This window comes from Arachis stenosperma, chromosome 1 (genome assembly GCF_014773155.1).
Source record: "Arachis stenosperma cultivar V10309 chromosome 1, arast.V10309.gnm1.PFL2, whole genome shotgun sequence".
Lineage (NCBI taxonomy): Eukaryota > Viridiplantae > Streptophyta > Magnoliopsida > Fabales > Fabaceae > Arachis > Arachis stenosperma.
Genome location: NC_080377.1, coordinates 109,876,950 through 109,949,038, shown reverse-complemented (window position 1 = coordinate 109,949,038; position 72,089 = coordinate 109,876,950). Strand labels below are relative to the sequence as shown.

Genomic DNA, 72,089 nt, shown 5'->3' with positions numbered 1-72,089 from the left:
AACTTCCGAAGCAGAATGTACCTGGTCGACGCCTCCGACGCGATTCGGTGCAAAGCCTTCCCCACCACTCTCACCAAGTCGGCCATGAAGTGGTTCGACAACCTACCACCAGGATCAATCTCCAGCTTCGAGGACCTAACCAAAAAATTCCTAACAAGGTTCTCTATTCAAAAGGACAAGGCAAAACATGCCCCCAGTCTACTCGGGATCAAACAGGGTAACCAAGAAACTCTCCGAGAATACATGGAGCGATTCAACAAAGCCTGCCTGGACATACAACACTTGCCCACTGAAGCTGCCATCATGGGACTAGCAAACGGCCTAAAAGAAGGACCATTTAGCCAATCCCTATCCAAACGATACCCGACCTCCTTATACGAGGTGCAAGAGCGGGCAGAAAAATATATCAACATGGAGGAAACCTCCCAGTTAAGAGACTCTTCTAGGAAGGAATCAACCTACCCACTCCGAGACCGAGATCGAGAACAGAAAAAGAAAGAAGAGTCCAACTCGGACAAACCGCGGAAGTACCATAGCTACACTCCCCTCCGAGTTTCCCTGGTAGACGTCTACAGAGAAGTATGCCACACCGAAAAAATCCCACCGCCCCGGCCTTTAAAACACAAGAGAGCGGGGAGAGATCGGTCCGAATACTGTGAATACCACAAGCTCTACGGTCATTCTACTAATGACTGCCACGACCTGAAGAATGTTATAGAAAAGCTAGCCAGAGAAGGAAAACTCGACAGATACATAGCGGAAAAAGGAGAAGAGACCAAAAAGAGAAGGAGGGGAGATAACGAGGATCGGGCCGAACAGACCCTGCGAACCCCTGAAAGGCACATACACATGATAAACGGAGGTTTTGCAGGCGGAGAAACATCCAGATCCTCGCGAAAAAGACACCTCAAAGAGATCTATCATGTCCGAGAAGACAATCCCCTGCCCGAGCTGCCAACCATCTCATTTACACAAGAAGATGCTCAGGGGATAATACCCGGCCACGACGATCCTATGGTGATCACCATTATCCTAGCAAACGCTAACTTACATCGAACCCTGATTGACCAAGGAAGCTCAGCAGATATCCTGTTCAAAGCGGCCTTCGACAAGCTCAGACTTGAAGAAAAAGAGCTAAAGGCCTATCCCTCCGACCTATTTGGGCTAGGGGACACCCCGATCCACCCCTTAGGATACATCTCGCTACACACTACCTTCGGAAGAGGCGAGCAATCTAAAACGTTAAGCATCGACTACATTATAGTCGACGTTACCTCAGCATACAATGCCCTCATTGGGCGACCAACCCTAAACAGACTGGCAGCTGTGGTCTCAACCCCACACCTCTGTATGAAGTTCCCTACCGCAAAGGGAATCGCCACCCTAAAAGGCGACCAAAAATTAGCACGGCGATGCTACAACGAAAGTCTAAGCCTAAAAGGGAAAGAAGTCAACACAATAGAACTCGGGCGAGTTCAAACCCGAGAAGACCTTCGGCCACAACCAGAGGGAGAAACCGAAAGGATCCAAATCGGGAACACACCTGAAAAAGTAACAAACATTGGAGCAAACCTCGAAGCAGGCCTAAAGGAGGAACTCATAACCCTCTTAAGGGAGAATTCCGACCTCTTCGCCTGGAAGGCCTCCGACATGCCAGGCATAAGTCCCGACCTGATGTGCCATAAGCTATCAGTATACCCGGGATCCAGACCCGTCCAACAGAGACGCCGGAAGCTCGGACCCGAGCGCATGCAGGCAATAGAAGAACAGGTACAAGCACTGCTAGATGCAGGATTCATTAGGGAAGTAAAATATCCCCTATGGCTCGCAAACGTGGTCCTGGTAAAAAAGCCCAACGGAAAATGGAGGATGTGCGTCGATTACACGGATCTCAACAAAGCCTGCCCCAAAGACCCATATCCACTACCAAACATCGACGCCTTAGTCGACGCAGCCTCAGGCTACAGATATCTCTCCTTCATGGATGCATACTCGGGATACAATCAAATCCCGATGTACGGACCCGACCAATAAAAGACCTTGTTCATAACCCCAAGGGCAAACTACTGCTACGTAGTGATGCCCTTCGGGCTGAAGAACGCCGGGGCAACCTACCAGAGGCTAATGAACAAAGTATTCTCAGAGCACATCGGGCTACAACTAGAAGTGTACGTCGACGATATGCTGGTAAAGACACAAGAAGACAGAAACTTGGTTCCCGACCTCACCAGTGTCTTCGGCACCCTCAGGAAACACAACATGAGACTTAACCCGACCAAGTGCACCTTCGCCGCAGAAGCCGGAAAGTTCTTAGGCTTCATGCTGACTCAAAGAGGCATCGAAGCAAACCCGGACAAATGCCAAGCGATACTCAAAATGAAGAGCCCGACGTGTATCAAAGAAGTACAACAACTAAATGGAAGGCTAGCCGCCCTATCAAGATTCTTGGCAGGATCAGCGATAAAATCACTACCTCTCTACTCACTCCTAAAGAAAGGGAAACCCTTCTCATGGACCCCGGAGTGCGAAAAAGCCTTCCAAGAATTCAAGGAATTCCTCGGGCAGCCACCAATCCTAACCCGACCTTTAAAAGGGGAAGAGCTCGTATTATACCTCTCGGTCGGACATCGGGCAGTTGCTTCAGCATTAATACGAGAAAATGACCAAGGACAACACCCCATATACTTCGTAAGCAAGGCACTACAAGGGGCCGAATTAAACTATCAGAAAATAGAGAAATTCGCCTACGCCCTAGTATTCACGGCTCGGAGGCTCCGTCCCTACTTTCAAGCCCACACCATCAAAGTCCGGACAAACCAACCCATGAGACACATCCTACAAAAAACAGACATGGCAGGACGAATCCTACAATGGGCGGTGGAACTGTCCGAGTTCGACCTCCACTATGAAGCCCGGACTGCCATAAAATCTCAATATCTAGCCGACTTCATCGCAGAATATACTGAGACCCCGGGAACCCCACTCTCGTGGAATCTATATGTCGACGGGTCCTCAAACAAAACAGGAAGCGGAGCCGGTATTATACTCGAAAGCGACCAAGGAACACGGATAGAGCTATCCTTAAAATTCGAGTTCCAGGCTTCAAACAACCAAGCCGAATACGAGGCCCTACTAGCGGGACTAAAGCTAGCCGAAGAGGTCGGAGCCCAGAGAATCACGATCTTCAGCGACTCCCAGGTCGTCACATCACAAGTAAATGGAAGTTACCAGGCCAAAGACCCTACTATGAAAAAATACCTGGACCAAACACAGGCACAAAGGGAAGAACTCGACCTCCTCCCCGAGGTCCGAGAAAGAGCCCGAATCCGAGAAGAAGCCTTAAAACGGCGAACGGCCCTCAGATACAATCAAAAGGTAATAAAGCGAAGCTTCTCCAGTCACGACCTGATTCTAATCCGAAATGACATCGGAACACAAAAGTCGGGAGAAGGAAAGCTAGCCGCAAATTGGAAAGGGCCCTACAAGGTAACAGAAGTCTTAGGGACAGGCTACTACAAAATATCCGACCTAGAAGGCAATGAGCTGCCCAGGACCTGGCACGCCTGTAATCTAAGACGGTACTACAGCTAGAAAAACTTAACCCGAGGTGTACTCTTTTTCCCTACAAGGGTTTTTTAATGAGACACCCGGTTAAGTAGGATACCCGACCTAAAGGGTAAACACTTTATAAATATTCTTTCTTTTTAATACTAATCAAATTTCTCTATTTTCTCTTCCTCATGATGAAGCAAATCCTAGAAAGTACCCCACCAAGGCGCATTAATTTATGCTCGGCAAAACGCAAAAAATCATTTGCCAAGAGACCATACAAGGTCGGCAAAGATAAAGCGACGAGGTTCAAATTAATGTGAGAAGTTATAAAGTAACTCTGAAATGGCTCGAAAAGCCAAATAAAAAAGAGGTTACAAAAATAACTTAAAAAGGCCGACCAAACGACGAAGTCGGACCCAACAAAGGGAAAAGTTATAAAGTAACTCTAAAATGGCTCAAAAAGCCAAATAAAAAGAGATTACAGAAATAACTCAAAAGAACCGACCAACGACAAAGTCGGACCTAACAAAAAGGAGGTACTCGAGCACCCGATGTCCGAGAAAAAGCTCGGCCCGAGAAAGAAGCCTTAAAACGGCAAGAACCAGGATTTCGAAAAACGCTTACTAAAAAGTTGCTTTACAAAAAGCAACTAAAAAGTACAAAGCGAAAAGAACGAAATCGAAAGAAGTTTCAAAACGCTAGCTAAAAAGTTGTTATCCGAAAAACAACTAAAAAGCACGAAAGCGGAGACATAAAGTCAAAACGCTAGCTAAAAAGTTGTTATCCGAAAAACAACTAAAAAGCACGAAAGCGGAAACATAAAGTCAAAACGCTAGCTAAAAAGTTGTTATCCGAAAAACAACTAAAAAGCACGAAAGCGGAGAAATAAAGTCAAAACGCTAGCTAAAAAGTTGTTATCCGAAAAACAACTAAAAAGCACGAAAGCGGAAACATAAAGTCAAAACGCTAGCTAAAAAGTTGTTATCCGAAAAACAACTAAAAAGCACGAAGGCAGAAACCAAAGGTCAAAACACAAACACCGCATAATAAAGTCACCACAAGTGGCTAAATAAAAGCAAAAGGTGTCCAAAAGTGTTCACAAAAGCCATCCAACAAAAAGCCCACAGACCGGGCAAACCACTAAAAAGATCACAGAGGATCAAGGTCCTTTCCGGTCTCCGCATCAACAGAAGGCTGCGGAGGGAACATCGAAATTGGGACTGCATCGACAGCACCATCATCCCGGCTTGAAACCTCCACACCAGATCTATCCTCAGCCAAAGGTGAAGTCGGGTTCACAACCGGAACCTCGGGGTCGGACACCGGAGCCTTGTGGTCGGACACCGGAACCTCATCCTCGGCAGGAGCAGGAACAATCTTTCCCTCCACAACAATGTTTTCCGTACTGAATAAGCTCAGATCCAGGTCGGGAGCCAGAACCCGGACCTGATCCCTCAAATTCACAAACATAGCATCCATACCCTTGGCCACATTATCTTCCAGCTCGTAAAAATCATCCCGAGCAGACTGCAACTTCTCCTTCGTCTCCACAAGCTCGGCATACAGCTTAGTATAGTTCTCCGTCGCCACCCTCGCCATCTCCTCAGAAGTCTTCGCCGCCGCCACAGCCGCGGTGGCCCTAGTTTTCTCTTCCTCCAAAGAGGCCTCCAGCTCAGTAATCCTGGCAGCCTTCAGTTGACTAATCTTATCAAGCTCGGACCGTGCCTTCTCAAGTCGGGAGCTGGTCGCCCCAAGGGGAGCTTTCTTGAACTCCCGAGCAATAGCGGCATGAAGACTAGCCATCCGAACACAGCTCCGCGCCATATACTGAAAGTGATGCTCCATAGACGCATCATCAGTAGAAATAAAGGTCTGGGGGAGAATGTGCTGCTCAATCCAACCAAGAGCGTCAAAATCCTTATCATTGAAACCGGCAAGCTCTTGAGAGGTCTTCTGTTTCTTGGGGGGAGGACCCGAGGTCGAAGACGGGGAAAGGTGATCGGGTCCGGAGGTCGGAGGATCTTGAGTTATAGCTCGGAACTGAGGAGTCGGAATGGTCTTCGACCGAGTCTGAACACCCACGGTAGTCTTCTGCGGAGAAGATCGGGCAGAAGCCTCAGCCTCGATATTCCGAGCAGCCGCAGACTTCTTCGACCGACGAAGGAACTTCATGGAATCAGCCTGAGAAGACATCTCTGCAGAAACAAAAGAAAGGGATTATCACAATAGAAAAACCTCCAAAACGAAGCCAAAATACTAAGATGAAATCTCAAAGAGGTCGGGAACTACCTAACTCGGAACGGAGAAGGCTTGGATCTCCCAACATTTTCTTCGTATCCAAGTGAGGTGCCCGACCCCATAAACTGCTCAACACACCCACAAAAGCCTGCTCCACCTCATCTAGACTCTCAAAAGTATACTTAACCGACACTACATTCTCCTGCCAACAAAGAGGAAAAGAAGGCTCCCCACTCTCATCTAGAAAGAAAGGTCGGACATCTCCAGCAGCCCGGACCTTGAAATAGTAGTTCTTGAAATCATGAAACGACTCATCATACAAGGTACAAAACTTCTTTCCCTGGTTAGCCCTAAAAGAGACCCAGGACACCTTCCCAGCACCCGACCCCGGCTTCGTCAACACGAACAGATAGGAAAAAAGAGAAACAGAAGGGGAGACGCCCAAAAACTGACACAAAAGTTGAAACAGCTTTAAAAACGCCCAAGAATTTGGATGGAGTTGCGTAGGGGCAAGGTTACAAGACCAAAGGACCTCGGACTCCAAGTCGGTAAAAGGAAGTCGTACACCCAGCTTAGAGAAAAAACAATCGTAAGCATAAAAGAATAGCTTCTCGGAACTTTCTAAAGGCGGGAAGCACACTCTCTCCTCGGACTCCGGGGCTACTAGCTCATAATCCCGCTCAGACTCCCTGTTCTCACAAATACTACACTCCCTACGGAACCTAACTAGATACTCAGAATCTACAACAGAAGGGACCCTTAGAGGAACAGGATCTACCCAACCAAGACCACTCGGAATCTTGGTCGACATTGCTTGAAACACCTTTCGAGACATAAAAAATCTTGCCTACAAAGAAGAATACAACAGCAAGCCAAAAATCACATAATAGGCAGACAGCAAAAAACCCATTCAGCAGAAGCAAGAAAACAAAAGTTCTTTTAGAAGAAAAAATGCAGTAACCCGAAAACAAAGTACCAAGAGAAAAGAGCCCCCCCCCCACATACAAGCAACCAAAACAATGGCGGCGCCTCTTTTCGGGGCAACCCCAGCATAGAAGAAAAAGAAACAAAAGCATATGTGCACAGCGAAAGTAAAGACGAGAAACAAACCTGGAAGAAAGGAAGAAGACGACGAGCTCCGATGCAAGAAGAACGAAAAACAACGCACAGAAAGAATCGGAGAAGAAGAACAGAGAGAAAGAAGGAAGATGCTCGAAAGAGAGGTGGCGAAAAACCCAGAAAAAGGGAAAGGGAACAGAATAAACAAAGAAAATGAGGAAAGGGGCAAATAAATAATGCCTTCACAGAGCCCGAACGGAAATCGAGGAGAAACGGTAAAAAGCAATAAATGCTGAAACGGCCATTTTCAAATTTTGAAAAGACGACTATGCCCGAGCTCGACCTCTCAAAAGGACGAACTCGGACAGGGGCACTGTTCATACCCTGACCGAGCTCTCCAAACTCGGGAAGTTCGCAGAAGGTCCGACCTCGTCCCAAAGGCCCACGCCTAAGGTCGGACCTCGGACAAATAAAGAAGAAGGCCCATCAAAAAGGAACGAAGCCCAAAACCTAAAGGCCGAAAAAGGCCTAGGAAAGGCGGTTCCACAAAAGATAGAGATAAGACTCCCAAAGATAAGATAAGATAAGAATATCTTATCCAGAGAAGATCACGACCAACCACTATAAATACACTGGAGCACCCAGGTATAACTCATACTCTGATTCTACATAAAACCTGTTTAATACCCATGCTAACTTAAGCATCGGAGTCTCTTGCAGGTACCCCCCACCCTCCGGTGACGAAGGATCAGCAGTACAGCCAGTCCAACAAGTCGGACACGATAGCTCCGGCCGTCTCCCATCAGCCGGACACGTTAGCATCAACCAGTACAGAAGATCTCGTCCGAGATCGACCTCCAGTTTCAGGTAACCCTCGGAACAAATACTTTCCAGCTAAAGTTACTGATAGATTGAGGAAAGAAATTTTCATGATTATTCAAGGCAAATCCGAGACTCTCTACGAATATTGGGAGCACTTCAACAATCTTCTGGAAGCATGTCCCCACCACATGATTGACAAGTTGGTGTTGCTCGGTGATGAGCGGATAATTTATACGCTTTTTGGCATTGTTTTTAGTATGTTTTTGGTAGTTTTAGTTGAGCTTTTATTATATTTTTATTAGTTTTTAGTTAAAATTCACTTTTCTGGACTTTACTATGAGTTTGTGTGTTTTTCTGTGATTTCAGGTATTTTCTGGCTGAAATTGAGGGATCTGAGCAAAAATCTGATCCAGAGACTCAAAAGGACTGCAGATGCTGTTGGATTCTGACCTCCCTGTACTCGAAGTGGATTTTCTGGAGCTACAGAAGCCCAATTGGCGCGCTCTCAACGGCGTTGAAAAGTAGACATCCTGGGCTTTCCAGCAATATATGATAGTCCATACTTTGCCCAAGATTTGATGGCCCAAACCGGCGTTCAAAGTCACCTCAAGAAATCCCAGCGTTAAACGCTGGAACTGGCACCCAAATGGGAGTTAAACGCCCAAACTGGCATAAAAGCTGGCGTTTAACTCCAAGAAGAGTCTCTACACGAAAATGCTTCAATGCTCAGCCCAAGTACACACCAAGTGGGCCCGGAAGTGGATTTTTATGTCATTTACTCATCTCTGTACACCCTAGGCTACTAGTTTTCTATAAGTAGGACCTTTTGCTATTGTATTTATATCTTTAGACTTTGGTAGCTATCTTCGTTTTATGCTATCTTAGATCATTGGGAGGCTGGCCATTCGGCCATGCCTAGACCTTGTTCTTATGTATTTTCAACGGTGGAGTTTCTACACACCATAGATTAAGGTGTGGAGCTCTGCTGTACCTCGAGTATTAATGCAATTACTATTGTTCTTCTATCCAATTCCGCTTGTTCTTTGTCCAAGATATCACTTGTTCTTCAACTTGATGAATGTGATGATCCGTGACACTCATCATCATTCTCACTCATGAACAAGGTGACTGACAACCACTCTTGTTCTACAAGCAACAAAGGCTCTAGTGAATATCTCTTGGATTCCTGATAACACGATGCATGGTTGATCGCCTGACAACCGAGTGCTCGCCTGACAAACGAGCCAACCATTCCGTGAGATCAGAGTCTTCGTGGTATAGGCGAGAACTGATGGCGGCATTCAAGAGAATCCGGAAGGTCTAACCTTGTCTATGGTATTCTGAGTAGGATTCAATGATTGAATGACTGTGACGTGCTTCAAACTCCTGAAGGCGGGGCGTTAGTGACAGACGCAAAAGAATCACTGGATTCTATTCCGGCCTGATTGAGAACCGACAGATGGATAGCCGTGCCGTGACAGGGTGCGTTGAACATTTCCAATGAGAGGATGGGAGGTAGCCACTGACAACGGTGAAACCCTTGCATAAGCTTGCCATGGAAAGGAGTAAGAAGGATTGGATGAAGACTGTAGGAAAGCAGAGAGACGGAAGGGAAGGCATCTTCATGCGCTTATCTGAAGTTCCTACCAATGAATTACATAAGTATCTCTATCTTTATCTTTTATGTTATTTTCGTTCATCACCATATACATTTGAGTCTGCCTGACTAAGATTTACAAGATGACCATAGCTTGCTTCATAGCAACAATCTCCATGGGATCGACCCTTACTCACGTAAGGTATTACTTGGACGACCCAGTGCACTTGCTGGTTAGTTGTGCGAAGTTGTGTAATGCCATGGAATTGAACTACCAAGTTTTTGGGGTTCATGACCGGGGATTATGAGAGTTGTGAAAAGTATTGTTCACAATTTCGCGCACCAAGTTTTTGGCGCCGTTGCCGGGGATTGTTCAAGTTTTGAGCAAGCTTTTTGTCCGGTAACATCAGTGTCAAGATCCGGCAACAAGCACCAAGTTTTTGGCGCCGTTGCCGGGGATTGTTTTGTGTATGGACAACTGACGGTTCATCTTGTTGCTTAGATTAGGTATTTTTTTTTTCGAAATTCTTGAAGAAAAATTCTAGAGTTTCATGATGATTTGTTGAAATCTGGCTGGCTGAGAAGCCATGTCTAATCTGATTGGACCGAGGTTTCAACTTATCATCACAAGAGCTTGTTGATTTTTATCAATCTTGCTTTTGGAGCAGTGATCTGCTAAGGCTTGGCTGGCCTCTGGCCATGTCTAGTGTTTTGGACCGAAGCTTTCTTTGAAAGCTTGGCTGGCTGTGAAGCCATGTCTAATTCCTGGACCGGAGTCTTAGACTAGCATTGCACTGATTCCTGGAATTCTCATTAAGAATTTTGATATCTTTTTCCACTTAATTTTCGAAAAACACAAAAAAATCAAAAAAATCATAAAATCCAAAAAATTTCTTGTTTGAGTCTAGTCTCATCTTAAGTTTGGTGTCAATTGCATGCATGTGTCTTAAGGATCTTCAAGTAATTCTTGATGATTTCTTACTCTGATCTTTGAATTCTTTTGGCTTGAGTGTTTATGTGTCTCATATAGTGTCAGTAGTATACAAACTGCTAAGTTTGGTGTCTTGCATGCATTGTTATTTGATTCTTGTTGCATTTTGATTATTAAAAATCCAAAAATATTTTTAATTGGTGTCTTTTCAAGTCAATAACACAAAGAATTGAAGATTCAGAACATACAGCAGAGGAATTGCACAGAAAAAGCTGGGCGTTCAAAACGCCCAGTGAAGAAGGACAGACTGGCGTTTAAACGCCAGCCAGGGTACCTGGTTGGGCGTTTAACGCCCAAAAAGGGTGTATTTTGGGCGTTAAACGCCAGAATGTGCACCATTCTGGGCGTTTAACGCCAGGATGGCACTAGGGGGAAGATTTTGTTTTCAAAATCAATTTTTTTTCAAGTTTTCAAAGTTTTTTCAAAATCAAATCTTTTTCAAATCATATCTTTTCAATCAAATGTTTTCAAAATCAATTTCTTTCCTTTTTCAAAGATACTTACTAACAATTAATGATTTGATTGAACATCTCAAATTTGTTGCATTTTCTGTTGAGAAAGGTTTAATGTTTGAATCATATCTTTTCTTGTTAGGCAAGTCACTAATTTTCAAAATCAAATCTTTTAAAATTATTTTCAAAACATATCTTTTAAAATTGTTTTCAAATCATATCTTCTCAATCACATTTTTTTTAAACCAATCATATCTTCTCAACCACATCTTTTTCAAAATAGTTCTCAATCAAATCTTTTTAACTTCTAATTTCAAAATCTTTTTCAAAAATCACTTGATTTCTCTTCCACTTTCAATTTTCGAAAATTATCAATCAATTTTTCAAAATGTTTTTAAAATCTTCTTAATTTAATTTTCGAAAATCCTCTTCCCTCTCTCTCACATCCTTCTATTTATGGAGTACTACTCCTTCTTAATGCACAATTCGAACTCTATCTCATCAAGTTCGAATTCTTCTACCTTCTTTCTTCTACTTTTCTTTTCCTCTGACACTTTAAGGAATCTCTATACTGTGACATAGAGGATTCCACATTTTCTTTTTCTCTTCTCTTTCATATGAGCAGGAGCAGAGACAAAGGCATTCTTGTTGAAGCTGACCCTGAACCTGAAAGGACCTTGAAGAGAAAGCTAAGAGAAGCTAAAGCACAACTCTCTGTTGAGGACCTGACCGAATTCTTCAAGGAAGAAGAACCCATGGCAGCCGAAAACAACAACAATGCCAACAATGCAATGAAGGTGCTGGGTGACTTTACTGCACCTACTCCCGACTTCTATGGGAGAAGCATCTCTATCCCTGCCATTGGAGCAAACAACTTTGAGCTCAAGCCTCAATTAGTTTCTCTAATGCAACAGAATTGCAAGTTCCATGGACTTCCAATGGAAGATCCTCATCAGTTTTTAGCTGAGTTCTTGCAAATCTGTGACACAGTCAAGACTAATGGGGTTGACCCTGAGGTCTACAGGCTGATGCTATTCCCTTTTGCTGTAAGGGACAGAGCTAGAATATGGTTGGATTCACAACCTAAAGATAGCCTGGACTTTTGGGAAAAGCTAGTCAATGCCTTCTTGGCAAAGTTCTTTCCACCTCAAAAATGGAGTAAGCTTAGAGTGGAAGTCCAAACCTTCAGACAGAAGGATGGAGAATCCCTCTATGAAGCTTGGGAAAGATACAAACAATTAATCAGAAAATGTCCCTCAGACATGCTTTCTGAATGGAGCATCATAGGTATTTTCTATGATGGTCTCTCTGAACTATCCAAGATGTCTTTGGATAGCTCTGCTGGAGGATCTCTTCATCTGAAGAAGACGCCTACAGAAGCTCAGGAACTAATTGAAATGGTTGCGAATAACCAATTCATGTACACTTCTGAAAGAAATCCTGTGAACAATGGGACTAGTCAGAAGAAAGGAGTTCTTGAGATTGACACTCTGAATGCCATATTGGCTCAGAACAAAATATTGACCCAACAAGTCAATTTGATTTCTCAAAGTCTGTCTGGAATGCAAAATGCACCAAGCAGTACTAAGGAAGCTTCATCTGAGGAAGAAGCTTATGATCCTGAGAACCCTTCAATGGAAGAGGTGAATTACATGGGAGAACCCTATGGAAACACCTATAATTCTTCATGGAGAAATCACCCAAATTTCTCATGGAAGAATCAAGAAAGACCTCAACAAGGTTTTAACAACAATAATGGTGGAAGAAATAGGTTTAGCAATGGCAAGCCTTTTCCATCATCTTCTCAGCAACAAACAGAGAATTCTAAGCAGAACCCCTCTGACTTAGCAACCATGGTCTCTGATCTAATCAAAACCACTCAAAGTTTCATGACTGAAACACGATCCTCCATTAGGAATTTGGAAGGACAAGTGGGTCAGCTGAGCAAGAAAATTACTGAACTCCCTCCCAGTACTCTCCCAAGTAATACAGAAGAAAATCCAAAAGGAGAGTGCAAAGCCATAAACATGGCCGAATATGAAGAGGAAAGAGAGGAGGTGGACGCCACTGAGGAAGACCTCAATGGGCGTGCACCAATCTCCTCTGAGTCCCCCAAAGAGGAACCATGGGAATCTGAGGCTCAAAATGAGACCATAGAGATTTCATTGGACTTACTTCTGCCATTCATGAGCTCTGATGAGTATTCTTCCTCTGAAGAGGATGAGTATGTCATTGAAGAGCAAGTTGCTAAATACCTTGGAGCAATCATGAAGCTAAATGACAAGTTGTTTGGAAATGAGACTTGGGAAGATGAACCTCCCTTGCTCACCAAAGAACTGGATGACTTGTCTAGGCAGAAATTACCTCAAAAGAGACAAGATCCTGGGAAGTTTTCCATACCTTGTACCATAGGCACCATGACCTTCAAGAAGGCCTTGTGTGACTTAGGGTCAAGTGTAAACCTCATGCCTCTCTGTAATGGAGAAGCTAGGGATCTTTGAGGTACAAGCTGCAAGTATCTCACTAGAGATGGCAGACAACTCAAGAAAACAAGCTCATGGACTTGTAGAGAATGTTTTGGTAAAAGTTGAAGACCATTACATCCCTACTGATTTCATAGTCCTAGAGACTGGGAAGTGCATGGATGAATCCGTCATCCTTGGCAGACCCTTCCTAGCCACAGCAAAGGCTGTGATTGATGTTGATAGAGGTGAACTGATCATTCAAGTGAATGAAAAATCCTTAGTGTTTAAGGCTCAAGGATATCCCTCTGTCACCATGGAGAAGAAGCATAAAGAGCTTCTCTCAAATCAGAGACAAACAGAGCCCCCACAGTCAAACTCTAAGTTTGGTGTTGGGAGGCCACAACCAAACTCTAAGTTTGGTGTTGAACCCCCACATTCAAACTCTAAGTTTGGTGTTGGGAGGTTCCAACATGACTCTGAGTATCTGTGAGGCTCCATGAGAGTCCTCTGTCAAGCTAATGACATTAAAGAAGCGCTTGTTGGGAGGCAACCCAATGTTTTATAATTAACTATTTCCTTTTGTTATTTTATCTTTTTTGTAGGTTGATGATCATAAGAAGTCACAAAATCCATTGAAAAAGCAAAAAACAAAATGAAAAATAGGAAGAAAAACAGCACACCCTGGAGGAAGATGTTGCTGGCGTTCAAACGCCAGTAAGCCTAGCAGTTGGGCGTTTAACGCCCAGTCTGGCACCATTCTGGGCGTTTAACGCCAGAAAGGGGCACCAGACTGGCGTTAAACGCCAGGAAAGGGCAAGAACCTGGCGTTAAACGCCAGGAATGGGCACCAGCCCGGCGTTTAACGCCAGAAATAGCTCAAAACGTGATTTTGAGCAACATTTGGTGCAGGGATGACTTTTTCTTGACACCACAGGATCTGTGGACCCCACAGGACCCTCACCAACCCCACCACCACCCTCTCTCCTCTTCCCCCATTCACCAATCACCTCAATACCTCTTCCCCAAAAACCCTTCACCTATCAAATCCCATCTTTCTCTTCACCACTCACATCCATCCTTCACAAAACCCCACCAACCTCACCCTTCAAATTCAAACCACTTTCCCTCCCAAACCCACCCATAATGGCCGAACACCATCTCCCCTCTCTCCTATAAATACCCTTCTTCACTCCTTCATTTTCACACAACCTAAACACCACTTTTCCCCTTCTTTGGCCGAATACAAAGCCATCCCCTTCTCCCTCATTTCTTCTTCTTCTTCTACTCTCTTCTTTCTTCTTTTGCTCGAGGACGAGCAAACCTTTTAAGTTTGGTGTGGTAAAAGCGTTGCTTTTTCGTTTTCCATAACCATTTATGGCATCCAAGGCCAGAGAAACCTCTAGAAAGAGGAAAGGGAAGGCAAAAGCTTCCACCTCCGAGTCATGGGAGATGGATAGATTCATCTCAAGGGTGCATCAAGACCACTTCTATGAAGTTGTGGCCTTGAAGAAGGTGATCCCCGAGGTCCCCTTTTCACTCAAAAAGGGTGAATATCCGGAGATCCGCCATGAGATCCGAAGAAGAGGTTGAGAAGTACTTACCAACCCCATTCAACAAGTCGGAATCTTGATGGTTCAAGAGTTCTATGCCAATGCATGGATCACAAAGAACCATGATCAAAGTATGAACCCGGATCCAAAGAATTATCTTACTATGGTTCGGGGGAAATACTTGGATTTTAGTGCGGAAAATGTAAGGTTAGCATTCAACTTGCCTATGATGCAAGGAGATGAACATCCTTACACTAGAAGGGTCAACTTTGATCAAAGGTTGGACCAAGTCCTCACAGTTATATGTGAAGAGGGCGCACAATGGAAGAGAGATTCAAGAGGCAAGCCGGTTCAATTGAGAAGGCATGACCTCAAACCCGTGGCTAGAGGATGGTTGGAGTTTATCCAACGCTCAATCATTCCCACTAGCAACCGGTCCGAAGTTCCTCTAGACCGGGCCATCATGATTCATAGCATCATGATTGGAGAAGAAGTGGAAGTTCATGAGGTTATAGCCCAAGAACTCTATAAAGTGGCGGACAAGTCTTCCACCTTGGCAAGGCTAGCCTTTCCTCATCTCATTTGTCACCTCTGTTATTCAGTTGGAGTTGACATAGAGGGAGACACCCCCATTGATGAGGACAAGCCCATCACCAAGAAAAGGATGGAGCACACAAGAGACCCCTCTCATCATGAGATCCCTGAGATACCTCAAGGGATGCACTTTCCTCCACAAGACTATTGGGAGCAAGTAAACACCTCCCTAGGAGAATTGAGTTCCAACATGGGACAACTAAGGGTGGAGCATCAAGAACACTCCATTCTCCTCCATGAAATTAGAGAAGATCAAAGAATCATGAGAGAGGAGCAACAAAGACAAGGAAGAGACATTGAGGAGCTCAAGCACTCCATAGGATCTTCAAGAGGAAGAAAGAGCCGCCATCACTAAGGTGGACCCGTTCTTTGATTTCCTTGTTCTTTATTCTTCTGTTTTTCGAATTTTATGCTTATGTTTATCCATGTTTGTGTCTTGTGATCATTAGTGTCTTTAGTGTCTATGCCTTAAAGTTATGAATGTCCTATGAATCCATCACCTTTCTTGAATAAAAACGTGCTTAATTGAGAAAAAAGGAAAGAATTGCATGAATTTTGAATTTTATAATAGTTTAATTATTTTTGATGTGGTGGCAATACTCTTGTTCTCTGAATGTATGCTTGAACAGTGCATATGTCTTTTGAATTTGTGGTTCATGAATGTTGGCTCTTGAAAGAATGATGAAAAAGGAGACATGTTACTGAGGATCTGAAAAATCATAAAAATGATTCTTGAAGCAAGAAAAAGCAGTGAATACAAAAAAAAAAGAGAGAGAAGAGGCGAAAAAAAAAGGGGGAAAAACCGAAAAAAAAAGAAAGAAAAAGAAAAAAAAAAGAGAAAGAAAAAGAAAGAATAAAGTTGTGATCCAAGGCAAAAAGAGTGTGCTTAAGAACCCTGGACACCTCTAATTGGGGACTTTAGCAAAGCTGAGTCACAATCTGAAAAGGTTCACCCAATTATGTGTCTGTGGCATGTATGTATCCGGTGGTAATACTGGAAGACAGAGTGCTTTGGGCCACAGCCAAGACTCAATAAGTAGCTGTGTTCAAGAATCATCATACTTAACTAGGAGAATCAATAACACTATCTGGATTCTGAGTTCCTAAAGAAGCCAATCATTCTGAATTTCAAAGGATAGAGTGAGATGCCAAAACTGTTCAGAGGCAAAAAGCTAAAAGCCCCGCTCATCTAATTAATACTGATCTTCATAGATGTTTTTGGAATTCATTGCATATTCTCTTCTTTTTATCTTATTTGATTTTCAGTTGCTTGAGGACAAGCAACAATTTAAGTTTGGTGTTGTGATGAGCGGATAATTTATACGCTTTTTGGCATTGTTTTTAGTATGTTTTTGGTAGTTTTAGTTGAGCTTTTATTATATTTTTATTAGTTTTTAGTTAAAATTCACTTTTCTGGACTTTACTATGAGTTTGTGTGTTTTTCTGTGATTTCAGGTATTTTCTGGCTGAAATTGAGGGATCTGAGCAAAAATCTGATCCAGAGACTCAAAAGGACTGCAGATGCTGTTGGATTCTGACCTCCCTGCACTCGAAGTGAATTTTCTGGAGCTACAGAAGCCCAATTGGCGCGCTCTCAACGGCGTTGAAAAGTAGACATCCTGGGCTTTCCAGCAATATATGATAGTCCATACTTTGCCCAAGATTTGATGGCCCAAACCGGCGTTCAAAGTCACCTCAAGAAATCCCAGCGTTAAACGCTGGAACTGGCACCCAAATGGGAGTTAAACGCCCAAACTGGCATAAAAGCTGGCGTTTAACTCCAAGAAGAGTCTCTACACGAAAATGCTTCAATGCTCAGCCCAAGTACACACCAAGTGGGCCCGGAAGTGGATTTTTATGTCATTTACTCATCTCTGTACACCCTAGGCTACTAGTTTTCTATAAGTAGGACCTTTTGCTATTGTATTTATATCTTTAGACTTTGGTAGCTATCTTCGTTTTATGCTATCTTAGATCATTGGGAGGCTGGCCATTCGGCCATGCCTAGACCTTGTTCTTATGTATTTTCAACGGTGGAGTTTCTACACACCATAGATTAAGGTGTGGAGCTCTGCTGTACCTCGAGTATTAATGCAATTACTATTGTTCTTCTATCCAATTCCGCTTGTTCTTTGTCCAAGATATCACTTGTTCTTCAACTTGATGAATGTGATGATCCGTGACACTCATCATCATTCTCACTCATGAACAAGGTGACTGACAACCACTCTTGTTCTACAAGCAACAAAGGCTCTAGTGAATATCTCTTGGATTCCTGATAACACGATGCATGGTTGATCGCCTGACAACCGAGTGCTCGCCTGACAAACGAGCCAACCATTCCGTGAGATCAGAGTCTTCGTGGTATAGGCGAGAACTGATGGCGGCATTCAAGAGAATCCGGAAGGTCTAACCTTGTCTATGGTATTCTGAGTAGGATTCAATGATTGAATGACTGTGACGTGCTTCAAACTCCTGAAGGCGGGGCGTTAGTGACAGACGCAAAAGAATCACTGGATTCTATTCCGGCCTGATTGAGAACCGACAGATGGATAGCCGTGCCGTGACAGGGTGCGTTGAACATTTCCAATGAGAGGATGGGAGGTAGCCACTGACAACGGTGAAACCCTTGCATAAGCTTGCCATGGAAAGGAGTAAGAAGGATTGGATGAAGACTGTAGGAAAGCAGAGAGACGGAAGGGAAGGCATCTTCATGCGCTTATCTGAAGTTCCTACCAATGAATTACATAAGTATCTCTATCTTTATCTTTTATGTTATTTTCGTTCATCACCATATACATTTGAGTCTGCCTGACTAAGATTTACAAGATGACCATAGCTTGCTTCATAGCAACAATCTCCGTGGGATCGACCCTTACTCACGTAAGGTATTACTTGGACGACCCAGTGCACTTGCTGGTTAGTTGTGCGAAGTTGTGTAATGCCATGGAATTGAACTACCAAGTTTTTGGGGTTCATGACCGGGGATTATGAGAGTTGTGAAAAGTATTGTTCACAATTTCGCGCACCAAGTTTTTGGCGCCGTTGCCGGGGATTGTTCAAGTTTTGAGCAAGCTTTTTGTCCGGTAACATCAGTGTCAAGATCCGGCAACAAGCACCAAGTTTTTGGCGCCGTTGCCGGGGATTGTTTTGTGTATGGGCAACTGACGGTTCATCTTGTTGCTTAGATTAGGTATTTTTTTTTCGAAATTCTTGAAGAAAAATTCTAGAGTTTCATGATGATTTGTTGAAATCTGGCTGGCTGAGAAGCCATGTCTAATCTGATTGGACCGAGGTTTCAACTTATCATCACAAGAGCTTGTTGATTTTTATCAATCTTGCTTTTGGAGCAGTGATCTGCTAAGGCTTGGCTGGCCTCTGGCCATGTCTAGTGTTTTGGACCGAAGCTTTCTTTGAAAGCTTGGCTGGCTGTGAAGCCATGTCTAATTCCTGGACCGGAGTCTTAGACTAGCATTGCACTGATTCCTGGAATTCTCATTAAGAATTTTGATATCTTTTTCCACTTAATTTTCGAAAAACACAAAAAAATCAAAAAAATCATAAAATCCAAAAAATTTCTTGTTTGAGTCTAGTCTCATCTTAAGTTTGGTGTCAATTGCATGCATGTGTCTTAAGGATCTTCAAGTAATTCTTGATGATTTCTTACTCTGATCTTTGAATTCTTTTGGCTTGAGTGTTTATGTGTCTCATATAGTGTCAGTAGTATACAAACTGCTAAGTTTGGTGTCTTGCATGCATTGTTATTTGATTCTTGTTGCATTTTGATTATTAAAAATCCAAAAATATTTTTAATTGGTGTCTTTTCAAGTCAATAACACAAAGAATTGAAGATTCAGAACATACAGCAGAGGAATTGCACAGAAAAAGCTGGGCGTTCAAAACGCCCAGTGAAGAAGGACAGACTGGCGTTTAAACGCCAGCCAGGGTACCTGGTTGGGCGTTTAACGCCCAAAAAGGGTGTATTTTGGGCGTTAAACGCCAGAATGTGCACCATTCTGGGCGTTTAACGCCAGGATGGCACTAGGGGGAAGATTTTGTTTTCAAAATCAATTTTTTTTCAAGTTTTCAAAGTTTTTTCAAAATCAAATCTTTTTCAAATCATATCTTTTCAATCAAATGTTTTCAAAATCAATTTCTTTCCTTTTTCAAAGATACTTACTAACAATTAATGATTTGATTGAACATCTCAAATTTGTTGCCTTTTCTGTTGAGAAAGGTTTAATGTTTGAATCATATCTTTTCTTGTTAGGCAAGTCACTAATTTTCAAAATCAAATCTTTTAAAATTATTTTCAAAACATATCTTTTAAAATTGTTTTCAAATCATATCTTCTCAATCACATTTTTTTTAAACCAATCATATCTTCTCAACCACATCTTTTTCAAAATAGTTCTCAATCAAATCTTTTTAACTTCTAATTTCAAAATCTTTTTCAAAAATCACTTGATTTCTCTTCCACTTTCAATTTTCGAAAATTATCAATCAATTTTTCAAAATGTTTTTAAAATCTTCTTAATTTAATTTTCGAAAATCCTCTTCCCTCTCTCTCACATCCTTCTATTTTATGGAGTACTACTCCTTCTTAATGCACAATTCGAACTCTATCTCATCAAGTTCGAATTCTTCTACCTTCTTTCTTCTACTTTTCTTTTCCTCTGACACTTTAAGGAATCTCTATACTGTGACATAGAGGATTCCACATTTTCTTTTTCTCTTCTCTTTCATATGAGCAGGAGCAGAGACAAAGGCATTCTTGTTGAAGCTGACCCTGAACCTGAAAGGACCTTGAAGAGAAAGCTAAGAGAAGCTAAAGCACAACTCTCTGTTGAGGACCTGACCAAATTCTTCAAGGAAGAAGAACCCATGGCAGCCGAAAACAACAACAATGCCAACAATGCAAGGAAGGTGCTGGGTGACTTTACTGCACCTACTCCCGACTTCTATGGGAGAAGCATCTCTATCCCTGCCATTGGAGCAAACAACTTTGAGCTCAAGCCTCAATTAGTTTCTCTAATGCAACAGAATTGCAAGTTCCATGGACTTCCAATGGAAGATCCTCATCAGTTTTTAGCTGAGTTCTTGCAAATCTGTGACACAGTCAAGACTAATGGGGTTGACCCTGAGGTCTACAGGCTGATGCTATTCCCTTTTGCTGTAAGGGACAGAGCTAGAATATGGTTGGATTCACAACCTAAAGATAGCCTGGACTCTTGGGAAAAGCTAGTCAATGCCTTCTTGGCAAAGTTCTTTCCACCTCAAAAATGGAGTAAGCTTAGAGTGGAAGTCCAAACCTTCAGACAGAAGGATGGAGAATCCCTCTATGAAGCTTGGGAAAGATACAAACAATTAATCAGAAAATGTCCCTCAGACATGCTTTCTGAATGGAGCATCATAGGTATTTTCTATGATGGTCTCTCTGAACTATCCAAGATGTCTTTGGATAGCTCTGCTGGAGGATCTCTTCATCTGAAGAAGACGCCTACAGAAGCTCAGGAACTAATTGAAATGGTTGCGAATAACCAATTCATGTACACTTCTGAAAGAAATCCTGTGAACAATGGGACTAGTCAGAAGAAAGGAGTTCTTGAGATTGACACTCTGAATGCCATATTGGCTCAGAACAAAATATTGACCCAACAAGTCAATTTGATTTCTCAAAGTCTGTCTGGAATGCAAAATGCACCAAGCAGTACTAAGGAAGCTTCATCTGAGGAAGAAGCTTATGATCCTGAGAACCCTTCAATGGAAGAGGTGAATTACATGGGAGAACCCTATGGAAACACCTATAATTCTTCATGGAGAAATCACCCAAATTTCTCATGGAAGAATCAAGAAAGACCTCAACAAGGTTTTAACAACAATAATGGTGGAAGAAATAGGTTTAGCAATGGCAAGCCTTTTCCATCATCTTCTCAGCAACAGACAGAGAATTCTAAGCAGAACCCCTCTGACTTAGCAACCATGGTCTCTGATCTAATCAAAACCACTCAAAGTTTCATGACTGAAACACGATCCTCCATTAGGAATTTGGAAGGACAAGTGGGTCAGCTGAGCAAGAAAATTACTGAACTCCCTCCCAGTACTCTCCCAAGTAATACAGAAGAAAATCCAAAAGGAGAGTGCAAAGCCATAAACATGGCCGAATATGAAGAGGAAAGAGAGGAGGTGGACGCCACTGAGGAAGACCTCAATGGGCGTGCACCAATCTCCTCTGAGTCCCCCAAAGAGGAACCATGGGAATCTGAGGCTCAAAATGAGACCATAGAGATTTCATTGGACTTACTTCTGCCATTCATGAGCTCTGATGAGTATTCTTCCTCTGAAGAGGATGAGTATGTCATTGAAGAGCAAGTTGCTAAATACCTTGGAGCAATCATGAAGCTAAATGACAAGTTGTTTGGAAATGAGACTTGGGAAGATGAACCTCCCTTGCTCACCAAAGAACTGGATGACTTGTCTAGGCAGAAATTACCTCAAAAGAGACAAGATCCTGGGAAGTTTTCCATACCTTGTACCATAGGCACCATGACCTTCAAGAAGGCCTTGTGTGACTTAGGGTCAAGTGTAAACCTCATGCCTCTCTCTGTAATGGAGAAGCTAGGGATCTTTGAGGTACAAGCTGCAAGTATCTCACTAGAGATGGCAGACAACTCAAGAAAACAAGCTCATGGACTTGTAGAGAATGTTTTGGTAAAAGTTGAAGACCATTACATCCCTACTGATTTCATAGTCCTAGAGACTGGGAAGTGCATGGATGAATCCGTCATCCTTGGCAGACCCTTCCTAGCCACAGCAAAGGCTGTGATTGATGTTGATAGAGGTGAACTGATCATTCAAGTGAATGAAAAATTCTTAGTGTTTAAGGCTCAAGGATATCCCTCTGTCACCATGGAGAAGAAGCATAAAGAGCTTCTCTCAAATCAGAGACAAACAGAGCCCCCACAGTCAAACTCTAAGTTTGGTGTTGGGAGGCCACAACCAAACTCTAAGTTTGGTGTTGAACCCCCACATTCAAACTCTAAGTTTGGTGTTGGGAGGTTCCAACATGACTCTGAGTATCTGTGAGGCTCCATGAGAGTCCTCTGTCAAGCTAATGACATTAAAGAAGCGCTTGTTGGGAGGCAACCCAATGTTTTATAATTAACTATTTCCTTTTGTTATTTTATCTTTTTTGTAGGTTGATGATCATAAGAAGTCACAAAATCCATTGAAAAAGCAAAAAACAAAATGAAAAATAGGAAGAAAAACAGCACACCCTGGAGGAAGATGTTGCTGGCGTTCAAACGCCAGTAAGCCTAGCAGTTGGGCGTTTAACGCCCAGTCTGGCACCATTCTGGGCGTTTAACGCCAGAAAGGGGCACCAGACTGGCGTTAAACGCCAGGAAAGGGCAAGAACCTGGCGTTAAACGCCAGGAATGGGCACCAGCCCGGCGTTTAACGCCAGAAATAGCTCAAAACGTGATTTTGAGCAACATTTGGTGCAGGGATGACTTTTCCTTGACACCACAGGATCTGTGGACCCCACAGGACCCTCACCAACCCCACCACCACCCTCTCTCCTCTTCCCCCATTCACCAATCACCTCAATACCTCTTCCCCAAAAACCCTTCACCTATCAAATCCCATCTTTCTCTTCACCACTCACATCCATCCTTCACAAAACCCCACCAACCTCACCCTTCAAATTCAAACCACTTTCCCTCCCAAACCCACCCATAATGGCCGAACACCATCTCCCCTCTCTCCTATAAATACCCTTCTTCACTCCTTCATTTTCACACAACCTAAACACCACTTTTCCCCTTCTTTGGCCGAATACAAAGCCATCCCCTTCTCCCTCATTTCTTCTTCTTCTACTCTCTTCTTTCTTCTTTTGCTCGAGGACGAGCAAACCTTTTAAGTTTGGTGTGGTAAAAGCGTTGCTTTTTCGTTTTCCATAACCATTTATGGCATCCAAGGCCAGAGAAACCTCTAGAAAGAGGAAAGGGAAGGCAAAAGCTTCCACCTCCGAGTCATGGGAGATGGATAGATTCATCTCAAGGGTGCATCAAGACCACTTCTATGAAGTTGTGGCCTTGAAGAAGGTGATCCCCGAGGTCCCCTTTTCACTCAAAAAGGGTGAATATCCGGAGATCCGCCATGAGATCCGAAGAAGAGGTTGGGAAGTACTTACCAACCCCATTCAACAAGTCGGAATCTTGATGGTTCAAGAGTTCTATGCCAATGCATGGATCACAAAGAACCATGATCAAAGTATGAACCCGGATCCAAAGAATTATCTTACTATGGTTCGGGGGAAATACTTGGATTTTAGTGCGGAAAATGTAAGGTTAGCATTCAACTTGCCTATGATGCAAGGAGATGAACATCCTTACACTAGAAGGGTCAACTTTGATCAAAGGTTAGACCAAGTCCTCACAGTTATATGTGAAGAGGGCGCACAATGGAAGAGAGATTCAAGAGGCAAGCCGGTTCAATTGAGAAGGCATGACCTCAAACCCGTGGCTAGAGGATGGTTGGAGTTTATCCAACGCTCAATCATTCCCACTAGCAACCGGTCCGAAGTTACTCTAGACCGGGCCATCATGATTCATAGCATCATGATTGGAGAAGAAGTGGAAGTTCATGAGGTTATAGCCCAAGAACTCTATAAAGTGGCGGACAAGTCTTCCACCTTGGCAAGGCTAGCCTTTCCTCATCTCATTTGTCACCTCTGTTATTCAGTTGGAGTTGACATAGAGGGAGACACCCCCATTGATGAGGACAAGCCCATCACCAAGAAAAGGATGGAGCACACAAGAGACCCCTCTCATCATGAGATCCCTGAGATACCTCAAGGGATGCACTTTCCTCCACAAGACTATTGGGAGCAAGTAAACACCTCCCTAGGAGAATTGAGTTCCAACATGGGACAACTAAGGGTGGAGCATCAAGAACACTCCATTCTCCTCCATGAAATTAGAGAAGATCAAAGAATTATGAGAGAGGAGCAACAAAGACAAGGAAGAGACATTGAGGAGCTCAAGCACTCCATAGGATCTTCAAGAGGAAGAAAGAGCCGCCATCACTAAGGTGGACCCGTTCTTTGATTTCCTTGTTCTTTATTCTTCTGTTTTTCGAATTTTATGCTTATGTTTATCCATGTTTGTGTCTTGTGATCATTAGTGTCTTTAGTGTCTATGCCTTAAAGTTATGAATGTCCTATGAATCCATCACCTTTCTTGAATAAAAACGTGCTTAATTGAGAAAAAAGGAAAGAATTGCATGAATTTTGAATTTTATAATAGTTTAATTATTTTGATGTGGTGGCAATACTCTTGTTCTCTGAATGTATGCTTGAACAGTGCATATGTCTTTTGAATTTGTGGTTCATGAATGTTGGCTCTTGAAAGAATGATGAAAAAGGAGACATGTTACTGAGGATCTGAAAAATCATAAAAATGATTCTTGAAGCAAGAAAAAGCAGTGAATACAAAAAAAAAAGAGAGAGAGAAGAGGCGAAAAAAAAAAGGGGGAAAAACCGAAAAAAAAGAAAGAAAAAGAAAAAAAAAAAAGAGAAAGAAAAAGAAAGAATAAAGTTGTGATCCAAGGCAAAAAGAGTGTGCTTAAGAACCCTGGACACCTCTAATTGGGGACTTTAGCAAAGCTGAGTCACAATCTGAAAAGGTTCACCCAATTATGTGTCTGTGGCATGTATGTATCCGGTGGTAATACTGGAAGACAGAGTGCTTTGGGCCACAGCCAAGACTCAATAAGTAGCTGTGTTCAAGAATCATCATACTTAACTAGGAGAATCAATAACACTATCTGGATTCTGAGTTCCTAAAGAAGCCAATCATTCTGAATTTCAAAGGATAGAGTGAGATGCCAAAACTGTTCAGAGGCAAAAAGCTAAAAGCCCCGCTCATCTAATTAATACTGATCTTCATAGATGTTTTTGGAATTCATTGCATATTCTCTTCTTTTTATCTTATTTGATTTTCAGTTGCTTGAGGACAAGCAACAATTTAAGTTTGGTGTTGTGATGAGCGGATAATTTATACGCTTTTTGGCATTGTTTTTAGTATGTTTTTGGTAGTTTTAGTTGAGCTTTTATTATATTTTTATTAGTTTTTAGTTAAAATTCACTTTTCTGGACTTTACTATGAGTTTGTGTGTTTTTCTGTGATTTCAGGTATTTTCTGGCTGAAATTGAGGGATCTGAGCAAAAATCTGATCCAGAGACTCAAAAGGACTGCAGATGCTGTTGGATTCTGACCTCCCTGCACTCGAAGTAGATTTTCTGGAGCTACAGAAGCCCAATTGGCGCGCTCTCAACGGCGTTGGAAAGTAGACATCCTGGGCTTTCCAGCAATATATGATAGTCCATACTTTGCCCAAGATTTGATGGCCCAAACCGGCGTTCAAAGTCACCTCAAGAAATCCCAGCGTTAAACGCTGGAACTGGCACCCAAATGGGAGTTAAACGCCCAAACTGGCATAAAAGCTGGCGTTTAACTCCAAGAAGAGTCTCTACACGAAAATGCTTCAATGCTCAGCCCAAGCACACACCAAGTGGGCCCGGAAGTGGATTTTTATGTCATTTACTCATCTCTGTACACCCTAGGCTACTAGTTTTCTATAAGTAGGACCTTTTGCTATTGTATTTATATCTTTAGACTTTGGTAGCTATCTTCGTTTTATGCTATCTTAGATCATTGGGAGGCTGGCCATTCGGCCATGCCTAGACCTTGTTCTTATGTATTTTCAACGGTGGAGTTTCTACACACCATAGATTAAGGTGTGGAGCTCTGCTGTACCTCGAGTATTAATGCAATTACTATTGTTCTTCTATCCAATTCCGCTTGTTCTTTGTCCAAGATATCACTTGTTCTTCAACTTGATGAATGTGATGATCCGTGACACTCATCATCATTCTCACTCATAAACAAGGTGACTGACAACCACTCTTGTTCTACAAGCAACAAAGGCTCTAGTGAATATCTCTTGGATTCCTGATAACACGATGCATGGTTGATCGCCTGACAACCGAGTGCTCGCCTGACAAACGAGCCAACCATTCCGTGAGATCAGAGTCTTCGTGGTATAGGCGAGAACTGATGGCGGCATTCAAGAGAATCCGGAAGGTCTAACCTTGTCTGTGGTATTCTGAGTAGGATTCAATGATTGAATGACTGTGACGTGCTTCAAACTCCTGAAGGCGGGGCGTTAGTGACAGACGCAAAAGAATCACTGGATTCTATTCCGGCCTGATTGAGAACCGACAGATGGATAGCCGTGCCGTGACAGGGTGCGTTGAACATTTCCAATGAGAGGATGGGAGGTAGCCACTGACAACGGTGAAACCCTTGCATAAGTTTGCCATGGAAAGGAGTAAGAAGGATTGGATGAAGACTGTAGGAAAGCAGAGAGACGGAAGGGAAGGCATCTTCATGCGCTTATCTGAAGTTCCTACCAATGAATTACATAAGTATCTCTATCTTTATCTTTTATGTTATTTTCGTTCATCACCATATACATTTGAGTCTGCCTGACTAAGATTTACAAGATGACCATAGCTTGCTTCATAGCAACAATCTCCGTGGGATCGACCCTTACTCACGTAAGGTATTACTTGGACGACCCAGTGCACTTGCTGGTTAGTTGTGCGAAGTTGTGTAATGCCATGGAATTGAACTACCAAGTTTTTGGGGTTCATGACCGGGGATTATGAGAGTTGTGAAAAGTATTGTTCACAATTTCGCGCACCACTCGGCTACTTCACACAGGACGTGAAGCCTCAAGATAAGACCACATTGAAAGGTGCTAGCAATGGGTCTATGAAAAAGTACAAGACCACTGATGAAGCATGGCAATTGATCAGTGACTTTGCTGAATCCACTAGGAATCACAAGCAGAGGCAAAGCCACTCAAAATCTATTGCAGAGGTATCCTCTAGTAGAGAGACTACTGCTCTAACTTAGAGTATATGTGAAATGACCAACTTACTGAAGCAGATGCAGTTGAGTCAACAACAAGCTCAGCAAGCTCAGCCTTCCCCACCACAACAAAGCCAACAGTTGGTTGCACAAAGAGTATGCAGGATCTATGCTGATTATAGTCATTATACTGATGAATGTCCGCAACTCCAAAAGGAAGACAACACTGTGGCAGCCGCTCATAACTTCTATGACCGCCCAATTCAAGGATACAATCAAGGTGGCAGCTACAATCATGGATGGCAGGACAATTCCAACCTAGGTTGGAAAGATATTTCTAACCATGGTTAGAGGGACAATAACAACAGAGGAGGCAATGATAACAATGGAAACCAGAGGTAGAATAACAATAACAACATCAGACAGCAGAATCAGAATCAGGCCTACAGAGCACCTCATCTAAGGCAGTGAAGAACTGAAGATTGATGGTTTAGAAGTTATAGTAAACTCTCGTTGTAGGTATAGTTACTAAACCAAGCAATCAACCTTTCTTACAAACGTTTTGGTTGTCACAAGTAACAAACCCCTAAATAAATTGATAACCGAAGTATTTAAACCTCGGGTCGTCTTCTCAAGGAATTGCAGGGAGGTATGTTCTTATTATTGGCTATGAAAAAGGTAAAATTGGGGGTTTTGGAGATGAGGAAGAAGTATGACAAGTAATTCAAATGACAATTAAAATAAATAAATAACTATAAAATAAACTATTGGCAAGATATGCAATTTCGGAAGTCCTATCCTAGTTACTCCTATAAGAATGGAAGTTAATCCCACTTAGTTAACCTTTGCGTAAGCAAGGGAAAGTCAAGTGAACCAATTGGTTAGATTTCCCAAGTCCTAGCCAAATCCTAAGGAAAGACTAGAGTTAGTGGAATTCCAGTTAATTAGTCGACATAACAATCAATCATGAATAGTTGAGAACTCAAGAGCTTCCAGTTAATCAATTAAAGCCAATAGTAAATAATCTAAATTAAAATTAAAGAAAAGCAATCATGAGTCTGAAATACCTCAAATTATATTAAATAGAAAATGTCAATTCTAACATGGACAATATCATCAGCCAATTGGACAACATCAATCAAACACAATTAAAAATATCAGAGTAAATAAAAGTAGAAGAGAAACATAAATTATTGAACCCGATGAAGATAAAATAATCCTGAAGTGAAAAGAAATCCTAATCCTAAAATAAATTCTAATCCTAATCCTAATCCTAAGAGAGAGGAGAGAACCTCTCTCGCTAAAAACTACATCTAAAACTAAAAATTATGAATTATGAAAGCATAATGAGTCTCTGCATGTTCCCTGACTTTAATCTGTGTTTCTGGGCCAAAAACTAGGTTGAAATCCGGCCCAGAATCTCTGCCAGCGACTTTTGTAATTCTGCAGATCGCGCACGTCACGCGGAATCGTCATTCACGCGGACGCGTCATTCGGCATTTTTCTTTTTCATGCGGGCGCATCGTCCATGCCTCCGCGTCACTTCTGCTTTTCCAATCCGCGCGTCCGCATCACTCATGCGGCCGCGTCACTGCGAATTCCTTTCTTCCGCGCGGTCGCATCGCTGACCCGTATGCGTCAGTTCTCGCTGGTCATCTCCTCAATTTCTTGTGTTCCTTCCATTTTTGCAAGCTTCCTTCCCAATCTCTCACTCATTCATGCCCTATAAAGCCTGAAACACTTAACACACAGATCAAGGCATCGAATGGTAATAAGAGAGGATTAAGATTAGCTAAATTAAGACCAAAGAAGCATGTTTTCAATCATGTAATAATTTTAGGAAGGAAATATAAATGCATGCTAATTATATGAATAAGTGGGTAAAGACCATGATAAAACCACACAATTAAACACATTGTAAACCATAAAATAGTGGTTTATCAGGCAGCCCCAAGCATCTCAGCAGACCCCACAGATCACTTATCCCTCTTCATCTTCTAATGATGAGTTACTACAATCTATTGATCGGAGACAACAGGCCATGGAAAATAACCTTGCTTCTACTCTAAATGGTCTGAACTCTACCTTGCAAGCTCTTGTCTCACAAATTGGATCACTAAATAACTCTAACAACCTGCCTTCGAGCTCCAGTGGCATCCCCTCTCAACCATTACCCAATCCCAAGGGTGGCATTAATGCCATCACCTTGAGGTCCGGAATCACATTACAGGAGAGGAACCATGAAGAGCCAAGCCCACCAGAACACACTCCAGCTGAAGATGTAGTGGAAGTGGAAGATGCTGAAGAGGAAGAGGACGTACAAGACATAGTTGAAGAAGAGGAAGCTCAACTACATAATAAAGTACCAAATGATGCTGAAGCTGCAGATAATGCCCGTCCTATCCCCTTTCCATAACTCGCAAGGAAGCCCAAGAAGCAGATGGAACTTGATCCCAAAATGGTAGAAATATTCAAAAAGGTTGAGGTTACTGTTCCCTTTTTTGATGTTATTCAACAAGTACCTAAATATGCAAAGTTTCTAAAGGATTTATGTATACATAAAGATAAAATTAATAAATTAGAAACTATTCCTTTAGGTAGTTCTATCTCTGCTTTAATGGGAGGTGTACCTGAAAAATATAGTGATCCAGGTCCATGTATGGTTAACTGTACCATTAGAGGTATGATATTTTCTGACTGCATGTGTGATTTAGGAGCGTGTGTTAGTATAATGCCTTTGTCTATATATGATACCTTGAGGCTTCCTCCCTTAAAAAGGTTGACAGCTCGTTTTGTGTTAGCAGATAAAAGCATTATTACAGTGGTTGGAATTGCTGAAGATGTATTAGTGAGCATTAAGGGGCTCACCTTTCCCATTGACTTCTATATCCTGGAAATGCCCCCTAATGACTCAGGGATGCCATCATCAATCCTGCTTAGAAGACCATTCCTGAAGACTTCAAAGTTCAAGCTGGATGCATTCTCAGGAACTTACTCTTTTGAGATAGATGGCAGAATAGTGAAGTTCAGTTTAAATGAAGCTATGAAGCACCCTCCGGAAGATCATTCTATCTCCCAGTGTGACATCATTGATGAAACTGTAGCTGAAGTTCACCAGGAAGAATTAGAAGAGAAGTACATAGGGCAAGGTCTAAGTGTAGGGACACTTTCTGAAGACAATGAGAGCACTTTGCCATTATCACCAGCTCTGGATGATCTAGAGCCTGGCTATGAGTGGAAATTAGAACTAAAGCCCCTCCCTCCACACCTCAAGTATGCTTACCTTGAGGACAAGCAAAAGTTCCCAGTTATCATTGTAAGGGAACTCACTTCCCAACAAGAAGACCAACTACTCTGTGTGCTGAGAAAACATAAGAAAGCAATTGGATGGAGCTTGACGGATATAGTAGGCATCAATCCTCAAGTTTGTGAGCACATAATATTCTTAGAAGAGGGAGCAAAGCCTGTCCGTCAACCTCAAAGAAGATTGAATCCCACCATCTTAGAAGTTGTCAAGAAAGAAGTGACCAGGCTACTTGAAGCAGATATCATTTACCCCATCTCAGATAGCGAATGGGTCAGTCCAGTACAAGTAGTGCCCAAGAAGTCTAGAGTCACAACAGTAAGGAATGAGCATGGAGAGCTTTTGACAACTAGAGTGCAGAATTCATGGAGAGTTTACATTGACTATAGGCGTCTCAACCAAGCCACTCGCAAGGATCATTACCCCTTGCCATTCATTGATCAGATGCTTGATCGCCTGTCAGGTAAATCCCATTATTGCTTTTTAGATGGTTATACAGGCTATTTCCAAATTCATATAGCTCCTGAAATTCAGGAAAAGACTATTTTTACATGTCCTTTTGGAACTTATGCTTATAAGAGAATGCCCTTTGGCTTATGCAATACACCAGCTACTTTCCAAAGGTGCATGATAAGTCTTTTCTCTGACCTCATTGAGAACTGTATGGAGGTTTTTATGGATGATTTTAGTGTATATGGTGATTCATTTAGCCTTTGCTTGGATATTTTATCTAGAGTGTTGGATAGATGTGTTAGTACGAACCTTATATTGAATTTTGAAAAATGTCACTTTATGGTAAAACAAGGGGTTGTACTAGGACATGTTGTGTCTAATACTGGCATTTCCGTAGATCCAGCAAAGGTGGACGTTATTTCCAGTTTACCTTAACCTTCCTTCGTAAGAGAAGTCCGTTCGTTCCTTGGCCATGTAGGTTTTTATAGGAGATTTATTAAGGACTTCAGTAAGGTAGCATTGCCTTTATCCAGATTGCTGTAGAAAGATATTGAGTTCGAGTTCAGTGAAAGTTGTAAGCAAGCTTTTGATAAGCTGAAAACCGCCCTGACTCAAGCTCTAATTGTGAGAGGACCAGACTGGAGTCAGCCATTTGAAATTATGTGTGATGCTTCCAATCATGCAGTAGGAGCGGCGCTGGCTCAGCGTGAAGGTAAGGATCCTTTTGTAACTGCTTATGCGTCTAAGACTTTAGACGCTGCTCAGTCTAATTACACTACTACTGAGAAAGAGCTTCTTGCTATTGTTTTTGCTCTGGATAAATTTCGAGCCTATTTACATGGTGCTAAAGTAGCAGTGTACTCAGACCATGCAGCTCTAAAATATCTATTGGCTAAAAAGGAATCCAAACTAAGGCTTATACGTTGGATACTGCTACTACAAGAATTTGATTTAGAAATTAAGGATAGGAGTGGTAACTAGAATCTAGTGGCAGACCACTTGAGTCACCTTGAGCACATTAAGGATGACTCCACTCCTATAGATGATCATTTCCCATTTGATAACCTGCAAGAAGTATCTGAAGTAGTCCCTTGGTATGCACTTGTAGCTAATTATCTAGTTAGCCACACTTTTCCTCCAAATTTTACTAAGCATCAAAGAGACAAGCTGAAAAGCGAGTCCAATGCAAATATTATATATGGGATGATCCATATTTATGGAGGTGTGGTGCTGACCAGGTAATTAGACGGTGTGTGTCTCAATCAGAATTCCAGTCCATTTTAGAGGCCTGCCACTCATCTGAGAGTGGAGGACATTTTGGCTATCAAAGAACAGCTAGAAAAATTCTAGACTGTGGATTATGGTGGCCTACTCTTTTTAAAGACGCTGTTGAATTTTGTAAATCTTGTTCCCCTTACCAAAGGTTTGGTAATATATCCATGAGGGATTAGATGCCTCAACAGATTATGCTTTTTTGGGAAATTTTTGATGTTTGGGGCATTGACTTCATGGGTCCATTTCTAAATTCTAATAGTTACTTTTATATATTGTTAGCTGTAGATTACATTTCTAAATGGGTGGAAGCAATTCCTACCCACACTGATGATGCTAACACTGTTGTTTCCTTTGTTAGAAACCATATCATTTGTCACTTTGGATCACTATGAGCAATCGTGAGCGATCAAGGCACCCACTTTTGTAATAGGAGACTAACAAGATTACTGAAAAAGCATGGGATAATTTATAAAGTAGCAATAGTCTACCATCCCCAGACTAATGGGCAAGCCGAGGTGTCTAACAGAGAAATAAAGCATATATTGCAGAAGATAGTCAAACCTCATAGAAGAGACTGGAGCACCAGGCTCCAAGATGCGCTTTAGGCATATCAGACAGCATATAAGACACCAATCGGGATGAGTCCTTTCTGCTTAGTTTATAGAAAGGCCTGTCACCTCCCAGTTGAGATAGAATACAAAGCCTTTTGGGCAGTGAAAGAGTGCAACATGGGATTTGAAAAAGCCAGAGCTGAAAGGAAGTTGCAACTACAAGAATTAGAAAGCCTTCGCCTAAAAGCTTATGAGAACTCCAGGCTGTACAAAGAAAAGATGAAAGCTGTGAATGATAAGCACATCAAGAGGAGAGAGTTCCAACCTGGGGACTTAGTCCTCCTTTACAACTCCAGACTGAGGCTCATGCCAGGGAAGTTGAGGTCAAGATGGGAAGGTCCCTATAGAGTAAAGAAGGCCGAGCCATACGGAGTTTTCCACCTGAGTCATCCTTCAAGCTCTGAATTCATCAAAGTCAATGGACATCGCTTAAAGCTATATCATGGTGAGAAGATGAAGAAAAACAAGGAGCTAGAGATCTTCCTCTTGGAGGATCCACCAACAGCAGAAGACTGAGCTAGTGGAGCGTCCAACTTAAGGATGTTAAAGCAAAGTGCTGGGTGGGAGACAACCCACGTTGGTATGATCGTTCCTTTCTCTCTTCTTTGTTTTCTTTTTCAATAACTCTTCTCATTATTAGTACATATAGTTTGCATCTTCATTTGCACATTGCATATAAAAAAATGCACGCAACGCGTAAGCGTCGCTGACGTGTCCGCATCACAGGTGCATAAGGAAGAAAGGAAAATTGAACAGAGAGTCACGTGAAAGCGTGGCTGGAGGCGTGCCTTAAGCACAAATATACCCACACGACCGCGTCACTGACGCGTTTGCGTTGTTTGCGAACTAGCCTCCCCACGCGTCCGCGTCACCCACGCGAATGCGTGGCTTTGTGAAATCGACGTAAATGGGTGTATGACAGTAAGTTGGGCTAGAATGGGGCTGGACCCATGCTGGAAGCACAAGTTCACTCACGCGAACGCGTTCCCCACGCGTTTGCGTCATTTTTCATATGATGGCCATTCACGCGATCGCGTCAACCACGCGACCGTGTCACCCAAACATTTGGCAAAAAGAGTATCGAACAGAGAGTTGCGTGAACGCGAGGCTGCTCTCGCGCCAATCGCAGCAATCAACTCATGCGACTGCGTGACCCACGCGTTCGTGTCATCTAGCAATCGCGCAATCCACACGAACACGTGACCTACGCGTCCGCGTCACATGCGGCGCACAGCTTATCTAGATCAGCCAAATATCATATCTTTTCTTCCCCAAATCCTAATTTTTCTTTCTCCCTTCTTATTTCTTTCTTCTTCTTTCTTCATCCTTTCTCACTTTTTACTTACCCTTCCTCTTTTTTTCTTCTTCCCAATCATCATCCCAGTTATTTTTCTTCCTTCTTCCCTCTTTACTTTTCCATTCTTATTTTTTATTTTTTCTTCTTCTCTTTTTCTTTTTACCTTCATCATTTATGTTTTCTTTTTCTTTATCTTTTTAATTCCTTTTTATTGATGTTGGATATTTATTTGCATAATTATTTTCTACATTTTGCTTGTGGATTATCATGGATTCGTTTGACAATTAATATTATTTCTTAAAGGGTTGCTTGCATGTTCTATTTTATATTTTCAAGAACATATTTTCCATGCATGCTCTGTGTTTGTGAAAAAGCCCGTATGGCATCATGCACTACTTTTATGTTATCCTACTACTTTAATGCCTATTTTTCACAAAACCCCTTATATATTTTATTAATTAATATATAATTGTCAATACAAACAGATTGTTTGTTTGAAAAGCTTGGTAATCTAACTTGGACATTGAATGCTTGATCTATGCTACTCATGCCTTTGCCGGCATGCCAATAAACATCTTGCATTTAATTGCCCTCACATGCATTTGCTTTGTTATAATTTATGAACTTTTCACATGTAGTCTAGACCATGTGTTAACGACATCTTTCTTTCCCGTGCATTGATTACCACCCATTATATTCGCTCCTTGCTCGAACCCTTAGCTTTACATATTACTTTTTTTTTTCTTTTTTAGGATGGCCACAAAGAAAGGCAAGGAGAAAGCTACACCCAAACCACCAGCAAGGAGAGGAACAAAACGAGCATTAGTGGAAGAGCCATCTTCAACAGCAGTAAAACCCTCAACAAAAAGAATCAAGAGGATCATCAAAGGTCAATGAAAAAGAAAAAGCCTTCCCAGCAAAGGATACTGCGCGGTTTCCTAACCACTATTGTGAGCAGATGTTCCCTATCCTGGCAGAGAGGAATTACAATAATAAATACCTTCTTATCCTTCCGACCAAGATTGCTACCTTTGTTGAGCCGCAAATTGAACGAAGACAATGGGGATTCCTACGGAGACAGTCACGGCAGGTTAATCTTTCATGGGTAGTAGAATTCTACTCTAACTTTCACATGCCGACCATGCAATCTGTCTATGTCCGTCAAAAACAAGTCTCCAAAACTGAAGAGGCCATTCAGCGAGCTTTAGATCTTCCCCCTGCTCCAGAAGGATTGGACGCATTCCAAGAAGCCTCACTCAAGCGTCAGACATACCAATTCGACTGGGACGCCGTTCTTAGAGTTATCGCATAACCTGGCAGCAGATGGATCTACAGATACCATCAATCCCGACCTAAAGGGATATCGGCTTCAACACTTACCTTGGAAGCTCGAGTATGGGCACAGATCATGTCCCATTATGTCTTTCCGAGCACTCACGAGTCCTCCTTCACTGCAGACATGGCTGTTTTACTCTGGTGTATCCTTACAGACCAGCACCTAAACTTACCAAGACACATCCAGAATGCAATGGGACATGTACAAATTGTGAGCAACTTACCTTTTCCTGCCTTGGTTTCAGATCTTGTCTCAGCAGCCGGAGTTTCCTACAGAGCTGGGGACACCAAAGCCATGCTTCCACGGGATGATCAGTACGTCCCTAACGGGAAATATCTCAGGCCGCCAACAGCCACTACCAGCCAGCCTGCAGAGCCAGCTGCAGACATTCCTCTTTCTACACCACAAGCAACTTCAACAAGTCAACTGCTCCATCAGATACTGGAGAGGTTGAACCGACAAGAATAGAAAGCGAAGCTACGAGAGCGCCGCAACCAGCGCCGTTTCAAATACCTTAAGGAGCTACTCACATGAAACCACAGACCTGACAAAGATCCAGACATTCTAGACTCCACCTCCTTCACCAGCACAGGGAGTCATCACGGTCCCGATGGTGGAGATACTGCTACCAGCCCTCCCTTGTTCCTGACAGATGGCACCGAGGACGGTGCAAAGCTTTAAGTGTTGGGAGATCGGTCAGTACTTGACTTTCAGAGGTAATTTCTCTTCCTTAACACCAATAAAATAGGATATTTAGTTAGTTTTTCTTTTATAGAATAGGATAGATTACATAGTAATAGGTTAATTGCATGCATGTTCTACTTGATTGAAAAGATAATAAGTTTCTTCTAAGACCCTATTTTTTTTGAAAAATTTTACTAATTTAAATTAAAAGTTTTATGTTAAATTTGCTTGAAGTTGTATTTGGAACATAGTTTAAAAAGCCAAGATCACACAACCCGTGAGATTTTAAGCCTAAGTACATGGTTACATTATTTAACCATAATTGTTTTATTCTTGTGTGTTTACTTCTCTATGATTGTAATCTATATTTTGTTTCATTCTATATGTCCAATATTTAATATATTTATATGCTTGCATATGATTGAGGCCATTATTTGTTTAGCTCACTTATCCCAAATAAGCCTACCCTTTAAATTACCTTTGTTAGCCACTTTGAGCCTTTAAGTCCTATTTGTTCTATATTTTTCCACATTACTAGCCTTAAGTGGAAAAATAATTAAATATCCCGATTGAATCTTTGGTTAGCTTAAGATAGAATTGTGTGTTAATTGAGTATGGGAAGATTGTGGGAACAAAGGTTAATAAGAGAATGTGTCATGATAAAATAATGGGAATTTGGGTACCTACTCATGTGAAACTATTAAAAAAATTTAAAAATCTATGTGCATTGATAAGCTATGTTTATTTTCATGTTAAAAAAAATCCAAAAAATTCAATGAATAAATAAGGGGACAAAATTACCCCAATGCTAAGTTAAAGTTCAAAGATCAATGCATATGTGATAAAATTAAAATAAAAGTTAATACATGAGTATGGAATGTGAAAGTGAAATTTTGGGTAGCTAGGTATGAAATTTGAAGTTATATAGAATATAGATATTATAGGTGAAAGCTTAGGTTAATTAAAGATTCAATTTATAAGCTCACTTGGCCATATATACCCTTACCCTTACCTTAGCCCCATTACAACCTAGAAAAGACCTCATGATGTTTGCATTGGTACATTAAATATTGTTGATTGGTTAGGTGTAGAACAAAATTTAGAAAGCATGATTAAAGAAGAGTAGAGTGATTACCCTATACACTTGAGAGACTAGAGTGCACATACATCATCAGTGAGGGTTCAATGCTTAAATTCTATGTTCCCTGCTTTCATGAGCTATCTTCTTGCATTTTTATATGTTCTTACTGTATAAATTGAATTAGTGGAATTTGATTTATGATTGTCTTGAAGAGCTTACTTACTTTTAACCAACTGGACAAGAATCATATAGTTGCATTCATAGGTTGCATTGCATTGCATAGCATGAGTTTTACATGTCCCTACTCATTTACTTTATCTCCTTCAACTAAGCATGAGGACATGCTAATGTTTAAGTGTGGGGAGGTTGATAAACCATTATTTTATGATTTATATTTGTTCTATGGTTGAAAACTTGCTTCCTAGAGATCTTTTAATTATGTATTTTAATTCTCCTCTATATCATTCGATGCCGTGATCCGTGTGTTAAGTATTTCAGGCTTCATAGGGCAGAAATGGCTTAAAGAATAGAGAAAAAGCTTGCAAAAATGGAAGGAACACAAGAAATAAAGGAGATAACCAGCGAGAAGTGACGCAGACGCATGGCTCACGCGACCGCGCGAAATAGAGAAAATCGCAGTGATGCGCTCGCGTGCCTGACGCGAACACATGGATTGGAAGCTGCACGAGTAACACGAACGCGTGGTCGGCGCGTACGCGTAGCAAAGAAAAATGCTGAATGACACGCACGCGTGGATGACGTGTACGCCTGACATGCGCGATCTGCAGAATTAACAGAATTTGCTGGGGGCAATTTTGGGCCGTGTTTTGACCCAGTTTTCGGCCTAGAAACACAGACTAGAGCCAGGGAACATGCAGAGACTCAGGGGGATTACACATCTTACGACAGTTTTTAGTTTTTAGATCTGATTTTACTCCTCCTCTAGGTTTTTTCTCTACACATTCATAGTTCTTAGAATTTTGTTTTATTGCTTTTTGGATTGGTATATTGAGAAGAGTTATTACCTCCACCAAGACTTCACATTCTAGTTTGTTTTCTTACTTTTCACTTACTCTTTCATATCCTTAATTTGTCCAGAGTTATAATTGGATTATTTTTATAATTTATTAATACAAGAACCATTTTTAATTTTAATTAATCTTTTTTATTATTGTTTATCATGTGTCTCTTTATTTTCCTTTTTAATTTTGTGAAGTTTACATTCATGATAATGGAGTAGTTCGCTAACTTGATTGGGAGTTGATTAAAAGGAGAACCTTAAGTTGGAATACTCAAGAGCTAAATTGTAATTGGGTTTATTGTTAGCTGGCTCTCTAGTCACTAACGCTAATCCTTCCCAAGGGAGAGGATCAGAACTTGTGAATAGAAGTAGACTTCCAACTTACTTGACTTTTCTTTACTCATTAAAGGATAACTAAGTAGAAACAACCTTCAATTATCAATTGATCTTGAGAGAAACCTAACAAGGATAGAACTTCCAATTAATCTACTCCCGGTCAAGATATTTATTTGAATTATATAAATTCTCTCATTTATTTTTCTGTTTCTCAAACTCAAAAATTTCCTGAAAACCTCTGACCAATAAGCTACATTCTTTCCTGCAACTCGTGGGAGACGACCTAGGATTCATGCTCCCAGTATGCTTATTCTAATTTTGTGACAACCCTTCTAAATTGATGAGCGGATTTTTGTTGGTTAAGAACTGTACTTGCAACGTATCTCTTACATTAATTTCTTAATCTGCCAATTTTCGCCACGTCAATGACCTTCAGCAAAGGCAAAAGGTTTCATATATATATATATATCTCTGTGTGTGTGTGTGTGTGTGTGGTTGACTGGTTGCATAAGAAATAGTGGCAAGGAACTAAGTTTAGTGTTCACACACCAAAAATAAGTTCAAAAGCCTACAAGCAAATCTTGCATACTAACCAGTTGCCTAAGGGCTTGAGAAACAAGCAACTTCTAAGGATTATGTAGGATAACATTCAATCTGTGAAAGGGATCTGCATCATCATCCAAAGGAGGAACAATAGAGAGAAATAATGATGACAGAAGGAAAAACTGAGAAACATTCCCAACAGGTTGTATTGACACTTAATCCTTGTTGCTATGAAGTATTTTCACTTGGGGATTCCTTTATGACTTGCTGAAGTGTTCAAATTAGGTGTGAGTGGAGATGTTTGCCAAAAATGCTAGCCTGCATTGTGCTTGTCATAACTCATTAGCTTGAATTTTGTTTTGTTCCTTGCTGCATGAATAAAATAAAAATGTTTGAAATAAAAAGTGAATGTTCAATGTTGTAGAAGTTAGAATGAAATTCAGTGGTGGTATTTATTTGATTTAATAGTTAGCTCAAATAACAAAAGCTGTATAATAACATGTTCTTTGAAGTGTGAATTAGTTTGCTGCTATAAAGTCTGTTATCAATGAATATCCTATGAGAATAAAGCCAAATAAGAAAGAAAAAGAAAAAGAAAAGCCGAGAATGGGCAAAGAAACAAACAATAAGGCTAGACACCAATAGCTTGGACCCTAGGACATATGCCTGTGGTGTTTTCGTACTAGGATATGCTTGGACAAATAGGTTCTGAGGAGTAGTTTGAAACTTGGCCACTTGGATTAACTAATCTGGGATTGCCAACTGAAATTCCACTATCAAGAGCAACCTTGTTACAAAGCATTTAGTAATCCAAAGAGATGCTACTTGATGTGAGTAATTACTACTTGATGCGACCCGGTACACTTGCTGGCGAGTTTGTGTGGAAATCTAATTTCCATCCATCAGTAGGCTGTAAGTTATCAAATCCATGCCAATGGTCCTTCATCTCCCCTGCTATAGAATGAACGCCAGGGCCCTTGTCATTCATTCCAATGGAGGGTGAAGCTCTAGCAGGCTATTCTCTTGGCGATCCTACTCAAAACGCCACAAACAAGGTCGAATCTTTCGAATCAGAGAATGCTGCTTCTTTGGAATCTAGCCTATACCATGGAGACCTTAATCTCTCTAGAGATCGGCTAAACTGGTGTCTCGAGAAGTCCCCAACGAAATCATGGATTAACCATCTGAGAGATGTAATCTATAGCTGTTGGCTTTTGCTTTTCTTCCAGGTACTCACACGAACCTAAGTAGACGCGGGTGTTTGTCAGGCACGTTCGTCTTAATGTGATAAACAGAGCCAATTTGTCAGATCATCCTGTTCATCACGATGAAGGTCGGGATATACATCTTAGAGATAGATCAAACACGCATCGAAGAAGAAGAAATAGTACTTTTATTAATTCATAGGATTCAGCAGGGCTCCTCCCCTTAACCTAGGAGGTTTAGAAACTCATACTGAAATAAAAACAATGGAAGATGAAAACAATGGCAGACCTCCCTCAGTGAGAGTTCTGAAGAAGATGATAAAAAAGGTCTAAGACTTCTCTCCTGAATTGGAGAGTCCCTGAATTACCTAAACATAAGCCCTTAAATACTAAACAGATAACTAGTAAGGATAAAATAGTCTATTTAGTACTAAAATCTACTTCTGGGGCCCACTTGGTGAGTATTTGGGCTGAGCGTTAATGAGATCCATGTGTATTGATTATTATTATTATTATTATTATTATTATTATTATTATTATTATTATTATTATTATTATTATTATTATTATTATTATTATTATTATTCTTATTGTTATTATTATTATTGTTATTATTATTCTTATTATTATTATTATTATTATTGTTATTATTATTATTGTTATTATTATTATTATTACTACTACTACTACTCTTCTTCTTCTTCTTCTTCTTCTTCTTCTTCTTCTTCTTCTTCTTCTTCTTCTTCTTCTTCTTCTTCTTCTTCTTCCAGTGGACGAAGGCCATTAAGGAAGTAGTTCCTATATTAATCATCATTATCAACATCTTATCTTCCCTTATGAACCACCGAAACCATAAGCAAAATAGAGAGAAATCCCGTGAGAGAGAAAAGAAATGTCTCTATGGAACTGTGATCTTCAATTTTTGATTTCTTGTGATCCATAATTTCAATAAAAAATCTAATCAAGTAAAAGTATTTGTATCCTCCTCCTCTACACGTTGGCGTTATTTTTTTCAGTAGAAGCAGACGGTGCCGTAGTTCTTTTTTCCCTTGAGTTCGGCCAATTGAAGTTCTAGGAGACACTAACGATTTTTGACATTTTCTTCTTCAGCAGCTTGGTCAGAAAGTTTCTCTAGAGCTTCCGTTGTTTTGGTTCCGTACGAAGGTAGGGAGTTTTATTTTAAAATTAACCGTTTTCAGTTTAAGAATGCCCAAAAGTATAGTAAATAATTGCAAATATGTTAGTCATTATAATGTCATTGAGTTTGGATTTCTTTGCTATGGATGGTTGGCTGTGATTGTGATTGAGTTTTTGGTTGAGAAAGTGAATGGTAATTGATTTTAGTGTTACTATATAAATGATTTTACTAGGATTGGAATCATATGTCGATTATTGAGAACCTTGTGTTTGAAAAGTGCTAATGGAAGGCTGATAAACTGTCGAGAAGTTATGAAAGTGAGGGAGCCCGTAAGGGTGGTGAAGTCGAGTTTTGAGGACGTGTTCCACCCGTATTTTTGTAAAAAAAAAAAACGAAAAAGTGATTTTGTTTTTAAATGATCTTTTATTGAAAATCCGATTTATAAGCCTATTTTAAGAAAAGGATTCTATGTTGAAAAAAATCTGGTTGCATATTTACTCATATTGAGGAAGGGATTTTGTATTCAAAGTCTAAGTTATACTATGGAGTGACTTGGGTTTGAAACTATTGGAAAGAGTTTGGAAAAATATTGGTTTGATTCAAGACCAAAGGATTTGAAGGATGTTGAATTTTATTGAAATAGAACGTAGCTTGGTTTCAAAGGAAACGATTTGATTATTGAGAATTATTTGATATTTGAAAATTGTTTGATTATTGAAAAGGATTTGATATTTGAAATGGTTGAGAGATTGTTTGGTTGGGACCCTGAAAGGGTGGCATAATCCAAATTTTAGAGGAAATGCTGCCAAATTTTTATAAAACTCTAAGATTTTATTTAAAGCATTATTTAAAAGAAAATCTGATTTAAGAATAATATTTGATTTCGATTTATTACAAAAAAAGTCTTGTTTTCAATTTGATTTATTAAGAAAATTATAATGTTTTAAATTCAATCTGTTGAGAAGGAATTTTGGTTTTAAGTTATGATTTGAGTTCGATTTGATAAGAAAGAAAAGAAGAAGAAAGAAAATAAAGGAAAGAGGGATAATTAAATGAATCTTTGCCACAGGAGAGCAGAGAACAAAGATCAAAAGAATATATTAACTAAAAAGGTCTCTGCCACAGGAAAGCAGAGGGCAAGGATAAAGAAAAAGCTTTAGGAGATTGTCTGTCACAGGAGAGCAGATGCGACTTTGTTTGGACCTTAGTGCCAAATGTATAGTGAGGACGCCCACATACTGAGAACTATTTTCCAGATGTAAGCACATTGATTTGAAAGTCACACTATATGCGGCCTAGCCGTAAGACTTATAAGCACACTGTATGCATCTGGAAAGCTATATCTGGGACTGGTGCCTGGGTAATGTCGGGAGCAGGTAGGCAACCGACACATAAGCTCATGGCCTGCTTAGGACAAACATGCATCATAATGTTTGTGCATATGCATTTAGTTGTCTTTGCTTGTATTACTTCTTAGTGATTATGCTGTTTGTCTTATTGCGACTTGCTTGTATGTTGAACTGAATCTCTTTCTTGTACCATTAGTTTGTGAATGTATTAAGGTGATTAAGAGTTGACGTACTGATTGAGAATTGATTATATGGCTGAGAGATGGTTAATGTGACTAATTTTGCAATTAAAATCTGTTTTGAGCTTAGAAATTTAAAGAAAAGTAATTAGTTATCTAAAGTAAAACTAAAAGTATTTTCAGGGATTTAATAAAAATAGTTTTATTGAGCAAAGCTAATTATTTGCATTTTATTTCATTATTTTTACAGCATTCCTATTCCCTACTAAGAACGTGTGGTTTGTTCTCACCCCAAAATCTTCCACCCTTTTAGCGACACAGGTTCAAAGACTCAGTTTGAAGCTGCGGGCAATTATTAGACTTATTTATAAGTTAAGTTTATGAGTTGAGTTGCTTTCATAGAATTCCCTCGCTTTGTTGTTTAAGTTTTTATTTTATACAGAGGGATAGCAATTGTATCTGAGTTTCATTTGAATTCTTTTGTATAATATTTATTATTAACAATAATTATGTGATTATTATTACTGGTATTCTTTGATATATGATTTTAATTAATAGAAACAAATTTTTTTGGTATTTTCTTAAAAATTGAAACGCGATATCAAACTAAAGGCTCAATATTAAATAGTAAATAAGGAAAGCAGGTTAGTAACGCCTTACTTTTGGTACGATCATGACGTACTAAAAGTTAGATCGTTACAAGCCAATAAAATTAGAAAATTAAATTTTATAATTTGAAGAAGTAAAAATATTTGGAATACAAATTAAACCACTAATTTTAAATATTTTGGCTTGAAATTGGGCCAACGGGCTAAATTGATTGAACCAGACCCATATTGGGCCCAAGGTCCAACCCATATAAGCCTCCATCAACCACTCTCCCCTTCCTTCATAGTGAAACACACTGAGGAGAGGAAGGGAAGAATCAAAACCTAACCCCAAATCACTCCGAATTTTATTTGCCCATATCTTTCATTCTGGAGCTCCAATCACCACACCGTTTATGGCCACGCTATCATCTTGCCAAGCTCTTCAATTCTATCTGAACAAAGCATTAAGGATTTCTGAATTTCCTGTCCAATTCTCCCTTTCAATCAATTCACATTTTTTGTTGTGGATATTGAGGAATTTTGTATGTTTGGTTGTTTAAGTGCAATCTAGCATTGGGTATTTATTGGGTTTCACCCCAGTCATCAGTGAGTAAGGTAAGGAACCACTAAAACCTTGTGAATTCTTGAATTAATGAACCCTAGTATTGATTTGTGGTTAATTTTATGAATTAGATTAAATTTCTTGTTGATTAGAGTTAGATTGATGAATTGGAATACTTGGAATAAAGCTTTGGTAGTTGAAACTCATTGGATTTGATTGAGAATCTTGGAAGCTTTAATTGTGGTGTTTTGAGCATGGAAAAAATCGGTCAAGGTGTGATTTCGGTTTCTTGCAGATAATATGTAATGTTATGTGAATCTTAAGCTAGTTTCCCTTAAGATAGGTTTGAATGGTTTGAATTGGTTGATTGATGTGGTTAGTGAATGAATATATCTATATGTATGAATGATCTAATTAGTGGTAAAATTATGGAATTGAGTTAGTGGGGGATTATTGATATTGAATATTGATGAGGATTGAATTGGAGTATGGTTTTGGTCATGGTTTGCTTGATAATGAATGTGATAAATGAAACAAAATTGGTTTGATTAGGCTTATAATAGTTAGAAATTGATGATTGAATGTTTGGAAGGCTTAAAAGAGGTAAGGGAGCGGTTTGGATTGATTTGAATTGTTGAATTAGTTAAAAAAAGTTTGCGTAATTGGGTAAAAGCTGAATTTTAACCAACTTTAAAGATCTATAACTTGTCCTCAAATTTTGTGAAACTTGTCTTAAATGGAACTTGGGTCTGAGTAGTTTATAACGTTTGAAGAATGGACGAAAAATAATTTTTAACAAAAAATTTATTCTCATTTGAAGTTTAGGTTAAAAGCTGAATTATGCAGAAGTTGCAGAAAATTTAGGTCATGCGTATGCATGACCCATGCGTATGCATGACCCATGCGTATGCATGACCCATGCGTATGCATGACCCATGCGTACTGATGATGCGTGTTACAGAAGGGATGGAGAGCCTTATGCGAGTCTTGTGCGGATACCATGTGTATGCACAAAAGCAAAGTCATGCGTACGCACAACTTTCATTTTAGAAATGTATTTTTTTGTGTGCGTTTCGCGTATACGCACAAAAAGGGGTCCATGCGTACACACGAGGCATGCGTATGCACGAATAAGAAATGCTATTTTTAACTATTTTTACCTATCCAGCCAACTTTTTCACCTCTGTAAATCCTGTTTAAGGTTCGGTAACTAGGTTTTAGGCTTTGTAATAAGAGCGAATATATGGAGGGAGTTAGATTGATATTAAGGGAGATTTGCGAAGTGAATAGTTGAGTTACTGAGGCATTGGTAATGATGAATGAGATATAATTGATGGTTGGTGCACGAAATTGTGATCACACTTTTCACAACTCCGCACAACTAACCAGCAAGTGCACTGGGTCGTCCAAGTAATACCTTATGTGAGTAAGGGTCGATCCCATAGAGATTGATGGCTTGAAGCAAGCTATAGTCATCTTGTAAATCTCAGTCAGGCAGATTCAAATGGTTATGAGGATTTGATAATTAAAAGATAAATAAAATGGAAAATAACATAGAGATACTTATGTAATTCATTGGTGGGAATTTCAGATAAGCGTTTGGAGATGCTTTGTTGCTTCTGACCCACTACTTTCCTATTATTTTCATCCAACCATGTGTCCTCCCTTCCATGGCAAGTTGTATGATCCTCTCAGTGAAAATGGTCCGGCTACGGTTTTTGTACGGCTAATCAATTGTCAGATTTCTCGTCTCGGATGAAAAATACCAAGCATAGCAACCGTAGGGCTAATCATCTGTCGGTTCTCACTTGTGTCAGAATAGGAACCCTTGATCCTTTTGCACACTGTAACTACGCCCAACAGTCGTGAGTTTGAAGCTCGTCATAGTCATCCCTTTCCAGATCCTACTCGGAATACCACATACAAGGTTTAGACTTTCTGGATCTCAGGAATGCTGTCTATTGGTTCTAGCCTATACCACGAAGGTTTTAATCACGAATTCAGATGCTCTATTGTTAGGAGAGACAATGCGAATCCGTGGATCAGAGACCTAAGAGAATATACTCCGGCTGTCGTCCAATGACTACGTTGAACATCATGTAGACCGCTTTGTGGTTGTCAGGCACGCGGATCTTGGTTAAGCGAGTAACGAAGATAGTGGGTGATTGTCACAGGTCACCCCCTTCATTCTGACTTAACTGAATTAAGTACGAGAGTATATCTTGGAGAAGAGGTAGGCGTGAATTGAAATAAAAACAGTAGTACTTGCATTAATTCATGAGGAACAGCAGAGCTCCTCACCTTAATCTATGAGGTGTAGAAACTCCACCGTAGAAAATACATAAGAGAAGAAGGTCTAGGCATGGCCGAATGGCCAGCCTCCCAAGAGTGATAAAAAAGATCAAAAGATATTCCAAAGATCCCAAGATAAAATACAATAGTCAAAAGTGCTATTTATAGTTTACAGAAAATGAGTAGATAGTGCAAAAATCCACTTTCGGGGCCCACTTGTGTGTGTTTGGGCTGAGCTTTGAAGCTTTCATGTGCATAGGCCATCCTTGGAGTTAAATGCCAGCTTGGATGCTAGTTTGGACATTTAACTCCAGTTCTGGTGCCAGTTCCGGCGTTTAACACCAAAAAAGGGGTCTTTGGTGGGGGTTTGGACGCCAGTTTGGGCCAATAAATCTCGGGCAAAGTATGAACTATTATACATTGCTGGAAAGCCCATGATGTCTACTTTCCAACGAAATTTAGAGTGCACCAATTGGATTTCTGTAGCTTCAGAAAATCCACTTCGAGTGTAGGAAGGTCAGAATCCAACAGCATCTGTAGTCCTTTCTCAGCCTCTGAATCAGATTTTTGCTCAGGTCCCTCAATTTCAGCCGGAAAATACCTGAAATCACAGACAAATACACAAACTCATAGTAAAGTCCAGAAATGTGATTTTTGCATAAAAACTAATAAATATATACTAAAAGTAACTAAAACATACTAGAAACTACCTAAAAAATGCCAAAAAACGTATAAATTATCCGCTCATCACAACACCAAACTTAAATTGTTGCTTGTCCCCAAGCCACTAAAAATAAAATAGGATAAAAAGAAGAGAATATACAATAAATCTCAAAATATCAATGAAGCTTATTTCTAATTAGATGAGCGGGGCTAGTAGCTTTTTGCTTCTGAACAGTTTTGGCATCTCACTTTATCCTTTGAAGTTCAAAATGATTGGCATCCATAGGAACTTAGAATTCAGATAGTGTTATTGATTCTCCTAGTTCAGTATGTTGATTCTTGAACACAGCTACTTATGAGTCTTGGCTGTGACCCTAAGCATCTTGTTTTCCAGTATTACCACCGGATACATAAATGCCACAGACACATAATTGGGTGAACCTTTTTAGATTGTGACTCAGCTTTGCTAGAGTCCCCAGTTAGAGGTACCCAGAGTTCTTAAGCACACTCTTTTTGCTTTGGATCACGACTTTAAGCACTCAGTCTCAAACTTTTCACTTGGACCTTCATGACATAAGCACATGGTTAGGGACAGCCTAATTTAGCCACTTAGGCAAGAATTTTATTCCTTTGGGCCCTCTTATCCACTGATGCTCAAAGCCTTGAATCCTCTTTACCCTTGCCTTTTCGTTTAATGGGTTACTGACTTTTTGCTCTTGCCTTTTGGTTTAAAGAGCTAATGGCTTTTTCTGCTTGCTTTTTCTTTTTCTTTCTTTATTTTTTGCCCCTTTTTTTGCAAGATTTGTCCGCAAGCTTTGTGTTTTTCACTACTTTTTCTTGCTTCAAAAATCAATTTTATAATTTTTCAAATTATCAATAACATTTCTCTTTTTTCATTATTCTTTCAAGAGCCAACAATTTTAACATTCATAAACTTCACTATAAAAAACATGCACTATTCAAGCATTCATTTAGAAAACAAAAAGTATTGCCACCACATCAAAATAATTAAACTAATTTCAAGATGGAATTCGAAATTCATGTACTTCTTGTTCTTTTGCAAATAGAAACATTTTTCTTTTAAGAAAGGTGAAGGATTCATGGAACACTCATAGCTTTAAGACATAGACACTAGACACTAATGATTATGTAATAAAGACACAAACATAGTCAACTCATAAAGCATAAAAAAATGAAAAATAGAAAAATAAGAATAAGAAAATTAAAAAACGGGTTCACCTTAGTGACAGCGGCTAGTTCTTCCTCTTGAAGATCCTGTGGAGTGCTTAAGCTCCTCAATATCTCTTCCTTGCCTTTGTTGTTCCTCCCTCATGGCTCTTTGGTCCTCTATAATTTCATGGAGGATAATGGAGTGCTCTTGGGGCTCCATCCTTAGTTGCTCCATATTGGAACTCAAATCTCCTAAAGAGGTGTTAAGTTGCTCCCAATAGTTGTGTGGAGAAAAATGCATCCCTTGAGGCATCTCAGGGATTTCTTGATGAGGGACTTCCTCATGTTCTTGTTGAGGTCCATGAGTCGGCTCTCTTGTTTGCTCCATCCTCTTTTTAGTGATGGGCTTGTCCTCTTCAATGAGGATGTCTTCCTCTATGACAATTCCAGCTGAATTGCATAGGTGACAGATGAGATGAGGAAAGACTAACCTCGCCAAAGTGAAAAGTTTGTCAGCCACCTTATATAGTTCTAGAGGTATGATCTCATGAACTTCCACTTCCTGTCCAATCATGATACTATGGATCATGATAGCCCGATCCACAGTTACTTTTGACCGATTGCTAGTGGGAATGATAGAGCGTTGGATGAACTCTAACCATCCTCTAGCCATGGGTTTGAGGTCAAGCCTTCTCAGTCGAACCGGCTTGCCTTTGAAGTCTCTATTCCATTGGGCTCCTTCAACACAGATGTGCATGAGGACTTGGTCCAACCTTTGATCAAAGTTGACCCTTTTTGTGAAAGGATGAAGATCTCCTAGCATCATTGGTAAGTTGAATGCCAACCTCACGGTTTCTGGACTGAAATCCAAGTATTTTCCCCGAACCACTGTGAGCCAATTCTATGGGTTCGGGTTCACACTTTGATCATGGTTCTTAGTGATCCATACGTTAGCATAGAACTCTTAAACCATTAAGATTCTGACTTGTTGGATGGGGTTGGTGAGAGCTTCCCAACCTCTTCCTCGAATCTCTTGTCGAATCTCTGGATATTTGCTCTTTTTGAGCATGAAGGGGACCTCGGGGATCACCTTTTTCTTGGCCACAACTTCATAGAAGTGGTCTTGATAGACCTTTGAGATGAATATCTCCATCTCCCATGACTCGGAGGTGAAAGCATATGCCTTCCCTTTCCTCTTTCTAGAGGATTCTCCAGTCTTAGGTGCCATTAATGGTTATGGAAAAACAAAAAGCAATGCTTTTTTTCACACCAAACTTAAAAGGTTTGCTCGTCCTCAAGAAAAAGAAGAAAAAAAGGAGGAGAAGAAGAAGAAATGGAGGAGATGGAGGTGTAGGAGTGGTTCGGCCAAGGGGGGTCGGAGTGTTTATGATGTGTGAAAATGAAGGAGTAAGAAGGGGTATTTATAAGGTAAGGGGGAGAGGGAATCCATGTGATAGGGGTTGGGTTTGGGAGGGAAATAGTTTGAATTTGAGTGGGTGGGGGTAGGTAAGTTGTATGATAGGAAATAGTGTATGGATGTGAGTGGTGAAGAGATTATGGGAAAGAGGGTAGGATTTGATAGGTGAATGGTGTTTGGAGAAGAGTGTTATAGAAAAGTGTGAAGAGGAATGAGAGTGAGTTAGGGTAGGTAGGGATCCTGTGGGGTCCACAGATCCTGAGGTGTCAAGGATTTCTCATCCCTGCACTTTTCTGGTGTTTAAACGCCCTCTGTGTGGCATTTCTGGCGTTAAACGCCAGGCTGATGCCCCTTTCTGGCGTTAAACGCCAGTCTGGCTGCCAGTTCTGGCGTTTAACGCTAAGAATGCTGCCATACTGGGCGTTAAACGCCCATTCTGCTACCCTTACTGGCATTTAATGCCAGCTAGACACCAGACATCCTTTTCTGGTATTAAACGCCAGTTTGGCTGCCATTTCTGGCATTTAACGCCCAGAATACTAACAGTCTGGGCGTTAAATGCCCATTTTGCTATCCTTATTGGCGTTTAAACGCCAATAAGCTCGTCCTCCAGGGTGTGCTAATTTTTTATGCTACTTTTTATTCCTCCTTTAATGCTGCAGCTATTTTTGTGACTCTACATGATCATCAACCTAAAGAAGACATATAATAACAATGGAAAATAAAATGAAAAAGTAATTAATATAGATAAATAAAATTGGGTTGCCTCCCAATAAGCGATTCTTTAATGTCAATAGCTTGACAGGAAGCTCTTACAGAGCTTCACAAATGCTCAAAGCATGGTTGTGGCCTCCCAACACCGAACTTAAAAGTTGAGTGTGGGGGCTCTGTCTGACTCTGTATTGAGAGAAGCTTTTCATGCTTCTTCTCCATGTTTACAGAAGAAGATCCTTGAGTCTTAAACACAAGATATTCCTCATTCAATTGAAGGACTAACTCTCCTCTGTCCACATCAATCACAGCCTTTGCTGTGGCTAGGAAGGGTCTTCCAAGGACGATAAATTCGTCCTCATCCTTCCTAGTGTCTAGGATTATGAAGTCAGCAGGGACATAAAGGCCTTCAACCTTCACTAAGACATCCTCTACAAGTCCATAAGCCTGTTTCATTGATTTGTCTGCCATCTCTAGTGAGATTCTTACAGCTTGTACCTCAAAGATCTTTAGTTTCTCCATTACAGAGAGTGGCATGAGGTTGATACCTGACCCTAGGTCACACAGAGCCTTTTCAAAGTTCATGGTGCCTATGGTGCAAGGTATTAAGAATTTTTCGGGATCCAGTTTCTTTTGAGGCAATGTCTGCTGAATCCATGTATTCAGTTCATTGATGAGCAATGGAGGTTCATCCTCCCAAGTCTCATTACCAAATAACTTGGCATTCAGCTTCATGATTGCTCCTAGATACTGAGTAAGTTGCTCTTCAACAGTGTCTTCGTCCTCTTCAGAGAAAGAATATTCATCAGAGCTCATGAATGACAATAGTAAGTTCAGTGGAATCTCTATGGTCTCTGTATGAGCCTCAGATTCTTCTGATTCCTCAATAGGGAACTTATTATTGGTCAGTGGATGTCCCTTGAGGTCCTCCTCACTGGGAATCACTGCCTTTTCACTCTCTCCAGGTTTGGCCATTTTGGTTTTAGTTATGGCCTTGCACTCTCTTTTGGGATTCTTTTCTGTATTGCTTGGGAGAGTACTAGGAGGAGTTTCAGTAACTCTTTTACTCAGCTGACCCACTTGTGCCTCCAAATTTCTGATGGAGGACCTTGTTTCATTCATAAAATTGAGAGTGGTCTTAGATAGATCAGAGACTATGTTTGCTAAGCCATAGAGACTCTGCTCAGAATTCTCTGTCTATTGCGGAGAAGATGATGGAAAAGGTTTGCTATTACCAAACTTATTTCTCCCACCATTATTGTTGTTGAAGCCTTGTTCAGGCTTCTGTTGATCCTTCCATGAGAAATTTGGATGATTCCTCCATGAAGGATTATAGGTGTTTCATAGGATTCTCCCATGTAATTCACCTCTTCCATTGCAGGATTCTCAGGGTCATAAGCTTCTCCTTCAGAGGAGGCTTCTTTAGCACTGTCGGATGCAGCTTACAATCCAGTCAGATTCTGAGAAATCATATTGACTTGCTGAGTCAATATTTTGTTCTGAGCCAATATGGCATTCAGAGTATCAAGCTCAAGAACTCTTTTCTTCTGAGTTATACCATTATTCACAAAATTTCTTTCAGAAGTGTACATGAACTGGTTATTTGAAACCATCTCAATGAGTTCCTGGGCTTCTGCAGGTATTTTCAGATGAAGAGATCCACCAGCAGAATGGTCCAATGACATCTTGGACAATTCATACAGACCATCATAGAATATACATATGATGCTCCATTCTGGAAGCATGTCAAAAGGACACCTTTTGGTTAATTGCTTGTATCTTTCCCAAGCTTCATAGAGGGATTCACCTTCCTTCTGTTTGAAGGTTTGGACTTCCACTCTAAGCTTGCTCATCTTCTGAGGTGGAAAGAATTTGGTCAAGAAAGCGTTGACCAACTTGTCCCAAGAGTTCAGGCTTTCTCTAGGTTGTGAGTCCAACCATGTTCTAGCTCTGTCAATTACAGCAAAGGGAAAAAGCATAAGTCTGTAGACCTCAGGATCAACCCCATTGGTCTTAACAGTATCACAGATCTGCAAGAATTCAGCTAAGAACTGATAAGGATCTTCCGATGGAAGTCCATGAAACTTGCAATTTTGCTGCATTAGAGAAACTAATTGAAGCTTAAGCTCAAAGTTGTTTGCTCCAATGGGAGGAATTGAGATGCTTCTTCCATAGAAGTTGGAAGTTGGTGCAGTATAGTCACCAAGCATCTTCCTTGCATCTCTGGCATTGTTGTTGGGTTCGGCTGCCATGTCTGCTTCTTTTTCGAAATTCTCTGTAAAGTCCTCTCCAGAGTGTTGTACTTTAGCTTCTATTAGCTTCTTCTTCAGAGTCCTTTCAGGTTCAGGATCAGCTTCAACAAGAATTTTTTTATCCTTATTTCTGCTTATATAAAAAAGAAGATAACAAAGGGAGTAGTGGAATCCTCTATGTCACAATATAGAGATTCCTTGAGGTGTCAGAGGAAAAGAAGAATAGAAGAATGAGGTAGAGAGAAAATAAGAAGAATTCGAACACAGAGGGAAAGAGAGGATTCAAATTATAAGTATAAGAGAAGTGTTAGCAAATAAATAGAAAGAGACGAGAGAGAGAGAGTATTCAAAAATTAAAACTAAAACAATTAGTTAATTAAAAAGACTTGAAAAAGTGGTTAGCGATTTTCGAAAATTGGAAGTGGAAAAGTGGTTAGGTGGTTTTGAAAAATATAAGAAATAGTAATTAGTTGAAAAAGATTTGGAAATAGTTTTGAAAAGATAAGAAGTTAGAAAAAGATTTGAAATTAAAATTTAAAAAGATATGATTGAAAAAGATATGATTTGAAAAGATATGATTGAAAAAGAAATTAAAAAGAATTGATTTTTAAAATTGATGACTTGACTAACAAGAAACTAAAAGATATGATTCTAGAATTTAAAGATTGATACTTTCTTAACAAGAAAGTAACAAACTTGAAATTTTTTAATTAAAACATTAATTGTTAGCAAGGATTTTTGAAAATGTTGAAAGATAAGATTTTAAAAGTATGAATTAAAACATGTAAATTTGAAAAAAATTGAATTGGAAATGAAATTACCTTCCTTGTGTCATCCTGGCGTTAAATGCCCAGAATGCTATCCATTCTGGCGTTTAACGCCCAGCCAGATACCCTGACTGGCGTTAAACGCCAGAAATCCTTCTTTACTGGGTGTTTTTCTAAACGCCCAGAATGCTGCCAGTTCTGGCGTTAAACGCCCAGAACGCTGCCCATTCTAGCGTTTAACGCCCAAATTGCCTCTTTACTGGCGTTTTATTGCCAGTAAGCTCTTTTTCTCTGTGATGCTTCTGCTTTATGTTCTGAATCTTCATTTCTCTGTATTATTTACTTGAAAAATATATATTTTTGACTTTTTTGAATTTTTAATAAGGAGAGAAAAACACAAAATGACTCAAAACATAAGAATTTAAGATCAAACTAATAATGCATGCAAGAACACTTTGAATGTCAAGATGAACACAAAGAACACTTTGAAGATCATGATGAACATCAAGAACATATTTTTGAAATTTTTTGAGAAAAGAAAGACATGCAAGACACCAAATTTAGAAATTTTGAATGTTTAGACACTATGAAGTCGAAAATGCATATGAAAAACAACATAAAACACAAAACAAGAAAATCATGAGATTGAACAAAGGAAATAATCAAGAACAACTTGAAGATCATAGAAGAACACAATGCATATTTTTTTTCGAAAACTTTAAGAAAATTAAAAACATGTAATTCACACCAAACTTAGGATTTGACACTAGACTCAAACAAGAAACACAAAATATTTTTATTTTTTATGATTTTATTAAATTTTTTTATATTTTTTGAAAATAAAAATAAAATTACCCAATCTAAGCAACAAGAAGAACCTTCAGTTGTCCAAACTCGAACAATCCCCGGCAACGGCGCCAAAAACTTGGTGCACGAAGTTGTGATCACACTTTTCACAACTCCGCACAACTAACCAGCAAGTGCACTGGGTCGTCCAAGTAATATCTTACGTGAGTAAGGGTTGATCCCACGGAGATTGACGGCTTGAAGCAAGCTATGGTCATCTTGTAAATCTAAGTCAGGCGGATTCAAATGGTTATGAGGATTTGATAATTAAAAGATAAATAAAACGGAAAATAACATAGAGATACTTATGTAATTCATTGGTGAGAATTTCAAATAAGCGTTTGGAGATGCTTTGTTGCTTCTGAACATCTGCTTTCCTATTGTCTTCATCCAACCATGCGTCCTCCCTTCCATGGCAAGCTGTATAATCCTCTCAGTGAAAATGGTCCGGCTACGATTTCTGTACAGCTAATCAACTGTCGGATTTCTCGTCTCGGATGAAAAATACTAGGCACAGCTACCGCAGATCTGATGAGCGGATAATTTATACGCTTTTTGGCATTGTTTTTAGGTAGTTTTCAGTAAGTTTAAGCTACTTTTAGGGATGTTTTCCTTAGTTTTTATGTTAAATTCACATTTCTGGACTTTACTATGAGTTTGTGTGTTTTTCTGTGATTTCAGGTAAATTCTGACTGAAATTGAGGGATTTGAGCAAAACTCTGAAAAAGGCTGACACAAGGACTGCTGATGCTGTTGGATTCTGACCTCCCTGCACTCGAAATGGATTTTCTGGAGCTACAGAACTCCAAATGGCGCGCTCTCAACGGCGTTGGAAAGTAGACATCCAGGGCTTTCCAGAAATATATAATAGTCCATACTTTATTCGAATAATGACGACGTAACTTGGCGTTAAACGCCAAGTTCATGCTGCTGTCTGGAGTTAAACGCCAGAAAAACGTCATGATCCGGAGTTGAACGCCCAAAACACGTCATAACTCAAAGTTCAACGCCAAGAAAAGCCTCAGCTCGTGGATTGATCAAGCTCAGCCCAAGCACACACCAAGTGGGCCCCGGAAGTGGATTTATGCATCAATTACTTACTCATGTAAACCCTAGGAGCTAGTCTAGTATATATAGGACATTTATCTATTGTATTAGACATCTTTGGTCTCAGTTTTGTTTTATTCTTCATCTTAGGAGATCATTGATCACGTTTTGGGGGCTGGCCATTCGGCCATGCCTGAACCCTTTGCTTATGTATTTTCAACGGTGGAGTTTCTGCACACCATAGATTAAGGGTGTGGAGCTCTGCTGTACCTCAAGTATCAATGAAATTCTATCTTCTTTTATTCGGTCTCTATCTTATTCTTATTCCAAGATATTCATTCGTACCCAAGAATATGATGAATGTGATGAGTTAGATAACCCTCATTATTATTCTCACTTATGAACGCGCGTGATTGACAACCACTTACGTTCTACATGCAACACAAGCTTGAATGTGTATCTCTTAGATTCCCCAACAGAATCTTCGTGGTATAAGCTAGATGGATGGCGGCATTTATGAGGATCCGGAAAGTCCAACCTTGTCTGTGGTGTTCCGAGTAGGATCCTGGGAATCCGGAAAGTCTACCTTGTCTGTGGTGTCCGAGTAGGATTCCGGTAATGAATGACTGTGACGTGCTTCAAACCTGTAACCTGCTGGGCGTAGTGACAACGCAAAAGAATCAATGGATTCTATTCCAGTAGGGGAGGGAACCAACCGGTGATTGGCCGTACTGTGACAGAGTGCGTGAGCATTAGCTTTCACTGCGAGGATGGGATGTAGCCATCAGCCATGGGTGATGCCTCCAGACTGGTTAGCTGTGCGAGTGACAGCCGCATAGGATATTTCCCCGAGAGGATTGAAAGTAGTCACAGCTGATGGTGAACCCCTATACAAAGCTTGCCATGGAAAGGAGTAAGAAGGATTGAGTAGAAGGAGTAGGAGAGCAGGCGTCCGAGAGCTCTACAGCATCTCCTTCCGCTTATCTGAAATTCCCACCAATGAATCTGCATAAGTATTTCTATCCTTTTTATTATTTATTTTCTATTTTATTGGAATCTAATTAAATATCATGTTTAAATCCGCCTGACTGAGATCTACAAGGTGACCATAGCTTGCTTCATACCAACAATCTCTGTGGATTCGACCCTTACTCACGTAAGGTTATTACTTGGACGACCCAGTACACTTGCTGGTTAGTTGAACGGAGTTGTGAATTCCACCAGAGCCATAATTAGAACATTGATCACAAATGATACAAGAATTTGAATCACAATTTCGTCCACCAAGTTTTTGGCGCCGTTGCCGGGGATTGTTCGAGTATGGACAACTGACGGTTCATCTTGTTGCTCAGATTAGGTAATTTTCTTTTCAAAAATCCTTTTTCAAAATTTTTCTTTTTATTTTTAGTTTTTCAAAACTTAATTTTCGAAAATAATTAATAAAAATACAAAAAAATTAGAAAATCAAAAAAACCAAAAATATTTTGTGTTTCTTGTTTGAATCTTGAGTCAATTTTTAAGTTTGGTGTCAGTTGCATGCTTTTAAAATTTTTTCATGCATTTTTTTCGAAAATCCCATGCATTCATAGTGTTCTTCATGATCTTCAAGTTGTTCTTGATAAGTCTTCTTGTTTGATCTTGATGATTTCTTGTTTTGTGTCTTTTCTTGTTTTTCATGTGCATTTTTGCATTCATATTTTCCATGCATTAAAGATTTCTAAGTTTGGTGTCTTGCATGTTTTCTTTGCATCAAAAAAATTTTTCAAAATTATGTTCTTGATGTTCATCATGATCTTCATAGTGTTCTTGGTGTTCATCTTGACATTCATAGCATTCTTGCATGCATCTTGTGTCTTGATCCAAAATTTTCATGTTTTGGGTCATTTTTGTGTTTTTCTTTAAAAATTTAAAAATCAAAAATATCTTTTCCTTATTTCCCTCCAAAATTTCGAAATTTTGGGTTGACTTGGTCAAAAATTTTCAAAATTAGTTATTTCTTACTAGTCAAGTCAAAATTTCAATTTTAGAAATCTTATCTTTTCAAAATCTTTTTCAAAATCATATCTTTTTCAATTTTTTTTTATTATTTTCGAAAATTTCAAAAAAAAAATATTTTTCAAATTATTTTCAAAATCTTTTTCTTATCTTTATATGTAATTTTCGAAAATTAGCTAACAATTAATGTGATTGGTTCAAAAATTTGAAGTTTGTTACTTTCTTGTTAAGAAAGGTTCAATCTTTAAGTTCTAGAATCTTATCTTGTAGTTTCTTGTTAGTTAAGTTATTTTAAAAAACTAAATCTTTTTCAAAATATCTTTATCTTAAAACTTTTATCTTATCTCTTTATCTTATTCTTTTTAAAATTTTATATTTTTCAAAATTTGATTTTAAAATATCTTATCTAACTTACTATCTTCTTATCTTTTTCAATTTTGATTTCAAATCTTTTTCAATCAACTAACTAACTTGTTGTTTGTTTCTTATCTTTTTCAAAACTACCTAACTACTTTTCCCTCCTCTATTTTCGAAAATATCTCTTCCCTTTTTCAAAAATTCTTTTTAATTAATTAATTATTTTAAATTTTAATTTTAATCTTATGTTATCTCTAATTTTCGAAAATCACTAACTCTTTTTCAAAAATTAATTTCGAATTTCTCCCCTCTTCTCTTCTTCTATTTAATTATTTAATTACTAACACTTCTCTTCACCTCTCTTCATTCATATCCTAACATCTCTGCTATCCTCACAGTTGTGTTTCTTCCATTACATTACATTCTTTGTCTCCTCCTCTTCTTCCACCCCTTTCTTCTTCTACTAACATAAAGGAATCTCTATACTGTGACATAGAGGATCCCTTTTTCTTTTCTTGTTCTCTTCTCTTTCATATGAGCAGGAACAGGGATAAAGGCACTCTTGTTGAAATTGATCCAGAACCTGAAAGGACTCTGAAGAGAAAATTAAGAGAAGCCAAATTACAACAATCCAGAAGCAACCTTTTAGAAAATTTCGAACAAGAGGAAGAGATGGCCGAAAATAATAATAATAATGCAAGGAGAATGCTTGGTGACTTCACTAAGCCAACGTCCAAGTTTGATGGAAGAAGCATCTCCATTCCTGCCATTGGAGCCAATGATTTTGAGCTTAAGCCTCAACTAGTTGCTTTAATGCAACAAAACTACAAGTTTTATGGACTTCCATCTGAAGATCCTTACCAGTTTTTAACTGAGTTCTTGCAGATATGTGACACTGTAAAGACAAATGGAGTTAATCCTGAAGTCTACAGACTCTTGCTTTTCCCTTTTGCTGTAAGAGACAGAGCTAGAGTATGGTTGGATTCACAACCCAAGGATAGCCTGGACTCATGGGATAAGCTGGTCACTGCCTTCTTGGATAAGTTCTTTCCTCCTCAAAAGCTGAGCAAGCTGAGAGTGGATGTTCAAACCTTCAAACAAAAAGATGGTGAATCCCTCTATGAAGCTTGGGAAAGATACAAGCAGCTGACCAAAAGATGTCCATCTGACATGTTTTCAGAATGGACCATATTAGATATATTCTATTATGGTCTCTCTGAATTTTCGAAAATGTCATTGGATCATTCTGCAGGTGGATCTATTCACCTGAAGAAAACGCCTGAAGAGGCTCAAGAACTCATTGACATGGTTGCAAATAACCAGTTCATGTACACTTCTAAGAGGAATTCGGTCAACAATGGCATACCTCAGAAGAAAGGAGTTCTTGAAATTGATGCTCTGAATGCCATATTGGCTCAGAACAAAATGTTGACTCAACAGGTCAACATGATCTCTCAAAATCTGAATGGATTGCAACATGCATCCAACAGTACTAGAGAGGCAGCTTCTGAAGAAGCTTATGATCCTGAGAACCCTGCCATGGCAGAGGTTAATTACTTAGGTGAACCTTATGGAAACACCTATAACTCATCATGGAGAAATCATCCTAATTTCTCCTGGAAGGATCAACAAAAACCTCAACAAGGTTTTAACAATGGTGGACGTAATAGGCTAGGCAATAGCAAGCCATATCCATCATCTTCTCAGCAACAGACAGAGAATTCTAAACAAAACAATTTTAATTTAGCAAATATAGTCTCTGATCTGTCAAAGGCCACTTTTAGTTTCATGAATGAAACAAGATCCTCTATTAGAAATCTGGAGGCACAAGTGGGCCAGCTGAGTAAGAAAGTCATTGACACTCCTCCCAGTACTCTCCCAAGTAATACAGAAGAAAATCCAAAAGGAGAGTGCAAGGCCATTGATTTAATCAAAGTGGCCGAATGCACCAAGGAGGAGGAGGACGAAAATCCCAGTGAGGAAGACCTCCTGGGACGTTCCTCAATCAAGAAGGAGTTTCCTATTAAGGATCCTGAGGAATCTGAGGCTCATCTAGAGACCATAGAGATTCCTTTAAATCTCCTTCTGCTATTCATGAGCTCTGAAGAATATTCATCCTCTGAAGAGAATGAAGATGTGACTGGAGAGCAAGTTGCTCAATACTTAGGAGCTATCATGAAGCTGAATGCCAAGCTGTTTGGTAATGAGACTTGGGAAAGTGAACCCCCCTTGCTCATTAGTGAACTAGATACTTGGATTCAGAGAACTCTACCTCAAAAGAAACAAGATCCTGGCAAGTTCTTAATACCTTGCACCATTGGCACCATGAGCTTTGAAAAAGCTCTATGTGATCTTGGGTCAGGGATAAACCTTATGCCACTCTCTGTAATGGAGAAGCTGGGAATCATTGAGGTACAACCTGCCTTGTTCTCATTGCAATTGGCAGATAAGTCCATAAGACAAGCTTATGGAATAGTAGAGGACGTGCTAATAAGGGTTGAAGGCCTTTACATCCCTACTGATTTTATAATCCTAGACACTAGGAAGGAAGATAATGAATGCATCATCCTAGGAAGACCTTTCCTAGCCACATCAGGAGCTGTGATAGATGTCAACAGAGGTGAGTTAGTCCTTCAATTGAATGGGGACTACCTTGTGTTTCAGGCACATGGCCATCCCTCTGTGACAAAAGAGAGTAAGCATGAAGAGCTTCTCTCAATTCAGAGTCAAGAAGAGCCCACACAGTCAAACTCTAAGTTTGGTGTTGTGAAGCCACAACCAAACTCTAAGTTTGGTGTCCAAACCCCATATCCAAACTCTAAGTTTGGTGTTGGGAATACCACAATTAAGTTGACCTGATCACCTTGCGGCTCCATGAGAGCCACTGTCAAGCTATTGACATTAAAGAAGCGCTTGTTGGGAGGCAACCCAATTTTATCTAATTTTATTTTATTTTGTTTCTTTGTTATTTTTGTGTTTAATTAGGTACATGATCATGAGAAGTCACGAAAAAATCAAAAAAATTAAAAATAGAGTCAAAAACAGAAGAAAAAATTTTTCACCCTGGAGGACGCACGGACCGGCGTTCAACGCCCAGAAAATGCATCTGGCTGGCGTTCAACGCCAGAACAGAGCATCTTTCTGGCGCTGAACGCCCAGAACAAGCTACATCCTGGCGTTTAACGCCAGAATGCGCACACAGAGGACAATCTGGCGCTGAACGCCAGAAACAAGCTTGAAACTGGCGTTCAACGCCAGAAATAAGCATCACATGGGCGTTTAACGCCCAGAACATGCACCAATGGGCGTTTGAACGCCAGAATGATGCATGAAGGCATGTTACATGCCTATATGGTGAAGGAATGGTATTTCTTTTCACCTCAGGACCTGTGGACCCCACAGGATCCCTACCTACCATATTCCCACCTTCCCTTTTAATCCTAATCACACTCTCTTAATCCAAATCTCATTCTCAATATCACACTTCCCAAAAACCTTCACCATTCACCTCAACTCCTCTTCCCAATTACCCCATTCACCATTCATGGACATCCCTTTTGTTTTTCATTCACCACTCACCCTTTCCCATAAACCCCACTCACCTTCAAAATTCAAAATTCTTTCCCACCCAACCCCACCCATATAGCCGAATCCTTCTCCCCTCACTCACCTCCATTTTTCTTCTTCTTCTTCTTCTCTTCTTTCTTCTTCTCTTGCTCGAGGGCGAGCAATATTTTAAGTTTGGTGTGGTAAAAGCATAGCTTTTTTGCTTTTCCATTACCATTAATGGCACCTAAGGCCAGAGAAACCTCAAAGGGAAGACAAAAGCTTCCACCTCTGAGTTATGGGAGATGGAAAGACTAAAAATATAAGCCGTCATAGCTCAGTAGTAGAACATGTGGCTGCAAATCAAGAGATCCCTGAGATACCTCAGGGGATAAGTTATCCTCCACACAAATATTGGAAGCAACTAAGGGTGGAACATCATGAGCACTCCATCATTCTCCAAGAAATAAGAGAAGATCAAAGAGCAATGAGGGAGGAGCAACAAAGGCAAGGAAGGGACATAGAAGAGTTGAAGAACATCATTGGTCCTTCAAGAAGAAGACGCCACTAAAAGGTGAATTCATTCCTTGTTCTTTATTTCTTTCTGTTTTCGGTTTTTAAGTATTATGTTTATCTATGTTTTGTGTCTTTCTTTCATGATCATCAGTGTGTAACCATGCCTTAAAGCTATGAAATAAAATCCATTAGTCCTTCACCTCTCTTAAAAGAAAAATGTTTTAATTCAAAAGAACAAGAAGTACATAATTTTCGAAATTATTATTGAATTTAGTTTAATTATATTGATGTGGTGACAATGCTTTTTGTTTTCTGAATGAATGAATGAACAGTGCATATGTCTTTGGATCTTGTTGTTTATGAGTGTTAAAAATTGTTGGCTCTTGAAAGAATGATGAACAAAGAGAAATGTTATTGATGATCTGAAAAAAATTCATGAAATTGATTCTTGAAGCAAGAAAAAGCAGTGAAAAAGAAGAAGCATTCGAAAAAAAAAATGGAGCTAAAAAGAGTATATAGAAAATGAAGGAGCAGTAGAAAAAGCCAATAGCCCTTAAAACCAAAAGGCAAGGGTAGCAAGGATCCAAGGCTTTGAGCATCAATGGATAGGAGGGCCCAAGGAAACTAAATCCAGGCCTAAGCGGCTAAATCAAGCTGTCCCTAACCATGTGCTTGTGTCATGAAGGTCCAAGTGAAAAGCTTGAGACCGAGTGGTTAAAGTCGTGATCCAAAACAAAGAGTGTGCTTAAGAGCTCTGGACACCACTAACTGGGGACTTTAGCAAAGCTGAGTCACAATCTGAAAAGGTTCACCCAGTTATGTGTCTGTGGCATTTGTGTATCCGGTGGTAATACTGGAAGACAAAGTGCTTAGGGCCACAGCCAAGACTCATAAGTAGCTGTGTTCAAGAATCAACATGCTTAACTAGGAAAGTCAATAACACTATCTGAAATTCTAAGTTCCTAGAGAAGCCAATCACTCTGAACTTCAAAGGAAAAAGTGAGATGCCAAAACTGTTCAGAAGCAAAAAGCTACAAGTCCCGCTCATGTAATTAAATTAATATTCATTGATATTTTGGACTTTATAGTATATTCTCTTCTTTTTATCCTATTTGATTTTCAGTTGCTTGGGGACAAGCAACAATTTAAGTTTGGTGTTGTGATGAGCGGATAATTTATACGCTTTTTGGCATTGTTTTTAGGTAGTTTTCAGTAAGTTTAAGCTACTTTTAGGGATGTTTTCCTTAGTTTTTATGTTAAATTCACATTTCTGGACTTTACTATGAGTTTGTGTGTTTTTCTGTGATTTCAGGTAAATTCTGACTGAAATTGAGGGATTTGAGCAAAACTCTGAAAAAGGCTGACACAAGGACTGCTGATGCTGTTGGATTCTGACCTCCCTGCACTCGAAATGGATTTTCTGGAGCTAAAGAACTCCAAATGGCGCGCTCTCAACGGCGTTGGAAAGTAGACATCCAGGGCTTTCCAGCAATATATAATAGTTCATACTTTATTCGAAGAATGACGACGTAACTTGGCGTTAAACGCCAAGTTCATGCTGCTGTCTGGAGTTAAACGCCAGAAAAACGTCATGATCCGGAGTTGAACGCCCAAAACACGTCATAACTCAAAGTTCAACGCCAAGAAAAGCCTCAGCTCGTGGATTGATCAAGCTCAGCCCAAGCACACACCAAGTGGGCCCCGGAAGTGGATTTATGCATCAATTACTTACTCATGTAAACCCTAGGAGCTAGTCTAGTATATATAGGACATTTATCTATTGTATTAGACATCTTTGGTCTCAGTTTTGTTTTATTCTTCATCTTAGGAGATCATTGATCACGTTTTGGGGGCTGGCCATTCGGCCATGCCTGAACCCTTTGCTTATGTATTTTCAACGGTGGAGTTTCTGCACACCATAGATTAAGGGTGTGGAGCTCTGCTGTACCTCAAGTATCAATGAAATTCTATCTTCTTTTACTCGGTCTCTATCTTATTCTTATTCCAAGATATTCATTTGTACCCAAGAATATGATGAATGTGATGAGTTAGATAACCCTCATTATTATTCTCACTTATGAACGCGCGTGATTGACAACCACTTACGTTCTACATGCAACACAAGCTTGAATGTGTATCTCTTAGATTCCCCAACAGAATCTTCGTGGTATAAGCTAGATGGATGGCGGCATTTATGAGGATCCGGAAAGTCCAACCTTTTCTGTGGTGTTCCGAGTAGGATCCTGGGAATCCGGAAAGTCTACCTTGTCTGTGGTGTCCGAGTAGGATTCTGGTAATGAATGACTGTGACGTGCTTCAAACCTGTAACCTGCTGGGCGTAGTGACAACGCAAAAGAATCAATGGATTCTATTCCAGTAGGGGAGGGAACCAACCGGTGATTGGCCGTACTGTGACAGAGTGCGTGAGCATTAGCTTTCACTGCGAGGATGGGATGTAGCCATCAGCCATGGGTGATGCCTCCAGACTGGTTAGCTGTGCGAGTGACAGCCGCATAGGATATTTCCCCGAGAGGATTGAAAGTAGCCACAGCTGATGGTGAACCCCTATACAAAGCTTGCCATGGAAAGGAGTAAGAAGGATTGAGTAGAAGGAGTAGGAGAGCAGGCGTCCGAGAGCTCTACAGCATCTCCTTCCGCTTATCTGAAATTCCCACCAATGAATCTGCATAAGTATTTCTATCATTTTTATTATTTATTTTCTATTTTATTGGAATCTAATTAAATATCATGTTTAAATCCGCCTGACTGAGATCTACAAGGTGACCATAGCTTGCTTCATACCAACAATCTCTGTGGATTCGACCCTTACTCACGTAAGGTTATTACTTGGACGACCCAGTACACTTGCTGGTTAGTTGAACGGAGTTGTGAATTCCACCAGAGCCATAATTAGAACATTGATCACAAATGATACAAGAATTTGAATCACAATTTCGTCCACCAAGATCTAATCATCTATCAGTTCTCACTTGTGTTGGAATAGGATCCCTTGATCCTTTTGCACACTGTCACTGCGCCCAATAGTCGTGAGTTTGAAGCTCGTCACAGTCATCCCTTCCCAGATCCTACTCGGAATACCACAGACAAGGTTTAGACTTTCCGGATCTCATGAATGCTGTCTATTGGTTCTAGCCTATACCACGAAGGTTCTAATCAAGAATTCGGATGCTATGTTATCATGAGAGGCGATGCAAATCCGTGGATCAGAGACCCAAGAGAATATACTCCGGCTGTCGTCCAATGACTACGTTGAACATCATGTAGACCGCTTTATGGTTGTCAGGCACGCGGATATTGGTTAAGCGAGTAACGAAGATAGTGGTGATTGTCACAGGTCACCCCCTTCATTCTAACTTAACTGAATTGAGTACGAGAGTATATCTTGGAGAAGAAGTAGGCATGAATTGAAAGAAAAATGGTAGTACTTGCATTAATTCATGAGGAATAGTAGAGCTCCTCACCTTAATCTATGAGGTGTAGAAACTCCACCGTAGAAAATACATAAGAGAATGAGGTCTAGGCATGGCCGAATGGCCAGCCTCCCAAGAGTGATAAAAAAGATCAAAAGATATTCCAAAGATCCCAAGATAAAATACAATAGTCAAAAGTATTATTTATACTAGACTAGTAACCTAGGTTTACAGAAAATGAGTAGATAGTGCAAAAATCCACTTCCAGGGCCCACTTGGTGTGTGTTTGGGCTGAGATTTGAAGCTTTCAAGTGTATAGGCCATTCTTGGAGTTAAACACAGCTTGGATGCCAGTTTGGGCGTTTAACTCCAGTTCTGGTGCCAGTTCTGGCGTTTAACGCCAAAAAGTAGTCTCTGGTGGGCGTTTGGACGCCAGTTTGGGCCATCAAATCTCGGGCAAATTATGGACTATTAAACATTGATGGAAAGCCCAAGATGTCTACTTTCCAAAATAATTGAGAGCGTTCCAATTGGGCTCTTTTAGCTCTAGAAAATCCACTTCGAGCGCAGGAGGGTTAGAATCCAACAGCATCTGCAGTCCTTTCTCAGTCTCTGAATCAGATTTTTGCTCAGGTCCCTCAATTTCAGCTAGAAAATACCTGAAATCATAGAAAAATACACAAACTCATAGTAAAGTCTAGAAATATGATTTTTGCATAAAAACTAATAAAAATATACTAAAAAGTAACTAAAACATACTAGAAACTACCTAAAAACAATGCCAAAAAACGTATTAATTATCTGCTCATCAATGGTGATGATGTTATTGATGAATTTTGATCTAAATATCTAAATGTCATGTGAATTTAAATATCTGAGATACATGTTTTCCTAGGTAGATGCAGTGGCTCGCCCCCACATGCTCCAAGTCGAGACTCGATACTCTATTGACCTTCCATCGCAAGATTTGGCCGGACACTTTAACTTTCCGGATAATTCCCCTAATGAGATGATAAATGATTGAATATGTATTGAATAACTCTTGGGGATGCGCGCACGCAAGAACTGTCTAGGGTTTGCTACCAGACATGTCGGGTTTGACTGTATAACCGACAGATGAGCTCATTGGCCATAGGGCAGACACGAATCACGTGCATTTGTATGATTTATTTGAGTATGCATTTTGTGTTTTGGCTTGCCTAATTGAATTATTTGTACCTATATGATATGTGACTTAAATGCTTTACATGTTTTCTTAATTGTGTATTACTTACATGCCTTGTATGTGTTTGCTTTTGAGAGATCCCTCATGTTGGTCGAGGTGACGCTGAGGGTTGTTCCACATTGGTGATTTAGAGGTTTGCAGAAAACTGAACATGAGGAGATAGATTTGAATGAAGAGATAGATTAGAATCCTTAGATAGCATTACCCTATTTCTGGTTTAGTGAGAACTTTAGGCTTTGATCTGGGACTATGGAGTTTAGGATTGCCTTTGCCTTCTTGGAGCCTTATATCTTATCTATTTGGGTATTGTTACCATACTAAGAACACTCAGTTCTCATTCCATATATATTTGTTATTTTTCAGATGCAGGATATGAGGCACCTCGCTGAGCATGCTGGAGACTTTTGGAAGGAAAGAACTAGTTTTGGGCATATTTATGTTTTGTACTTAGCTCATATATGTATAAATACTCTCCATTGATATATAAAACTTATATTATCTCTTCTAGAGGTTGATTTTGGAGAAATGGCCTTTTGGTTTATATTTTGGTTGTATTTTGGGATGTTTGTATATATTTCTAGCCGGTCTACACTTTGCGGGTTTAGTTTAGAGTTTGATATATAAATTGTTAGAATTCTATATCATCTATATATATTCCTTCGGCTTTCTACCATCACAATTTTTATCCTCAATGTTTCGAGTGTGACGTGATTTCTGTTTATTTTTCTTACCCCTTTTTTACAAGGCTCCTAGTTAAACTATTCTTCTTTTGTGTGTGTGTGTGTGTGTGTTTTGTCTTTCTAGAGGTTGTAATACCTTGCCACCTCTAATTTACGACTTAAGCGTAAAGCTCTATGTGGTAGGGTGTTTCATATTTGCTGTATAAGGTTCCTAGTAAAGCGGTTTTTAAGACACCTTATGAACTATAGACAGGAAGAAAACTCAGTTTATGGCATCTTCATGTTTAGGACTATCTAGCAGAAGTAAGAGCATATAATCCAAAAAAAAAAGCTTGATGCAAGTACTATTACTGGTTACTTCATCGGCTATCCTGATAAATTAAAAGGGTATATATTTTATTGTCCTAATCATAGTACGAGAATAACTGAATCTGGAAATGCTAGTTTTCTTGAAAATGGTCATTTTAGTGGGAGTGAGGAATTATGAAAGGTGGATATTCGAGAGAATCATGTAATAACTCCTACACATGATAGTTCTTCTTAAGTTGTTGTTCCTATTGTTATGTCACAATTACATAACATGCCAAGACAACAATGAAATATTTAAACTCACTAGATGAACATATAACTGTTGAGCCTAACAATGATGTACAAGTCCTAAATAAACAAGTGATAGATGAACCACAAGAAATCTTAAGAAGGTCAGTAAGGTAGAAAAGACTAGCTATTTTAGATAATTTTGTGGTTTACTCACTTAAGGAAGAATATGACTTAAGAATTGATAAGGATCCAATATTTTTTAAGCAAGCCATAGAGTCTCACAATTCTGAAAAATGGTTTAATGTTATGGAAGAAGAGTTGAAATTGATGGATGACAATAAAGTTTAGGATCTAGTCGAATTGCCTAAAGGTTCAAAATAAATTAGTTGTAAATGGGTATTTAAGACCAAATGTGACTCACAAGACAATATTGAAAGTTATAAGATTAGACTTATTGCCAAAGTTTACACTCAAAAAGATAGCATTGACTACAAAAAAAACTTTTTCACCAGTTTCAAAGAAGAATTCTTTAAGAATTGTTATGACTTTGGTAGCTCATTATGATTTAGAGATTCATCAAATGGATGTAAAGACTACCTTTTTCAATGGTGATTTAGAAGAAGAGGTTTATATGGATCAATCTCAAGGGTTTTTTACCACAGAAAAAAATTTTGTGTGTAAATTGCACAGGTCAAGATATAGACTAAAACAAGCTTCTAGATAATGGTTTATCAAATTTAATGATACAATCTTATCATATGGTTTTGTGGAGAACATTGTAGATAGATGTATCTACATAAAAATTAGTGAGAGCAAGTTTATTATATTGGTCTTATATGTTGATGACATACTTCTTGTTGCTAATGATATTAGTTTGTTATATGATATAAAGAACTTTCTTTCTAATAAATTTGAGATGAAAGATATGGGTAATGCATCCTATGTAATAAGAATAGAAATATTCCATGATAGATCATAATTTACATTAGGATTGTCACAGAAAGGAAATATAAAAAAAGGTGTTAAAGAGATTTAGAATGGAAGGTTGTTCTTTGGTGCACGAAATTGTGATCACACTTTTCACAACTCCGCACAACTAAGTAGCAAGTGCACTGGGCCGTCAAAGTAATACCATACGTGAGTAAGGTTCGATCCCACGGAAATTGACGGCTTGAAGCAAGCTATGGTCATCTTGTAAATCTCAGTCAGGCAGATTCAAATGGTTATGAGGATTTGATAATTAAAAGATAAATAAAATGGAAAATAACATAGAGATACTTATGTAATTCATTGGTGGGAATTTCAGATAAGCGTTTGGAGATGCTTTGTTGCTTCTGAACCTCTGCTTTCCTATTGTCTTCATCCAACCATGCGTCCTCCCTTCCATGGCAAGCTGTATGATCCTTTCAGTGAAAATGGTCCGGCTACGATTTTTGTAAAGCTAATCAACTGTCGAATTTCTCGTCTCAGATGAAAAATACCAGGCACAGCTACCGCAGATCTAATCATCTGTCGGTTCTCACTTGTGTCAGAATAGGATCCCTTGATCCTTTTGCACACTGTCACTGCGCCCAACAGTCGTGAGTTTGAAGCTTGTCACAGTCATCCCTTCCCAGATCCTACTCAGAATACCACAGACAAGATTTAGACTTTTCGGATCTCAGGAATGCTATCTATTGGTTCTAGCCTATGCCACGAAGGTTCTAATCATGAATTTGGATGCTCTGTTGTCAGGAGAGGCAATGCGAATCCATGGATCAGAGACCCAAGAGAATATACTTTGGCTGTCGTCCAATGACTACGTTGAACATCATGTAGACTGCTTTGTGGTTGTCAGGCACGCGGATCTTGGTTAAGCGAGTAACGAAGATAGTGGGTGATTGTCACAGGTCACCCCCTTCATTCTGACTTAACTGAATTAAGTACGAGAGTATATCTTGGAGAAGAAGTAGGCATGAATTGAAAGAGAAACAATAATACTTGCATTAGTTCATGAAGAACACCAGAGCTCCTCACCTTAATCTATCAGGTGTAGAAACTCCACCGTAGAAAATACATAAGAGAAGAAGGTCTAGGCATGGCCAAATGGCCAGCCTCCCAAGTGGCATAAGATAATTCTGAAAAGCTGCCAGCCTCTAATACAATAGTAAAAAGTGCTATATATACTAAACTAGTTACTAGGGTTTACAGAAAATGAGTAACTAAGTGCAGATGGTGCAGAAATCCACTTTCGGGGCCCACTTGGTGTGTGCTTGGGCTGAGTTTTGAAGCTTTCACGTGCATAGGCTATTCTTGGAGTTAAACACTAGCTTGGATGCCAGTTTGGGCGTTTAACTCCAGTTCTGGCGCCAATTCTGATGTTTTACGCTAGAAAAGGGTCTCTGGTGGGCGTTTGGACGCCAGTTTGGGCCATCAATTCTCAAACAAAGTATGGACTATTATACATTGCTGGAAAGCCCAAGATGTCTAATTTCCAACTCATTTGAGAGCGCGACAATTGAGCATCTGTAGCTCCAGAAAATCCACTTTGAGTGTAAGAGGGTTAGAATCCAACAGCATCTGCAATCCTTTCTTAGCCTCTGAATCAGATTTTTGCTCAGGTCCCTCAGTTTCAGCCAGAAAATACTTGAAATCACAAAAAAACACACAAACTCATAGTAAAGTCCAGAAATGTGATTTTTTCATAAAAACTAATAAAAATATGCTAAAAAGTAACTAAAACATACTAAAAACTACCTAAAAACAATGCCAAAAAGCATATAAATTATCTACTCATCATTCTTCAGGAATAGTTCCAATTTAGAAGGGAGATAAATTTAGTCAAATGCAATGTCCCAAGAATGAATTGAGACGAAAGCAATGGAGACTATTCCTTATGCTTCGGTGGTTGGAAGTCTGATGTATATTCAGACATGCACTAGACTCGATATAAGTTTTGCTTTAGGGATGTTGAATCGATATCAAAGTAATCCTAGAATAGACTAATAGAAAGCTACAAAGAAATTCCTTAGGTATTTACAAGGCACGAAGGAACACATGCTTACTTATAGAAAATTAGATGGCCTTGATGTGGTTGGCCATTCAGATTCAAATTTTGCTAGATGTATAGACTCGAGAAAATAAACTTTTTTATGTTGAATGGAAGAGCTATTTCATGGAAAAGTGCAAAAGAGTCTATCATTGATACTTCTACTATGGAGGTAGAACTTGTGGCATGCTTTGAAGCCACAGTTCAAGCATTGTGGTTGAGTAATTTTATCTCAAGGCTAAGTATCATTGAAAGTATAGCTAAGCCACTAAAGCTTTATTGCAATATTTCTGCAATTGTTTTCTTTTCTAAGAATGACAAGTAATCTAAGTATGCACATAGATTTGAAGTTCTTGACAGTTAAGGAAGAAGTACAGAAATAAAAAGTGTCTATTGAGCATATTGGTACTGATATAATGATAGCGGATCTATTAACTAAAGGATTGTCACCCAAAATTTTTTCTAGTCATGTAATGCGTATGAGCATAATTGATAAGTCTTTGTTACCATAAAGTATATGTTGAAAAAATTGGTCTCAAAAGTTATTTACATAAAATAACCAAAATAGAGATCATAATTTTATCAATCAATTCTAAAAAGTAGTACTTACACCAATTGCTATTGCTTCATCATTGATATAGGAGGATCTTTTTTGTGTGCACTGTGATTCATAACTCTCCTCTACCGACTCTTTTCCCTTGTTGTTCCGACCGTATCAACAAAGTTTATGCCATCATTGTATTCCACACAATCAAGGAAACTTAAGTCGTAGAAATATTCTAAAGAGTGAATAAAAAGGTAAAGTACCTCTTCTTCCATCCGCCATGCAAAGCTTTTCGAACCGCCAGTGTGGGTATATAGTTATTTTGATTGATTAATCGTGTTTTTCCTGCACTTCTCCTGTTGGTACATCAGAGACAAAGGGCGATTAGAAACTGATTTAAAAAGACTCAATGCTAAATAAGTTCTATTGTTGTGTACCAATGAATTACTAGATTACCTTCATTTCAGCTTTGGCACGATAGTCAAGGAACCATCTCCAGTGCTCTCGATCATTTCCCGGTGGACAACGCTCAATGTTTTGTTCATTTGTGAATGTTGGCTCGTAATAATCATTATACAACCTCAGCCTTGTTTCCTTCCAAGCCTTCTCCGTACTTTTCAAAATATTTTTCTTGATAGTTCCTTCACTAACTTCATCAAAGTGAAAAATTTGCTACACAGATAATACATATTGTCAATAATTGTAAGAATAAGAATATTTAACTCAAAGGGGATATAAATATTTACCTTGACACATTCGTTATAAACCTTGTCTTTAGTATTAATCTTATGCCAATTGTCCCCACAAATAGAAAATTTTTCACAGTCAGATCCCAACAG

The 72,089-nt window shown here is 39.7% G+C and overlaps 3 non-coding genes across 3 annotated transcripts; 1 reads left to right on the top strand and 2 right to left on the bottom strand.

Moving 5' to 3' along the window:
- Positions 1-11,871: 11,871 nt before the first annotated feature.
- Positions 11,872-11,979, bottom strand: LOC130949275 (small nucleolar RNA R71). The gene has a single exon (XR_009073358.1). It is a non-coding gene; the product is annotated as a small nucleolar RNA R71 (small nucleolar RNA).
- Positions 11,980-20,609: 8,630 nt separating this feature from the next.
- On the bottom strand, positions 20,610-20,717 carry LOC130949268 (small nucleolar RNA R71). The gene has a single exon (XR_009073357.1). It is a non-coding gene; the product is annotated as a small nucleolar RNA R71 (small nucleolar RNA).
- A 31,498-nt stretch (positions 20,718-52,215) lies between these two features.
- On the top strand, positions 52,216-52,323 carry LOC130952698 (small nucleolar RNA R71). Its single transcript, XR_009074880.1, has one exon. It is a non-coding gene; the product is annotated as a small nucleolar RNA R71 (small nucleolar RNA).
- Positions 52,324-72,089: the final 19,766 nt, after the last annotated feature.